Here is a 72,089-nt window from a genome sequence, read left to right as displayed (position 1 = left end):
GTAGTCCTCATGAAGGAATACTCCAGAGTACTGCAGAACCAAAGGCAGCCCTGCTCCTGGAAGTCAAATCCAATTTGTAATTAAGAATAAAGGTATGAGCATTAGAACAGGTAGCTGCTGCACAAATGTCATCAACAGAAGTTCTAGATCAAAAACTGGAATAGGTAGCCATGGACCTGGTAGAATGTGCCTTAGGAGGCCTGGGTAGGGATAGATCTTGCTGACTGAAAACAAAGGACATGCAATCAGTAATCCATTTGGACAGAGTAATTTTTGAAACTGGAGAGCCCAATTTGGGGAGGAGACAAACAATTATAGGTTCATAGGTTCATACTAAGCTATCGGCCCTGGGGCATTTATAAGCCTAGCCCGATTGTGTTTGGCTTACTCCACCCCTTGATTTGAGTATACTGTGCCCTTTTTAAAGTTTAGTTTACTGTGCCTCTGTCTAATAGTGACACAGAAGTAATCCCCGGGACAAACCTATGATCCCCCATCCACTCATCAAGATTCTTCTTGAAGAGAGTCAGTGAGGTGCTCTGCCTAACATGAATTGGAATTCTATTCCAGAGCGAAGGGAGCCTCTGGGTTATGAATCTGTCCCTCCAGCATGTTCTATTTATTTCTGTGCTGAGGTTCAAGTCCCTCGAGTGCGTGGCTCTAAGGGATTTAGATTTACTGAGGTGGAGCATGTCCATTAATTCTGGGTTGGACATAGCTTTATATGTCAGGCATAGATCACCTCGAAGTAGGCGGTATGCAACTGAGTAAAGCTGGAGTTTTTTTTAACTGAGCAGCATATGGCATCTGTTTGAGTCCCTTGATCCTCCTGGTGAGGTACTTTTGGGGTCTTTCTAATTGCTGCAGGTGTCGGGTAAGGTACATCCCAAAGGGGGCATTGTATTCTATGATGGGTCTGATGAGGGATGAATAAAGGGGCATGATTGCCTCTCTTGATCTAGATGTGAATACTTTCATGATGAGGTGGCCTATGTAGAAGGTCTTTCTAACCACTTTGGCAATGTGGTTGTCAAAGGAGAGACTGCTATCAACTTGGGTCCCCAGATCCCTAATTACTTTCTCTGTACTTAATGGGTTACCACCTATGTGGTAATTTGTGGGCACATTGTTTTTGCCAAAGGGTATGACTATACACTTTTTGGCATTTAGCTTTAGACCATGGCTCTGGCACCAGTTATCTGTCTCTGCGAGACCTTTTTGAAGGATGTTTGTGTCAGCTGGAGAGTCGATTATGGCACCCAGTTTGCAGTCATCTGCGAACTTGGTGAGCCATAGTCCTCCCACATTGGCCTGTACCTCAGAAAAGTAAATATAAATAAAAAGACCACGAGTATACAAACATCCACCAATAAGGCAATCAAACTTAGTGCTTTCTTCCACTTTATTTCCGTGAACTTCTTCAGAAAAAAAGACAATGAGCCCCCTCTTACTCATGTCTTTTAAATGAAACAAATAGGAAATGATGTCACAAATTGACTTTTTTGGTATATAATTGATAGTAACAATTTTAAAGATATATAAAGGCTAATAATATCTTAATTATTAACTTCGTCTTGTTTATACAATGTTTTTTAAAAAAACATACATACCTATAAAAAATGAATCTAAATAACCTCATACACTAAAAGGTACTTTATAAAAAAGTACTACTTTTAAGTCATTTTTGTACACAAAACAACTCTACTTTATATAAAAGTTTTCTCTCATCCAGTTAAAAAATAGTGTGATAATAGTACTTGTTTTAGAATTCAATACTAGTACAGTTGTAAAATACCTATTCTTATAAAAGAATCCATGTTTATTTACTTGTTGATGTAAATAACAATCTAATTCAAAATTGAGTTTGGTCTAACCTAAACTGATGTTCTTTGTCACCGTTTCTTACCAAAAAGAGCTACATAAAGATGTAGACAGTGCCTATGATACTTCATACTTCAATTTGGTGGTCTAGACTACAAAAATCAAGGAAATCTCCTAATGTACAATGGCTAACTCTACATCCCCAGTGAGATTTGGCCCTTGACTAACTTGCACAACTACACAGGCCAATGTTGAAAACTTATTTATATAACAGAAAACATTTCAGATTGATAGATTCATTCAAACCCGGTGGACAATCTGCTCCTAATATAAGTTGCCACAAGGTTTCCCTTTGCTCCAGGGTGTTGTTAACATCTCCCTTAAAAGCTCCCTTCTCCACCTGGTCTAATACAAAGAACTCAAATTTCTTGAAGTTCTCACACACTAGAGCATGCCTGGCTAATGAGTTATTCTTGTCCTTGTTTTTGATAGCCAATGTGTGTTCGTAGATTCTACGTTTCAAAACCCTGATGGTCTTGCCAACGTAGAAACTGTCACAGGAACAACACATGGCCAAATATACCACATGGTCACTATGGCAGTTGAAATAGCCATGTGCCCAAAAAGTTCTTTTTATGTGTTTCAGAGTTACAAATGATGTGTTGCTGAGAAATCTGCATTGTCTGCAGTCTTTACATGAGAAACTCCCTCTCTTGAAACTAATCGCTCTAGTTGGTTTTTCTGTCTTTCTATTTGTGGCCTCCAAAATTTGTTTAACATTTGTGACCATCTTATATGTGAATTTAGGTCTAATCCCTAATGTTTCCATAAGGTCCTTATTTCCTAAAATGATGTTCCAGTTGTTTTCTATGATACTCTTGATGCACCAAATTTCATTGGAGATGGGTAATGGAAACGCTGTACAGAACTCATTTGAGTGTCCTTTGGTCTCTTTGCTAGTTCTAATAGTGGCAGGAGGACCCACTATCTGATCTGATGAAAGTAATATTGGTTTGGCTACATTGTCCCTTAACTTTATAACCTGTTGTTCGAACTTTTTCAGTTTGCTACGTTTATAACCCCTGGCCAAAAATAACTGCCTCAACTTCCCTAGTTCTACCTTGAAGACATGGTCCTCAGATGTAAGTCTGCTCAGTCTTATCATCTGGCCCTTGATGACATTGTTTTTCATGTGATTGGGATGGAGGCTGTCCTTGTGCAAATATTGGTTAGCAAAACACGCCTTCCTGAAAATCCTGCTCTCAATATTGCCATGGGTGGAATTTATCTTTAAATTGAGATCCAGATAGTTTATGTCCTTACCATAACCACTATGTTTGAAATATAAAAAGTCAGTGGTATTGTTCAGGTCCTTTGTCATGTCTCACTGGGGATGTAGAGTTAGCCATTGTACATTAGGAGATTTCCTTGATTTTTGTAGTCTAGACCACCAAATTGAAGTATGAAGTATCATAGGCACTGTCTACATCTTTATGTAGCTCTTTTTGGTAAGAAACGGTGACAAAGAACATCAGTTTAGGTTAGACCAAACTCAATTTTGAATTAGATTGTTATTTACATCAACAAGTAAATAAACATGGATTATTTTATAAGAACAGGTATTTTACAACTGTACTAGTATTGAATTCTAAAACAAGTACTATTATCACACTATTTTTTAACTGGATGAGAGAAAACTTTTATATAAAGTAGAGTTGTTTTGTGTACAAAAATGACTTAAAAGTAGTACTTTTTTATAAAGTACCTTTTAGTGTATGAGGTTATTTAGATTCATTTTTTATAGGTATGTATGTTTTTTTAAAAAACATTGTATAAACAAGACGAAGTTAATAATTAAGATATTATTAGCCTTTATATATCTTTAAAATTGTTACTATCAATTATATACCAAAAAAGTCAATTTGTGACATCATTTCCTATTTGTTTCATTTAAAAGACATGAGTAAGAGGGGGCTCATTGTCTTTTTTTCTGAAGAAGTTCACGGAAATAAAGTGGAAGAAAGCGCTAAGTTTGATTGCCTTATTGGTGGATATTTGTATACTCGTGGTCTTTTTATTTATAAGTTTGCCTTTTCGGTTTGTCCGAAGTTCACTAGTAGTTCTCAGAAAAGTAAATACCGAACAAGAGAGGTCCCAGGACAGAACCTTGTGGGATGCCACTTGTGACCGGTTTCGAGTCTGACATGGCTCCAGCAACTCTGACTCTGTGGGTTCTGTCTTTGAGCCAGTTTGCGACCCATCTTGTGACATAGGGGTTTATATTTAGGCTGGATAGCTTATCTATGATGCCCGAGTGGGGTATTGTGTCAAATGCCTTTGTGAGGTCCAGATAGGCTGTGTGGACTACCTTCCCTTCATCTATGGCCTTGGTGACTGTTTCGAAGAAGTCAACCAGGTTCAAAGGGCAGGATCTGCCCTTGACGAAGCCAAATTGGGTAGGATCTAGTGTCTGTAGGTCCCCAATGTCTTTGTTTATGAGTTCCATGATGATCCTCTCCATAGCCTTGCAGACTAGGCTAGTCTGGCTTATGGGGCGATAGTTTCCAGGGTCCGCAGAAGCGCCACCTTTGTGGAGTGGGATCACTGTTGCTGTACGCCATTCTTTGGGCACATATCCTGTAGTGAGGCTGAGACTGTACAGCAGTTTTACTTGAGGGATTAGTTCTTCTTGGAGTTCATGTAGGACACAACCCGGGATGCCATCTGGTCCCATGGAAGCAGTGTTTTTTGCTTTGGAGAGGGTGGCCTTCACCTGAGCATCAGAGATGTTTGGGAGGCTGCACTCTGCTGGGATAGATACTTGCTCTTTTGGGGTGGAGAAGTTTGCACTGAACCTGTCTGCCAGGATATTGGCGATGTCTGTGGGTTCAGTGTATTTTTTGTCGCTTAGAATTAACTCAGAACAAGTCTGGGAGTTGCATCCCAGGTTTCTAACATAACTGAAAAAAGCCTTATGATTGTCTTTAGTGTCCTGTGCAATTTTTCTCTCGAAGCTGGCCTTGGAGGATTTTATGAGGGATCATAATTTTTTGCTAGTACTGATCAGAGATGCCTTCCCTTTTAGGGATTTTGCTCTATCATGTAGTAGCTTCCTCCTTCTGTTGTACAGTTTATTTATGGCTGGGATCCACCAGACTGGACGCCTGCCTTTGGATGATTGGGTCTTGATTTTGTTTGGGATAGCATGATCCATGACTTCCTGGAGATGCCCGTAGAATGTTTATATAGGATTCTGCAGTTTGGGTCGTAGTTTCCACTGGCCCTGGGGCCTTGAAGCATTCCACTTCGGTTTTGAGAAGTGTGAAGTTCACTTTTGAGAAGTTTTTCACTGTGGTTTTCTGGGCTGGGGGTGGGGTTGGGATGTGGATATCCAGTGAAATTAATTTATGGTCTGATCTTACCAATGAGGAATATACTTCTGGTATGGAGCATAGAGTCCCCATTTTGGTAACGATCAGGTCTAGTATGTTTCCCCTCTTGTGGGAGTGGTGACTAGTTGTTCCATAGCATTTGAATTTATAAATTCCCAGGAACCTTTGGGCTAAGGTGCTGGGGCTTGAGTAATGCTCCCAGTCTATGTTTGGGTAGTTGAAGTCGCCCAATATAATGGTGTTCGGAGAGATCATCATGTTCTCCAATGTTTTCAGGAAAGCCGAGTGGGATTCCTGACTTTGAGAGCGTGGTCTGTAGGATGCTATAAACTGAAAAGCAGTCTTGCCCACTGTCAGTTGCACATGGATGGTCTCCAATACTTCGTGCAATGCCACTAACCTGGAGGTGCGGATATCCTTGATAAATATGGAAACTCCCCTCCCCCTTTTGTGGTTCGGTCCGGGTTTTGGGGCCGAAAAGCATGATATGAGGTATAAGCTGGTAGTGCTGGGGTGCTCTCTGGAGCCTTGAACCAGGTTTCTGTCACTGCACAGATATCGATGTTCTCCATACTGAGGAGCTTCGAGTGCATGCATCTTGAGGTTAAGACTTCTGGCATTTAGCAGCATTACCCTTAGTTTCTTGTTCCTTGCGATGTCTATGGAGGTGGGTTTGACTTTTGAGCCTTGCCTAAAAAAGGCACTATGGGGGTGGCAAGAGCCTTTGCCAATATCCGAAAGCCCAGGGGTGACAGGTGCAAGCCGTCCCTAGCGAAGCAACGTGGCTTGTCGAGCATGTCATCCCAGGCTGACAGACACTGGATCCCCTTTGAATGACACCAAAATTTTAGCCAATTGTTAAAATCGATCATTTTGTCTTTATACTGTGGCATCATTCTAGGTGAGGGTACAACGCTGCTCAAGGTCAGGGTTATACCGGCCTGGGCTACATGATCAGAGAGCTCCTCTATGTCTCTTTTCATGTAGTCGAGGGAGGTACATCTCAGGTCATTCACACCAGCATGTACAATGACTGAGTCATATTTGTATTGCTTTGGAGTGACCTGAGTGCTTGCGTTATGTGGCGGATCCTAGCGCCCAACAGGCAGCTCACTGTGACCTCCTCTTTATTCAGCCTGGTGAGCGGGACGTCAGTGTGTCTGACAATAGAGTCACCTATTACAAGAGTATCAGGTGTGTTATTCAGCCTTAAGGGCTGTGACTGCTTGGCACACTGACTTTGTGTGCTATGTGTTGTACGTGTTTTCTTTTGGGGTAGCATTTGCTTGGATGTCTGCTTTGGAGGTCTCTGTTGCTTAGGTAGATTTTTGTTTAGAGCCTCCGAGTATGTTTTTGTGTTTTTATGTGTTTGGCTCGCTGTTGTGGTGGGACTATGTGATACTGGAATTGTGTTGTGTGAGGTTACCTTCTCCTCCTGACTGGTTACACCAGTTTTGAGATGAGAGAGCTCTGACTTCCTGAAATATTACTTTGTTCTACGGAGATAAAAATGTAGTTAACTATGTACATCCAAAACATGGAGCATGAGTTTTTCCTTGTTAGCAAAGTTGGGAAAGAAAACAGGCAAATTAATGACTTGAGTAATATTCATGTCAAGGGCTACTTTAGGCAATAAAGATGGACTGGTCTGCGGAGTAACCTTGTCTTTGTGAAAAGTAAGATAAGGAGATTTGGAAGAGACAGCCTGGAGTTCAGAAGCTCATATTGCAGAAATAATGGCTACCAGAAAAGCTGTTTTCCATAATAAAAATGTTAGAAAAGACTTAGCTGATGGTTTAAAGGGTTTCTGAGTTATCCCTTGTAGCATGACAGTCAAATCCCAGGGGGGGGGGGCAATGGTCCCTTCACTGGGGGCCTATGCAAGAAGTACCTTTTATAAAAGCCTTGAACAACTTTGAAGAAGCTAATGAGGAAGCATTTTCTCCTGAGTGAAAATTAGGTATGGCCACCCACTGCTACTTGATAGTAGAAAAACAAACTCCTCCTTGAAAAATAGATGCTAAGAATTCTAGTACCACAGAGACAGGAGCAGTGCAGGGGTCAAATTCTTTCTGCAGAACTCAAATAGAGAATTTATTCCATTTACTTTTGTAAATCTTCCTTGTAGAGGCCTTGTGGGAAGGCAGAAGTATTTGCTGGACTGGGTGGAAAGCCTGGACTGTCTAGCTATCACTGGAATTAGAGAAACCATGTGGTCAACTTGAGGCCTGGAATGTCTGAATAATTCATCCCAGAGGAGAGAGAAAGCAGGTCTGTCCAGTATCCATGGCAGATAATGAAGGTGAGACCAAAGGAAGAGGAACCACACTTATCGAGGCAAAAGGGGGCAATGAGGATAACTGTTCTCTTCAACCAAAGTGCCTTCTGAAAGAATTTGGGATTTAGAGGTACTGGAGGATAAGCATAAAGGAGAATGGAGGGAGCATACATGGATTAGAGCATCTCTTAGTGAATCACCCTGGCGGTATTAGGGCAAAATTCTGCTGCACTTGCTGTGGGGATATACAATGAGGTTGCAGCAAGGTTAGCCCCAACAATAGAAAATCCTCTCCATCACTGACTGAGACCACTTATGAGGCATCAGAATGGACCTGCTGAGTTTTTCTGCAGAATGTTGGACTTCCTCTGTATGTGTGTTGCCATAAGAAAGCTGTTAGAGGAGATTGCCTACTGCCACACTCTCACTGCCTCTCTACAAAGGGGGTAAGATCAGGTTCCCTCCTGTTTATTTATGTACCAAACTATGGCCATGTTTTCAGTTTGCACAGCAAGAGGAAGAAGGTCTTGGAAGGCCTATCTAGGACTGCTCTTATCTGTAGGACACTGATAAGGTTTGTTTTGAGGACCTTGTGCCTTGGATTGTCTGTCCCAAGAAATACCCCTCCCACCCTAGTTGGGAGGCATCTAAGGTTATCGTGGCTACCATGGGTGCTAGGGGTGGAAATACAAGGGGGAGGGCCTTGGAAAATTTTGTCTGACTGTATCCACCTAGATGGTCTTTGCATACTCAAGTGAGATTGATCAGAAAAGACAAAGGGATGGTGAAGAACTGATCACTGAACAGCTATATGTGCATACAAAACTGGACTATAGGAACCATGGTTATGGCAGCTGCCATTGACCTTAGAGCCTGAAGAACAAGTATGGATCGGGGACAAGGGTGTGGTTCACCTGGCACCTAATTATCCTTACATGATGTTGAAGAGATGCTATCTGAATTACTGTGTTCAACTGGGCACCTATGAACTCTAGGCTCTGAACGGGTTTGAAGATGAGATTTGCAGATACTGACTGAGATGCCAAGTGATTTATATAACTGGAGGAATTAGTCCCTTGATTCCTCTAGGAGATGTTTGGTTGGGGCAGTGAGAAGCCATTTGGTCAGATGTGGAATCACTCAGAATCCCAGCAGTCTCAAGTGAGCTGCTACCACTGCCATGCATTTGGTAAACACCCTGGGGTCTGTGGTGAGACTAAAGGGCAAGGCTCTGAACTGACAGTGACTGGGCCCTAGCTCAAAGTACAGAAATCATTGGTATCCTCTGTTTATCTTGATGTGACAGTACACATCTTGAAGATTGATGGAGCACATCTAATCATCGTTGTGTAGAAATGAAGAATGAATTGAACCGTGACCATTCGGAAAGTACAGTTTTGTACCTACCATAAATGTAGATGTCCGATAGATATGCAACTGCAGTCCTGACATATGGGTTGTCCTGCCTCAGGTTCGGTCGGCCAGATTCCAAAGTCTGGGTCCGGCATCGGCCGATGTCACCTCCTCCCTGACGTCAGAGTGGCTGGAGTATAAAGGCATCAGCCGACGCCATCTTCTTGAGTGTTTCTTGCCCCAGATGCCAGGTGCCCTCCAAGGAAGGCTAAATTATGTGAATGGATAAACAGATAAAACCAGACATGCACAACAGTAATAAACAGATACACCATAATATATATCCCCAGCTGATAGGTAAGGGGAGAAAGGACCCAAAAGGGGAAAAACAGAGGGGTAGGAGGGAGGGAAAACCTGACTATAGTTGCATATCTATCGGACATCTACATTTATGGTAGGTACAAAACTGTACTATGTCCTTCAAGAATGCAACTGCAGTCCTGATATATGGGTTGAATACCATAGCCAAGCTGGGGGTGGTAGGACTAAGCAAGAGATGGTGTAGCTAGAAGGCCCTGCAGGACTGCCGAAGCAAAGCCTGCTCGGGATCTGGAGTATAATGGCAGGTTGTAGTGTTTGGTAAATGTATGCACGGAGCTCCATGTAGCAGCCTCTAGAATATCTTTTGTAGCCACTCCTCTTAGAAAAGCAGTGGATGTGGCCATAGCTCTGGTGGAGTGTGGTCTAATATTAGCTGGCACACTTTTTCCATGGAAAGAATAACAGAATCTGATGCAGTGTCCAATCCATTTTGAGACAGTTTGTTTGGTGACTGCTTTTCCTTGCACTCCAGCAGCACAGGCTACAAACAGTTGGTCAGACTTCCTGGTGGACTTTGTTCTGTCCAAGTAGTAGCGTAGTTGTCTGTGAATGTCTAAAGTATGCAGCAGCTTTTCCCCTTTATTTTGAGGGTTAGGAAAGAAGGTAGGCAGGTGAATTGCTTGGTTTAGAGACACTGGATATCACCTTAGGCATGAATGAAGGATTGGTCCTAAGGGAAACTCTGTCCTGATGAAAGATGAGAAAAGGAAGAACTGCCATGAGGGCCTGTATCTCCGAGACTCTTCTTGCTGAGGAGACTGCCAACAGGAAAACCGTTTTCCAAGAGAGAAATTGCATTTCTGAAGATGCTGCTGGTTCAAAAGGAGGAAGAGTTAATTTTTCCAAGACGTAATTGAGGTCCCATGCAGGAATTGGTAGCTTCCTTGGAGGTTTGATATTCTTTATGCCTCTTAGAAGCTGTCTTAGCAAGGGATGCGAAAACACAGGTGGATCACAGTTGTAATGTGCTGAGATAGCTGAAGCATGGATTTTGATGGAGGAGTATGAGAGGCCACTGTGAAACATTACTGCCAAGTATTCTAATATCTGAGGTATGTTCATCAGTGATGCATCCTGGCCCTTGTTGACATTCCAGATGGTGAATCTCTTCCATTTGGCCGAATAGGTTTTTCTGGTGGAAGGTCTGCGTGCCTCCAGCAAAATTTCCTGAACTTTTTCGGAGAGGGAGTCATGGGTCTGAGTCATGAAACTCTCCAAGCTGTCAACTTTAAGGTTTGCAGGTTCTGATGAACAGTCTTGTAACTGTTGAGTCAGGAGCAGAGGCCATTGAGGCAAGGGCCACGGTTTGGTGTGAGTTATACTCAGTAGTAGTGGATACCAGTGTTGCCTTGGCCAGTCTGGAGCTATCAAGATTCCTCTTGGTTGTTCTGCCTTGATCTTCAGTAACACCTTGGTGAGCAAAGGTAGAGGAGGGAATGCATAAATTGTTAGAGCATTCCAGCTGAAGGAAAGAGCATCCGTTCTCCAAGCTAGAGAATGGTGTATCCTTGTGCAGAACCTTTCCAGGTGATGATTGAGATGAGATGCAAAGAGGTCTATGTCTGGTCTTCCCCATGCAGATGCTATTTGTGAGAAAATGCGTGGGTGTAGCATCCATTTGTGTGGATCCAAGAAATTTCTGCTCAACCTGTCTGCCAGAACATTGTCCTTGCCCGGAACAAACTCGGATTGCAAGTAGATGTTCAGTTTCAGGGACTTTTCCCAAAGAATTATTGTTAGTCTGCAGAGGGGGTAGGAATGAGTGCCCCCTTGTTTGTTTATGTACCACATGACAGTGGTGTTGTCTGTCCTTATTAGCAGATGACCTTGCTGAAGAGATTTTCCAAAGGCTTCTATTGCATGTATCACTGCCAACATCTCTTTTTGATTTATGTGCTGATGCATCTCCATGGGAGTCCATTGCCCTTGAATGCATCTGCCGTCCATGTGCACCCCCCATCCATGGTCTGAGGCATCTGTTGTAATAGTTTGACTTGTTGGAGGTTTGTTGAAAAGCATGCCTTCGTTTAAATGACTTGCTTGAGCCCACCACAAAAATTCCCTTTGCAGGCATGGTATGAGTGGTATTATGTCTTCTAGGTTGTGGCTGTGTTGCGACCACAAGCTTTTTAGGTACCATTGCAGCTTTCTCATGTGTAGTCTTGCCAGAAGGATTAGAAGAATGCAAGATGCCATGAACCCCAGGGCCTGCAGGATCTTCCTTGCAGTCAGGTGGGTTAATTTTGCTAGGCCTTTGAAATAAGCTGTTAAATGCTCTTGTTTCTCCTCTGTGAGGAAAGCCATTTGTAGCTGTGTGTCCAGTTTTGCTCCTAGAAAAATAATCTCTTAGGATGGCAGTAGTCTTGATTTTTGAATGTTGACTGTGTATCCCAAAGCCTGCAGCAATTGAATGACGTAATCCAAGTGTTTTATCAAGGTCTGTTTGCTGTCTGCTTGTATTAGGCAGTCGTCCAGGTAAGGATATATTTGAATCCCCTGGACTCTCCAATGTGCCACTACTGATGCCAGGCATTTCGTGAATACTCTGGGCACAGTAGATAAGCCAAACGGCAATGCTGAGAATTGATAGTGCTCTGTTCCTGCAAGAAATCTGAGGTATCTTCTGCAACTGTGTCTGATAGGGACATGCAGGTATGCCTCCTTGAGGTCCAGAGTAACCAGCCAAGACCCCTTGCCCAGCATGGGAAGAAGTTGCTGTAACGTCAGCATCTTGAATTTTGGCACCATGAGAAAAGTATTTAGAACAGACAAGTCCAATATAGGCCTCCATTGTTTTTCTTTTCTTGGAACAAGGAACAGTCTTGAATAAAATCCCTGGCCTTGTTCCTGAGGAGGAACCTTCTCTATTGCTTTTATTTGTAACAGCTGTGAGACTTGTATGAGTGCCTCTGCCCTTTGATTTTGTGGCAGGTTTGGCATGCCTTGTCCTGTTGGTAAGGTATGGAAATGGAACCTGTAACCTCTGTCTATTATGTCCAGAATCCAACTGTCCTTTGTTATAATGTGCCAGTTTTTTGAGAATAGAGATAATTTTCCGCCTAGAGGTGCTTCTCTTTGAGCCTTGGTAGGCGGAGTGAAAGGTAAGTCATTGTGATTGTCCCTGTGGTGCAGGTGAACTACCTGTGCCACTTCTCTGATTTTGTGGTTGCCATTGGCGTCCCCTGTAGGAGCCTCGGTATTGCCCTCTACCTCGTGCACGCCTGTTCTTTCCCCTTTGAAACTTGTCAGAGTCTGGAAAGGACCAATTCTTTGAAGGCCAATTCCTGCTGAACCTTGGTGGCTGAACCTGGAGGAAATCCTTTACTGTCTGTACTGATTTTGCCTTCTCCTCAATAGATTTCAACACATCCTGAGCATTAGCACCAAAAGCTTCTGTTTATCCAGAGGTGCATCCAGGAGCTTTACTTTAACATGATCTGGCAGTGGCTGTTCTTTCAACCAAGCATGTCTACGGATAACAGCCCTGTCATAGCTGCCCTACATGAAGCCTCCAATGCATCATAACCACACTGTAGAAAATGATTACTAACCTGCTGGGTATTATGAACCAAATCCTGCAATGCCTTTCTATCTATAGGCTCAGGAGAGGCTATCTTTTTCTGCAAATCATCCAGTAAATAATCCTGGTACTGAAACATATGAAAAAGGCAGTTAAGTGACCTCATGGCAAGGGTGGAAGAGGTATAAACTTTTTTACCCCATCTCTCCAGGGACCTTGCTTCCCTGTCAGCTGGCAGTGGATTCTTGGCTGAGGAGGTAGCCACTCCTTTGGGGCCCTGTGAAATAGTTTCTAGATCCACAGAGTGGGCCTTAAAGAGATGCTTGTGAGTGTCAGGGACCCTGTAATATCTGTCTGGCTTGACAGGAGCAGGAGGGAGAGAATCAGGGGAAGCACTAGAGCCGGAGAAAACATCATCCAGGGCATCCAAAACTGGAGGGATAGCTAAAGGTCTGTGCTCGGGTAACTTAAGAAAGGTATGTAGCCTTTTCCTAGAATCAGAAAATTCCTGACCTTGCCACTTAAAATGTTCCCTCATGGAGTGGAGGACCTCACCGAAAGAAAAATCCTCTGGAGGAGAGGCAGAGGGAATGGATTCCTCAGCATCAGAATCCTCATAGGCCTGGAAGGATTCTTCTTGGGTATCTGAATGCTCTGAATCCCCAGAGGCTTCATCTGAAGAGAGGTTGTCTGCCTGCTCAGTTCTAGGCCTTTTTTCTGCAGGCGGCTGAGAACCTCTGTCTGGGTGAGGCTGAGACCCCCTGATAAGAGAGATTAGATCTGCAGCCAGAGACATGATTTGCTTGTCAGAAGAAGGGGCCTGAGAAGTAGGTTTAGGATGGGCCTTGGCCTGGCTGGCGGTCTTAGCACGTGCAAAGGCCTTGATTGACATGGATACAGGAGGCCTAGCTGCCCCACGTGCAGGGGTAACCTTGTCCACGGGAATGGTGTCGGGTAGATCCAGAATTTCGGTTTCCGGAGGAAAATCAACAACCAGCACCGGTGTAGTCTCCGAGACCGAGGGATGAGTTAACACGGTGTCGTTGGCCTGGAGCAGTTGAATTACCACTTCCTTAGGGACTGAAGCACTCGCGGAGGGCTTAGGCATTGTATCGGTGGAAGACGCGGGCCGAGGATGTCGGTCCCGGTCCTTTCGTTTTTTGGAAGTTTGTGCTGTCGGTTGTTCCGACGGCATGTTGTAAGCGTAGAATTCGCCAAAAAAGTCTTCGGCAAACTCTGCCCGGTGCCTGAGAGTGCACTTATTAAAGCAAGCACAGGTCGAGACATTGTGGTCTGGGCCCAGGCAAGGGAGGCAGTAAGAATGGAAGTCCTTATGAGGTATTTGTTTACCACAAGACAAACAATTATTAACTTTCTCAATTTGTTCTGACATCGGCTGAGGCAAGAAAAAATGTTCCCCAACGGGGTACTTAGCTTTTAGATGACTTCGGTAACTGAAAACACAGGAGCTGACCGACCGGCACTTGCGAACTGCTTCTGCTTCGGGCACCACGCGGCAAGAAAGACAGAAGAAGATGGCATCGGCTGATGCCTTTATACTCCAGCCACTCTGATGTCGGGGAGGAGGCGACATCGGCCGATGCCGGACCCAGACTTTGGAATCTGGCTGACCGAAGGGCTGCCTGAGGCAGGACAACCCATATGTCAGGACTGCAGTTGCATTCTTGAAGGACATCTTTGATTTCTTTACAAATTGACAATTTGCTTAGATCCAGAATTGGTCTTAGGTCCTCAGTTTTCTTTGGTTTTAAAAAGAATCTTGAGTAAGTTCCGAATCATTTATGGTCTGGTGGGACCTCCTAGATGACTCTTGTCTTGCAGCTTTTGAATTTCCTGACCTGTTGCCTCTCTCTGACTGGGTGGGATGTTGGAGAGCCTTTATCTTTTTGTTGGGGGAATCTGGAAAAATGGTATACAATAATCTTTGGACATGATTTTTAGCATCCAAGCATCTTTTGTTATTGATGTCCAGGTGTCTGGGTCCAAAGAGAAGTTCCCCCCTTTACTGCCTCCAGAGGTGAGCAGTTGGGCAACCTTTCAGGAGTGCTGGAAGGGTTTATCCAAAAAGGAATCTCAGAAACCCTGGTTTTGCAGGCCTCCTCTGCCAAGAGCATGATGTCTTCCAATTTCAACTTTGCTCCTGAGGGAGTTATCCTTGCTTGAATCCTGGAAAGGACCTGAGACATATGCAACCAAATTTTCTTGCTTCTTCTCTGGAAAAGTAATCTTGTGAAGTGTGCCAAGTAATTCAGAGACCATAAGGCAAAGGTCACGGAGGCAAACACGTGCTTTCCGTATCTGTCCAACACACTGGACTCTCTATGGGGCTGGACAGTGAGCTCTGCTCCACTAGCTCCTTCTTTGTGGCTGCTACCACAACCGTAGCATCAACATGTTCCAGTGTGGGTTGTCTTTAGGTGGTACAAGAAATTTATCAGGGTGATGGGGATGGGTTGTACAGTATCTGGTTCATTCCATGCCCAGCAAGAGACCAGTTCTATAAGCTCGTATGCTAGGTGAGTCAACCAAGACATAGATAGACTGGACCCAAAAGCTCCCAGAAAGACTGACTTCCCTTGGTAGGGGGCAGCAGAGGACCATCCACCCTTTTGCCAGAGAATCTCTAAGATGTCTTTCAAAGGAGACGTCATCCTATGGAGATCTGGGGGACCCTTCCCCTTAATCAAAATCGGTGTCTTTGGTCAGAGACTCCAGGAGGGAGTCTATTGACTCCTCTTATATGTTCTCTTTTGAGGAATGTTCTCAGTGGTATGATCTGTAGAGGTATCTGATGACAGGGGGAAGTCCTTGATGGGGACCGTTTGGACGCTTGATAGGACTGGCCCTCCCTGTAGAATAGGCCTTAGGATTAGAGCTCTGACCAGAGGGGCATATGACTATAGGATGCAAAGAGGATAGAGTAGTCAAATCTATCAGATGACAGAAAACCCTATCCATTACCTCAAAGGCAGAAGAACCAGGAGATGCAGAAGTTGGTCACACCTCATGATGCTACAATGCTATGACCCTGCCCAGACCCATGCACTGAAAGGGGAGTCAGACCCAAGCTGTCCAACATTGAAGTGCCAAGGGGCAGAGATAGCTCTGACAGCATCGGAGTGGGACCTAGCCCAGAGAACCCAGCCCCAACACTTCAGTTCCAATACCCATCTTGGTCCAAAAGAATCAGACCGAACAAGTCAGGGAAGCTGTAGGAGTCAAATAGTTAGTGGTCTTCCGATCCAGTGTCAACACTCTTGTCTCTCTCAGATCCAAGGGCTGCAAAACCAGGTGACGGATCATAGAAGGAGGAGCGATCCCTGTATGAGAAGTAAAAATGAGGCTCAAGGATCTGATGGGAGACAGACACCCCCATCTAAATCTGAGCTCTGAAGACCTTCCTCATCATCCTATCCACTTTGGCATCTGACAGGCTCCTACAGGACCTGATGGAAGAAGTGATGGCTTGGGGCTGAGACTCTCTTCCCAGGGTCCCCTGAAAGAAAATGGAATTTAGCCAAAAGGAAACAGGCTCTACAGTGAACCCTGGGGGCCAGGTTCTTGGAGACAACATATTAATGGTTGTCGGAGCTGAGAGCGTGAGATTTGACTGCTTCCTCTTCAGATCACAGGAGGTCAGATCCGATTTCTTTTGAATCTTTTGAGGAGGCTCTGAAGATGGAGTTGTCTTTGGAGAGTGGGTTGGAGACTGCTTACATGAATCTTTTGCCTCCGAAGAGGCTCTGGATGCTTTAGTGGGGTTTGATCCCTTGGTGCAGAAAAAGAAGGTGGCAGCACTCCCTTTAAAAGAAGAAGTTATGTCTTACCATAACGTTCCATCTGTGTTGCTGATATTCGTTCATTCATTACTGATGGGTTATTGGTTCCGTCCTCAAAACAGAGCCAGCCAATATCAAGTTCACGTCAGCCAAAAACTCTTGAGCCAAGGTCCTACCCAGAATGCTCTGCTTCCTGTTACCTCAGATCAAGTTTGCAAGTTGATAAATAAAAGTAGCGTCTGGTCATAACAGACCTACCAGAAAGGAGTACATAAGATCAACCACGAACCTCTGGATGGGGGGAAGTAATGAATGAATGAAGATCAACAACACAGATGGAATGTTATGGTAAGACATAACTTCTTTATCTGATGTTGTTAATCTTCATTCATTCCTTACTGATGGGACAGAGTCCCCAGCTACCTGTATCACTGGGTGGCCCTCATGGAAGGGCATTCCTAAGCACCATGGAGGCCAAGTTCAATTTGTAATGAAGAATAAAGGTTTGAGGTTTGGCCCAAGTTGCAGCTGAGCAAATATCGAGGGAAGCCTTAGCATGGAAAGCTGCTGAAGTTGCCATAGATCTTGTAGAATGTGCTTTGACTCTATGAGGCAAGGTGAGATTGTTTATGTTGTAGATAAAGGTGATACAATTTCTTAACCATGAAGGCAATGTAACTTTTGATACAGGATGATCCCGTCTAGGTCCAGAAAAAGCCAGAAAGAGTCGGTCTGATTTACAGGTAGATTTTGTTCTGTCCAGATGAAAATGTAATTGCCTATGAAGATCCAAGACAATACTCTCCCTTGTTATGATGGTTAGGAAAGACCACTGGGAGATCAAAAGACTGGTTGATTGCTCTGACACTACGTTTGGTAAAACAAAGTAGAGTTGGTTCTCAGTGATACCCTGTCCTTATGGAAGATAAGATAGGGAGGTTTGATGCATAAGGCCTGAAGTTCTGACAATCGTCTGGCCGATGTGATTGCAATCAGAAACAAAGTTTTCCAAGAGAGATATCTTACATCACAAGAAGACACAGGTTCAAAGGGTGGAGCTGTTAAAGCTTGCAGAACCAAAGCCAACTCCCAAGGTTGTCTAAAGGAAGGTTTTAGGTGGGCAACCCCTTTCAAAAAAAGTCTTACAGAGTCTGTGTGACATAAGTGAAGAATCTTGAAAACCAATATGAAAATCTGAGATGGCAGCCAAATGTACACGGATAGCAGAGGCAGACACCCCAGATTGGAAAAGATGTGATAAGTAATCAAATATCACCGAGACCGGGGCTGACAAGGGGTCTCTATTTGCTTATCTGCTGCCCATATAGAAAACCTCTTCCCTTTGTTAAGATAGATTAGTCCGGTGAATAATTTATGAGATGCAATAAGAATACTGTGCACAGGGGACAAAAGGTTTTCATGCCTGGCAATCATAGGAAGTGGAGAAACTAAGCTGTCAGTTTCAGGGTTGTTAGATTGGAGTGAATCAGACCTTGCAGATGAGAGATCAATGTTGGGGATGGATTGAGGATCTACGGTTGATCTAGCAGGTTAGGCCAGAGGAAGAGAAACCAGACTTGTCAAGGCCAATATGGAGCAATGAGGATCACTCTGCTCTTCAACTGTTGTGCTTTCTTTAGAAATCCGGAGATGAGGGAAAGGGGAGGATAGGCATAAAGAAGACCCAAGGGTCAAGCGTGGATTAGAGCATCCCTTGGTGACTGTCCCCGAGGGGGGATCAGGGCAAAGTAGTTGCTGCACTTGTAGTTGGTTGGGGAGGTAAATAGGTTGCAGCAAGGCTGGCCCCAGCGGTGGAAGATTTTTGCCACTATCAGAGGATTGAGGGACCACTCGTGAGGCTGTAGAATGCACCTGCATAATTTGTCCGCTATCACTTTGGAGCTCCCAGGGATGTGCGTTGCAATCAAGTGGTTGTGAGCCATCGCCCATTACCATATTCTCAAGGCCTCTCATCATAATAGGTAAGATCTAGTGCCCCCTTGTTTGTTGATGTACCAGACCACTGACATGTGTGACTGGATGGCAATATTCCCTGACAGTAGGATGGAGTGAAATGCTTGCAATGCTAAATACACCGCCCTCGGTTCCAGGACATTGATATGCAAAAGGACCTCTGTCGCCAACCAGGTGCCTTGGACTGAGTTTCCCCTGACATAGCCCCCCCACCCCATCAGGGAGGCGTCCGTGGTCACCATGGCTATCGGTTGATGGGGGGTGAAAGGGCGAGACCATTGTTGGGGATTTTGAGACATCCACTAGAGTAAATCTTGCTTGTATCTCTAAGTCACACTTATTTGAAAAGAGAAAGGGTGTTGTAGAGGGTACCACTGAGTGAGAAGTAGCCATTGAAGAAGTCTCATGTGGAATATGGCTAGGGGAACAATGGTAATCGAAGCTGCGATTGACCCCAACAGCTGAAGTACAGATCAAGCTGGGGATTTGAAAGAGCAGGAGTTGAACTTGTTGTCTTATTCTCTGCAGTCTGTGTTCTGGAAGGGATGCTGTGCAATTTCTCGTATCCAACAGTACCCCTAAGAATTCCAAAGACCGAGTTGGGGTTGTGTTGGATTTCTCCCAGTTTATAGTGATTCCCAGGCTTTGAGCTGTTAAGAGAGTATACTGTAGGGCTTCTTCCAGAAGATGCTTGGTGGGGGCAGTAAGGAGCCAGTCGTCTAGATATGGAAATGCCTGGAAACCTTGAAGTTGCAAGTGATTGATAACCACTGTCATGCATTTTGTGAACTCTCTGGGGGCTGTAGAGAGACCAAAGGGCAGGGCTAAAAACTGGTAGTGACTGTCTCCTATACAGAAGTGAAGGTATCTTCTTGAGCACTTGTCCATTTTTATGTGGTAATATGCATCTTGAAGATCTACAGAGCACATCCAATCATCTTCTTCCAAAAGAGGAAGGATAGACTGAACCATGACTATCTGGAATTTCTCTGTTTTTACAAATTTGTTCAGTGTACTGAGATCCAGAAATGGTCTCCATTCCCCTGTCATTTTTGGCACTAAAAAGAACCTTGAGTAAAATATGGATCCTATCTGGTCTGGGGGGACTGTCTGGATGACTTCTTTTTGTAGAAGCTTTTTGATTTCGTGTGCTGCTGTTTCCCTTTGACTGGGTGGGACGTCGGGTAACACTCTTGATGAGACTGGGCAAAGATGGAAGGGGATGTGATAGCCTCTGTATATAATCCATTGTACCCAGGAATCGGTTGTTATGTTTTGCTAGGCAGCAGGGTACAAGGAGAAATTACCCCCAACTGCTTCCAGAGGTGAGCAGTTGGGCAATGCTTCAGGAGCGCTGATTGGATTGGCCAGAGAAAGAATTGATGGAACCCCGGTTTTGCGGACCTCCTCTGCCCCGAAAGGGGTGTCTTCCATTGGAGTTTTCCCCTCTGCCTCTAGGGGAAAACTCGGCACATTCATAGGTAGGTACTAGGCTATCGGCCCAAGGGCGTAAGTAAGCCTAGCCAACAAAGTTCCCTGGCTTGCGCCAACCCAAGAAAGTTAATTTCCTGTGCCCCTGTTGAGCAGAGCAGCAGAAGTGATCCCAGGGGTGAATTTCCTATTTCCCATCCACTCATCAAGGCTTTTCTTGAAGAGTGTTAATGAGGAACTTTGCTTGACATAGATGGGTAGCTTGTTCTGGAGTATGGGAAGTCTCTGGGACAGGAATCTATCCCTCCAGCATGTCCTGTTTATTGTGGTGACAAGGTTTAGGTCCCTAGAGTGTGTAGCTCAGAGGGATTGGGATTACTTTAGGTGTAGCATGTTCAACAGCTTTGGGTTTGACATAGCTTTATATGTTAGGCAGAGATCACCTCGGAGTAGGTGATATGCTTACAGAGTAAAGCTGGAGTTTTTTGAGATGGTCAGTGTAGGGCATCTGTTTGAGGCCAGTAATCTTCTTTGCGAGGTACTTCTGTGACCTTTCCAGCTGCTGCAAATGTCTTGTGAGGTACATTCCAAAAGGGGCATTGTACTCTATAATGGATCTAATGAGTGTCGAGTAGAGGGGAACAATGACCTCTTTTTTCCTGGATGAGAACCCTTTTGTGATGAGGTGTGCCACATATAAGGATTTCCTGACTACTGTGGCAATGTGATTATCAAAGGAGAGACTACTGTCCACCTGGGTCCCAAGGTCTCATCACACATTCGGCATTCAGAAGACTGCCATCTATGTGGTAGTTCATGGGTACAGAGTTTTTACCAAAGGGGATAACAATGCACTTTTTGGCATTGAGCTTGAGGCCATGGCTCTGACACCAGGCATCTGTCTCAGTGAGGCCCTTCTGTAAGATGCCCACATCATTTGGGGACTCGACCATATCTACTAGTTTGCAGTCATCTGCAAACTTTGTTAGCCAGAGGCCTTCTTTGTTAGCCTGTACTTCAGAGAAGTAGATACCAAACAGGAGAGGTCCCAGGACTGAACCCTGTGGTACTCCACTTGTCAATGGTTTGAAGTCAGATTTGGAGTCTGCAACTTTTACAGTGTGTGTTCCGTCAGTGAGCCAGCTGGCAACCCATCTTGTGACATAGGGATTTATACCCAGTTTAAGTGAGTTTAGCTATAATTCCAGAATGGGGGATGGTGTCGAAAGCCTGGCGAGGTCCAAGATAAGCTGTGTGAACCACCTTACCCTCTTCTACGGCTTTGGTGACTGCCTCAAAGAAGTTGAGCAGGTTCAGGAGGCATGACCTGCCTTTCACAAACCCAAACTGGGTGGGGTCCAGAGTTTGGAGGTTACCAATGTCTTTGTTTATGAATTCCATGAGGATATGTTCCATGTTCTTGCAGACCAGGCTCGTCAGGTTAAAGGGTGATAGTTCCCAGCATCCCGGAAAGAACCCTGTGATTTCTTGTGCCAGATCTTTCCACTCCTCTGATTTCTAGATTAGAATTGCTGAGGGGTGGAGTGCCTGACACCAATGGCAGACAAGTTCTTGCCATCTTGTTCCCACTGTACCAGCGTATCCCTGACTTTAGGGCCAAACAAAGAAGTGGCCTCTATAGGGGCATTCATGAAGAAAGCCTTAAAGGAGTCTGCAAAAACAAAAAGGTGTATCCAAGCATGTCATCTGGCGACTATACCTGCGCCTTCCACTCTAGCTACCCCTTCCATTGCATGAGAAATAAGATGCATGGAAGAGTTGGAAATGGACTCTAGGGTGGCTATTTGAGAAGCCACTTATCACAGACTTCATCAGAAACAGCTCCTGCCAAGGTTTCAGAGAGCTGGTTGATAAGATCTCGCTGAAGCCTGGTAAAATGTGCCAAATAATTCAAAGACTTTACAGCGAAAGTCGATGAAGCAAATATACACTTCCCTAATCTGTCAATCACCCGAGACTCCTTGTTGGGAAGATGGACAGTTTGGCTCTCTTCAGCCAAATCCTTCTTAGTAGCAGCTGCCACCACCATAGCATCTACTGGGAGACCACGTGACCAGTAGGGGTGCTCAGCGGAGGGGGGGCAATATTTTATCTGGCCTCTTAGGTATTGCTTCCATGGTATCGGGAGCCTTCCATGTGCACTGCACGATGAGCTCATTGGCAGGCGGGATGACCCAGGAGGTAGGGGGCCAGGCACGAAAAGCCTGCAGGAATACAGATTCCTCAGAGAAAGGATTAGAGGGCTTCCAATCACCCCCCTGTCTAAGGATCTCGAAGATGTCATCAAAGGACACCTCATCAGGGGGTGACCGTGGGGACCCTTCCCCATCATCAAAATCCGTATCTTCAGTCAGTGACTCCTCAGTGGAGTCCAGGTGTTTCCTCTTACATGATGCTTTGTTGGGTGCTTCCTCAGTAGGAGGTTCTGGGGAAGACTGCAAAGAGGGGGTTTCCTGAGGAGGAGAGACCTGAGGCTCTTGTACCCGGTGTCCAGGAGTTAAAGCTTGTGGCAGTTGCGGCACAGAGGGGGGAGATGACTCAGAAAAATGAGCTTTGCCAGTGCAGGAAAGCACCCTCTCCATGGCCTGAAAGGCTGGCCCACCCAAGGAGGGATGGGAAGTCCAGAACAGAGCATGAAAACCTCAGAACCAGGGTCACACCCCACCCTGACAAGCCCACCCCCAGACCAGGAGTCTCAAGAGGACCGTGAACCGTAAGAGAGAGCATCCCTGGAAGGTGCCATGGAAAAAATCAGTGTGGAGCCAGAAATTCCCTTCCCAATGGCACAGCCACTGGCCCGAGAAGAGCCTGATGCCCAGTCCACCAAAGGCAAGGATGACTGGGTTCCAAAGTGAGATCCACTATTGGAGTCAAAGGGAGGGAAGCTGCTGTTGGAGTAACAGACTTTGAGACTTGAGTGGAAGTCGAAGGAGGAGTATACATTGGGGTTTGAGGCAAAATACGCTCACCTGAATGAGGGAACGTGGACTTCAATGGTTGAGGGAGACCACTGGCCACAAGCAATTTGTCAACAAGCTGCAACACATCCTGCTCAGAAAGACTCTTGGTTGATCTCATGGAGAAGGCTGATATTGATTCTGGCCTTTCCAGGAAAGGACTATACTGACTGCTTGCAAAAGGATCCAACGAAGGGGAATACTTGGTCCTTGCTAATTCAATAGGTGCAGAGCTCAGAGCCGAGGAAGTCTGCACCAAAGAAAACGGTGTGGAAAAAGTCTGCGCTGAAGATGTCAGCGCCGTGGTAGTTGAAGGTGTCTGCACCGTAAAGGCAAAGGTCTGCCCCGAAGGGTACGGTGCCATAGAGGAAAGTGTCTGCACTGGCAATAAGGACAGTGCTGAGAAGGACTGCACCAAAGTACATGGTGCTGAAAAGGTCTGCACCGTGGAGTACAGAAGAATCATACTTGAAGCCGAAGGTGACTGCACCAACGGTGCAGAAGGGGACTAAACCTGTATTGACGGTGCCATTAGGGGTTGTGACAAAACTGTCAGAACAATAGTTGTCTGCACCGGGAACTCCGGTGCCAATATCGATAAAGGAGACATGGCTGTAATCAGAATCATTTGGGGCAGTGCCGAGCCTGCCGACAAGGTCACATGTGGTAGCGCCAGAGTAGTAATCAATTTCACCTTCTTGTGAGTCAACTCCCTACAATCTCCAGAGGGAGAAGAAGGGAGTGACTTTGATGAAGAAGGGAGAGACTTTGATGAAGAAGAGGAAGAACACCTCTTGTGGGGTTTAACAGGAAGGGGGTGAGCCCTCCGACCTAGAAATAACCTCAGAGAAAGGAGACTTGAGGAGACCTTTCAAAACTAACTTTTTCTTCCTCTCATTGAGAGTCCTGGTAGAGAAGTTTTTACAGATCCCACACGGAGGATCTACATTCAAGTGACAGACATTAAGACAGTAGACACATAAGTCATGGCCATCAGAAAGTGGTAACTTACGGCCGCAATCCTTGCACTGCTTGAAACCAATGGAACTTTTCTTATCCAATATTACTGTTGTGGAGAAGCACAGTAGCAAAAGGAAGAATAACGGCTACCCAAGAAAAGGGTAAATGAGAAAAGGAAGGATTACCAATGATGGTAATGGCGAATTATTACAAGGTAAGAAAAGAGGGTAAAAAAAGGGAAAAGACTAAAGGGAGAGAATCTAATGTGTGTGATAGGGTAGGAAAATATTAGAATAAACTTTTGAGAAAATTTTAGAGTAATAATATATAAACGGTCAAAAATTAGACACTTAGCTGAGAGAGTGGCTTGACAGGGCTGTTCAGCAATGCGACAAATGAGATCTGAAGTAATGGGGAGCACAGCATTCTGGGTAGGACATTGGCTCAAGAGTTTTTGGCTGACGCAAGCTTGATATTGGCCAGCTTGGTTCCGAGGATGGAACCGATAACCCATCAATAAGGAATGAACGAAGATTAACATCATATCTAACTTATTTCTACGATCGCTAAATGCTCAAGAATTAAAGGCTATACAAATGGAGCTGTCTGTGTTAATATGAGAAGCTCCAAAGCAGCAGACCCACTCCCTGTGAGCATTAGAGTTAGGGATCTTATGCCTGCAGGAAGTGCCTTTTTTGAAACCTGTTGGTTTCTTGGCCATGATAGTACACTTTAGGGTAGTCTAAAAAGGTGAAATAATAAATAGGGAAAGTTTTTTTAAACTAACAACAAAGGTAGATAAATTACTCTCTAGAGGGTAGAAAAGGTAAAAGAAGACAAGGTCAGAAAAATTGCCAACAATGGTACAGAGAGCCAACTGTAGGTAGAAGATACAGAGAGAAAAAAGCAACTGTAAAGAACTGGAAAATAAGATATCAATAACTAGGTAAGGGGGTGTGTGAAACAGAAAGAAAGTAAATCTAGAAATAAAATTATTTGATTTACAGAAGAGAAAACACCCAAAAAAGCTCTATGAGATGGATCCTCATCTGTAGCGGCATGGCAGCAAATGACATCTGAGGTATACCAGGTTGACTGGAGAATTATGGGTAGATGGATGTGCTTGTGAGTTGGATCAGAGTCTTGTAAATGAGGCCACGTTGGATCCAAGACCCAATCTTTAAAGAACAAATGAAAGACAACATCAGATCATAGATTTCCTTAGCAAGCCTTTTTAAAGCATTATTTTATTTCACTGGGCTGAGCCAGGTCTTTTTCATCTATAGTCCAGGTCACGTAGATGTGTGTGTGTGTGTGTGTGATGTGGATATTACATTATATTATAAGCATCTGGGGTACTGAATGATGTACATAATGCAAATTCTAAACAAAAGTTTTGGTTTTAAAACATCATTGATGCCACTATGTGAAATAAATATAATACACATAACGCTGTTTCATTAAGAGCAGTCAGGTTAATGCTATGTATTAATTAGAGGTGGAATTCCTTCATGTTGGATTAATGGGTCATTACAAGACTAACTATGTAATTTATTCTTGCATTAAAGGAGGGCTTGTGTAAATCATGCGGGAAGGACACATTGCTAACTTCAAAGAAGCAATAATATATTTTTTTTTCTCCCACCTGGAAATTTCAAATGGCAGCCATTTAAACTTTAATGGCAGAATAAATAGCCCATTCATGAAAAAGACCATAAACAGTAGGGACAGTAGCAGAAAAAAGATCTATATCTGCTAGATGCAGATATAGAGAATCTCTTTCATTTGTTTCTATATCCTGTCCTGGTAGATTGTTTCTGCAATGTTAGAATATGCACAACTTGTTATGAAAGTCTGGACTGTCTGGCCATCACTGAAACAGGAGAAAAAATGCCGTTAACTTGAGGGCTGCTATGTCTGGAAGAGGCATTTTGGACTGGTGAGAGAGAGTCTGGAATGGGATCCAGCACCCATAGCAGGCCTATCAGATGAGGCCAGGAATATGGAAACCATACCTATTAAGGCCAAAAGGCGACAATGTGGTTCACTTTTGCCTTGCTCTACATTGCCTTCTGCAGGAACTTTAGTATGAGAGGAGTGGGGGGATATGCATACATAAGACCTGATGGCTAACTGTGGAGAAGAGCTTCCCTCAGAAACTTGACCTCTCAGGAGATCAAGGTAAAGTAACTGCTGCATTTGGTGCTGGACGAAGTGGTGAAATGGCTGCAGCAAGGTTGAACCCAGTGACTGAATATTGACTCTGCCACCACCTGATTGGGGGAACCACTTGTGAAAGAGAAGACTTGACCTGCTCAGTTTGTCTGCCAACACAATGGATTTTCCCAGGATGTGCATTTTTATCAGAAAGTGGTGGGAAGACATCATACACTGCTAAACCCTCATGGCTTCCGGACACAGTGGGTAAGAGTGTGCTCCCCCTTGCTTGTTGATGTACCAAACCACTAACATATTGCCTACTTGGATGAAGATCACATCTCTGGGGAGGAAATCTTACAATGCTAAGAAGGAATGCCCACATCTCCACAACACTGACATAAAGACTGGCCTCTATGAGGGATCATGTTCCTTGGACTCTTTCCCATGAAATGCCCCCCCCCCCAAGCTGGAAATCACATTGTGGTCACTGTGGCTTGGGGGGGACGGTAGAACAAACAGGCAGTCTTTGTGATAGTAGTGGGGAGTCTAACCACCACTAAACAAAACTTCTGGAAATGTTGGTAGGGAAAATGGGGAAAGTGCATCGGTTGTGAATGTAAATGTAATATGCACCCTGCAGGGGAAGGGGGAGGAGTTGATGAGAGAGAAAGAATAGTTGTGTAAAATGTTATCATAACCATAGATGTCCTTCTCTTTTATATGCTGCTGTATCCATTACACGAGGGAGTCTGCCTCTGGTTGACTCATACGTCTGGCCATTTTACAAAAGATAAATGCTACTGCGAAGATACATGCAACAGCCTGCATCATTCAGCATACATCGAGTATAAATGGATGTTGGGTATAAAGCGGATGTCAGCACACACCTCCCTCAGAACTGAATGCTGCTGGGCACCAGCGACTATAGAGTGGGTCCTCAGGAGTCAGGCAAGCATCAGAGGAAAGGCATGGTGGGAAACTATATAGCAGCATACAGAAGAGAAGGACATCTATGGTTATGGTAAGATTTTACACAACTATTCTATGTCCTTCTATTCATATGCTGCTATATCCATTACATGAGGGAGAGTGCAAAAGCTCATGCTGTTAAGGATTGGGAGGGGGATGAGAGAGATTTTCCACAAAGCCATGCGGAATGGCCCTGGCAAATCCTGCTCTGGACCTAGAAATGACATCCAATTTGTAATTTTGGTGAAAGTGTGGACAGATGACCAAGTGGCTGCCTCTAAAATGGCAGCTGTATCCAAGCCCTTAAAGAAGGACCCAAAGGATGACACAGCCCTAGTGGAGTGTGCCTTCACTGGGAAGGGGAGTCTTTTACCATAGGCTGTGTAGCAAAAGGAAATAGTTTTTGAGATCCAGGAGGAAATAGTTTGCTTGGAATCAGGGTGTCCTGGCTCTCAGGTGATAGGAAACAAAGAGCCTAGCTGATTTACAAATGGGTTTGGTTTTAGCCAAATAGTATCTGAGTTGTCTATGCACATCCCAGGAGTTAAGGATCCTTTTGCTGGAAGATTGTGGTGAAGGGAAGTAGGTAGGTAGACTGATGGCCTGATTTAGGGAAAGTTAATTCACTACGTTGGGCATGAAGGATGGGTTAGTACATAGGGAAACTCTGTCCTTGTGGAAAATTGTGACAGGGGGAGAAGCCATGAGGGCTTCCAGTTCAGAGACCCTTCTGGCTGAAGTAATAGCCACCAACAGAATAGTTTTTTATGTGCAGTGTTGAAGAGTGCAGTCCTTAGCTGGTTCAAAGGGAAGTAAGGTAAGCTTTTCCAACACGAAATTAAGATCCCAAGGAGGGAAATAGGTTTCCTAGGGGGTCTAATGTGCAGTACTCCTTCCAGAAAAAGCTCGACTTGGAGCCTGGAAGCCAAAGGCAGGGAACAGAGGTAAACATGCTGAGATGGCAGACAGATGTGCCTTGATGGAAGAATATGGCAAGCCAGTGTTCATCAATTCACACAGGTAAGACAGAACCACTGGAGGATCTACAGACAGTGGCTGAAAGTCTTGTTTTAGACACCAAACAGAAAATCTTTTCCACTTACATAGATAGGATTTTCTACTAGCAGATTTTCTGGCCTCCAGCAGAACTTGAAGCACGTCCTCAGTGTAAAGGTGTCTAAAAGGAATCAATGCCCCATCACCACAGTAAGGTTCAGGGTAGATTATTTGGGGGTGTATGAGAGTTCCCTTCTCCTGTGTGAGTAGGTCCATCCTGAGAGGTAACTTTTCATGATTGCCCTTGGCTAGATGATGTAGAAGGGGGAACCGGTGCTGCCTTGGCCAAAAGGGGGTCACCAACAAGATTTGAGGATGTTCTCTCTGAATTTTTAGTAGAAATTTTTGAATAAGAGGGAAGCGGAAATGCATAAGCAAACATCCCCTTCCATGGGAAGGAAACAGCATCCACCTTCCATGCCCCAGGGGGTGAATATCCTGGTGCAGTAAGTTGGAAGTTGTCTGTTGATGGGAGAGGCAAACAAGTCTACCTGAGGTATACCCCATTAATGGACCAGGTCCAGGAACACATCCCTGTTTAACATCCATTCATGGGATTGAGTCATGGACCTGCTTAGAGAATCTGCCATCACATTCTCGGTTGAAGGAATGTAGACTGGTATGAGGGATACATGTCTCTGTTGTGCAATCTTCCATGCCTGCAGAGCCAAACTGCATAGGATGTAGGGCTTTGTCCCCCCTTGCTTGTTGATGTACCACAGCACTGCAGTGTTGTCTGTGTGCCATCTCAGCACTCCTGGAAGGATTTGAGCCTTGAAGATTTGAAGAGCAAAGACCATGGCTCTCATTTCCTTGATGTTGATGTGTTCCCTCTGCTGGGAGTGGGTCCAAGTGTCCCTTACTCTCCAATCTCCTAGAGTTGCCCCCCATCCCGAGTCTGAGACATCTGGTTGGGGGGAGGGGGTGGAAGGGAAAGACCTGGATTCTCTGCAATCTGAGTAATCCACCACTTTAGTTCCCTGGACAGGCAGGGTAAGAAGGGTACCATAAACTCCAAAGGCTGCAGATGTTGTCTCCGGACTGTCCTCAAGAACCATTGCAATTTTCTCATGTGTAGCCTTGCTAAGGGTACCAAAAACAGCCAGAACAACTACTCAACAGTAGCCAAAATCCAGACTCAAGTACTGTAAAGGTTTTTTAATTCCACACACAGGTATTACAAAAAAAATCAATTAAAGAACACAGTCAAGCACTTTCGTCATCCAAGACTTCATCAGAACTAAGGGTACCATGGGAAAGGTGGAAGCCATGAATCCCAGGAGCCTTAGAAACTCTCTGATGGACAGGGTTTGGAGAGGAAGAATTCCCTGAAAATAAGAGGTAATGATCTAAATCTTGTCTGGAGGAAAACAGGCCATCATTTGCCCTGCGAAAATCCTGCATCCCAGGAACACATATCCTTGTGAGGGGGTCAGAAAAGATTTTTGAACATTTATGGTAAACCCCCAGGCCTCTCAGTAGGGAGATGGTGTAGTCCAGGTGCAGTTGAACCAACTGTGGGGATGATGACTGGATGAGGATATCATTCGGATAAGGGAAGAGTTGGATCTCCTGTGATCTCCTGTGTTCTGGCAAAGGCAATGACTGGGGCTAAACACTTTGTGAACACCCTGGGGTCCACAGAAAGACCAAATGGCAAAGCACAGAACTGAAAATGCGCAGAACCCACTGAAAAGCAAAGGAATATCCTGAATAGGGGATGGATTGCGACGTGGAGATAGGCCATCTTTTATGTCTAAGGACACCATGTATGCCTGAGGAAGAATCAGAGGAAGGAGAGTAGGAAGACTCAACATCTGAAAAGAGGGGACCTTGAAAAAGGTATTCAGATGGGACAAATCCAAGATAGGTCTCCAGGGACCATCTTTCCTTAGAACCGGGGACATTCTGGAGCAAAATCCTTTTCCTCTTAAATTTTGTGGTACCGCCTGAATAGTGCCTTGAGAGAGGAGGGCCTGCAGGACTGGAAGAAATGAAGCCATTTGGTCTTGAGGGGGGTGAGGAATGCCTCTGAAGTTTAGTTTGGACTCCAACACCATGAAATAACCTTGTTTTATTATTGAGAGAACCCAATAATCCTGTGTAATCTGTTTCCAAGCAGGAAGAGATACGGAAAGAGATGCAGGGAGAGGGGGTAGTTGGGCTTAAGGCCTGGTAGTCACAGACTACCAACTTTGTGCTGAAAGGACGGCTTTTGAACAGGTATAGAGGGAGAAGACCTGGAAGGGGTCTGTTTCCTGGAATCTTTTTTCCTTAGGAAGACACTAGTTTAGAAGGCCTTCTCACAAAAGTGGTTCTGGCCGGGTAGTTCCTCTGGAAACAGGGAATAGGAAGCACAAAAATGGTCCTGAAGCTCTTTGCCCTTTGCCTGAAGAGCCTTAAAGAACTCTGCTGCAGCCAAACCAAACAATGCCTTGCTACCCTAGGGTGAATCCATTACTTTTGTTTAGATATTATCTGGCAAAGGCTGTAGCCTGAGCCAGGAATATCTCCTGATGACTGACCCTGAAGCAGCTGCCCTTGCTGAAGCCTCCACTGCATCATAACTACACTTTATAGAGTGTCTGGTAAATTGGTTGCAGGAATTCAATAGGCTACTTATTTTGGCCTTATTGGAATCAGTTAACTCACCAAATAGTTTAATAGCATCTGTCAGAAGGGCCAAGGAATATTTGGCCATATGTGTCTGATAGTTTATGGCTCTCACAGCTAAGGTGGCAGAGGTACATACTTTTTGCCCAATTTTCCATGATTCTGCTTTCCTTATCTGAGGGAGGGAAGCAAGGAAGTGGAGGGAAGAAGTTTTGATGTTTTATCTGCAGCAACAGAAATAGTTGATGGATTTGCAGAAGGGGTCTTGAAGAGAAATTTCGCATCTTCAGAGATTCATAAAATCTGTCAGGATGCGTTGGTGCAGGGGGTTGGAAATCTGAGCTCTTGATGCTGCCAGAAGAGCATCCAAAAAAGCAAGATGGACAGGGGGAACAGCAGATGGGTTAGGGGACTCCATTTGCAATTGGTCATAATACCTCTTTTGGGTCTCAGATACTAGATTGCTCCCATTTAAAAAGTCCCTCATTTGGTCAATTGTCTCCCCAAAGGTGATGTCTTCCCTGGGGGAATCAGTACCATTTGACTCTTCCTCTGGAGAAGCATACCCCAGAGGGGAGGCAATTTGAGAAGTGTAGGTAAGGGACGCATCCCCTGAGGATTCCTCCTCCTCCAAGGAGATATCAACCAATGGCCTACTCCTAGGAGTGGAGGCTGAAGGGCCTGGACAGGTGCAGCTGTCTGGCATAAGGCCATGAAGGCATTAAATAGGCCTTGGGTAAAGGCCTGCCAGTCAGGGACTTGATCCGATGGCATAATCTGTTAGGAAGGAACAGTATGTTTAGTCTTTTGTTTCTTCTTTTTAGGACCCTGCAATGCAGAGGTGTGTAAAATGCGATGAAACGTAGGAGGACCAGATGTTGTCCAACACTCTACAATGTCCAACAGAATGTCTTCTCGGATGACAATTTGGGAAATCTCACACGGGTCTTCAGAGATAAGCCATAGTTCCCCCCCCCCCCCCCGGTGCCCGGGTCAGACGCCTGCAACTCTCTCTGGGATGTGCTAGCAGCCTCTTTAATGGATTCCCCCTGGGTAACTGTCAGCAGGTCTGCAGATTCTGACTCTGTCTTTGAGCCTTCATCAGCCTTGAGAGGGATGGTCAAAAGAGAGGGCACAGTCATAGTTTCAGGTCAAGGCTTCTTGGCTTTTTTTTTTTTTTTTTTTTTTTTTTTATCAGCGGCTCCTCTTTTTTATCAGCGGCTCCTCCATGTCTCTAGTTAAACGTTTCAGATGCTCGTTCTCTAAGTATAATTTAAGAGTGGTGAGCCGGTTCCTAAGAGTCTTAGGTATGAAGGTCTTAAAGATCTTGCAAATAGTATGATTGTGGTCTGAGCCTAGACAGAATCTAGATGGGGAATTTACCTTCCAAACCAAAACGTTCCCGTTCTACCTGACATTAAACCCACACTACAGTAGCAAGAAAGTAACGAAAACCCCTATGGCATACTAATCTGAATACGAACAAGCACAAAGTCACTTTTCCAAGTGGGCAACGATCAGAGCTGGCAGTCAAACAGGTGGCAGAAAACTTCTGAGGTGGATGCGTGCTGACATCTGCTTTATACCAGATGTCTGCTTATGGCTGACGTACATTGAGTGATGCATGCCATCACACGTAACTTCACAATAGCATTTATCTTTTGTAAAACAGCCGGACATATGTGTCAACCGGAGCCAGACTCCCTCATGTAATGGATACAGTAGCATATGAATATGATCATAGGAGTTTACTAGGCTAATGGCCCTAGGGCCCTAACAAGCCTAACCAAGAGTTTAACCCCAAAAAGAAACATCAGTCAGCACCTACCACCCATGTCAATGAGGGACACAGGTGGAACCCCTGGGACAAATTTGTAGTTTCCCATCTACTCATCAAGGTTGCTCTTGAAGAGGGTCAGTGAGGTGCTCTGTTTGACGTGTATAGGAAGTCTATTCCAGAGACAGGGCAGCCTCTGGGAGACAAACCTGTCTGTCCATCAGGTTTTGTTGATGTTGCATATTAGATTTAAGGACATCTATTACTGTTTGTGTAAAAGAGTAAGAATCTTTGACTCTGGCAGCCTGGCTATCTGAAATGTGGTATTCAGATGGGCCCCAATGAACTCTACTACTTGGATGGGGTGTAATTTTGACTTCACCATGTTGACTGCCATTTCCAGATGGGAGAAAAGCTGAAGCAAGGAGTCCCTAAGTCTGAAGTAGAAGATTCCTGGTAGGAGCAGTAATGAGCCAGTCATCCAGATATGGGAACACACTGAACCCTTCCAGTCTGAGGTGAGCTGCATCCACAGCCATGCACTTGGTGAACAATGAGGTAGTTGTGGTGAGACCAAAGGGCAAGGTTCTGAACTGAAAATGACTGGCTCCCAGCTAAAAAGCTTCTGGAGTGCCTATCTCTCTTGATGTGATAGTACGCATCTTGAAGGTCTACACAGCACATCCAGTTGTCCTTCCTTAACGATGTTAGGATAGTCTGAATTGCGGCCATCTGGAACTTTGTTTCACATACTGTTTTAGGTGATTTAAGTCTAAGATGGTCTAAGGTCCCCCATTCTTTTTCGGTACTAAAAAGAATCTTAGACTCTGGATCCTTGCTGGTCTGGTGAGACCTTCTGGATAACTCGTCTGCCAGCCAGCTTTTTTAATTCTTGTGCTGTAGTCTTCCTTTGTAGGGGTGGGACATCGAGATGCTTTTTTGAATTGAGGGGATGAAAAAGGAATGGAGTTGCATAGCCTCTGATTATGATTCCCAACGCCCACAAATCTTGGGTGAGGACTGTCATGGCTAATGGGCACAGAGGCAAGCACCTCACAACTGCCTCTAGAGTGCAACAGTTGGACAACCCTTCAAGAGTGCTAAAAGGGGTCTGTCAGAGTGTCAGAGAAGGGGCCCCAAAACCCTTGATTCTGTGGATTATGTCTGCCACGGGGGGGGGGGGGGTCCTGTCACTAGAAGCATCAGAAGTGAAGCTCTTAGATTTGCAGAAACACAGCTTTTTGTTCACTTTTTGGTTTCTGGAGAAAGTCCGTTGAGGTGTAGAAAAGGATATTTCAATGACAGACAAGTTATTTTCATCCTGCTCACTTCAGAAAGTGTCTCTTTTACCTTGAGTCCAAAAAGAGTTGACCTCTCAGAGGAACCTTAATGAAGGACATTTTGAGTTGTTCTGTGAAGTCAGAGAGATGCGTCCAGGCATGCTCACAAACAGCCATGTTGGTGCCCACTGCTCTCAACATGCCATCAGCTGCATTTGAAATAAAGCTTAGGGACACATTTGAGAGGGACTGGAGGGTAGCCAGATGCATATCCACTGATTTTCTTTTGCAGATAAGTACCCAGAGAGGGACTTGTAGAGCTCTTTCTTCAAGTCCCTCTGAAAAGAGTGCTACTTGAGTCAAGTAGTTCTGCGCTATCAGTGCAAAGGTAGCTGAAGCATATAACCCCTTTCCAAAACTGTCCAATACCCTGCACTCCTTGATAGGTAGATGGACATTGGAGCTCTCCTCAGCAAGCTCTCTATTGGTGGTCACTGCTACCACCATGGAAGCCACTGAGGGACCCTTGCTCCAGAATGGCCTGTACTTTGGAGAAAATGAAAGTTATGTATGCACCACAATGTTCCATCTGTGTTGTCCATTTTTCATTCTTCTTGAATGAAAGGGTTTGGATCACATTCTCAGATCAGACTCAGCCACTTTCTTTAGCTTTTAGGATCAGACTCCCAAGCACCTTCCTTACCCACAATGCCCCTGATCACTGTATTACCTCAGATCAAGTTTGCTGCTATTATACAATACAGGAAAAATCATTTAAAAAACTATAACAGAACAATGATAGCTGAAAGATCAGGAGGTCAAACAGGAAAAATAGTTCTTAACAATTCTATTAGGTCACTCCCAAAGACATGGATAGGGTAAAGGTGGGAGGGAAGTTGAGAAAGAATGAAAATGGACAACACAGATGGAAACCTATGAACCTATACATGCTGGAGAGACAGGTTCATAACCCAGAGACTGCCCATGCTATGGAATAGACTTCCCATACATATCAAGCAGAGCACCTCACTGGCTCTCTTCAAAAGAAATCTTGATGAGTGGATGGGAAATAGAAACTTCACCCCAGGGATCACTCAGTGGCTCTACTCAACAGAGGCACTAGGAACTAAGGTCAGGTGGCATGATGGCAGGTTAAGCCTATGGGCTAGGCTTGCAACGGCTCCAGGGCCATTAGCCTTTGAACCTATACATGTTATGGTGAGTACATAACTTTCATATCTGATGTCATTTTCATTCATTCCTTAATGAATGGGAGAGAGGCCCCAGCTACAAATACCTTGGGTGGCCCTCATGGAAGGATATTTCTGAGCACTGCAGAACCAAATGATACTCGGTTACTGAAGATGATGTCCAGTTTGTAATGAAAAACAAAGGTATGAGCAGTAGACCAAGTGGCAGCTGCACATATGTCATCAATGGTAGCTCTAGCCTAAAAAGCAGCTAATGTGCCATCGACCTGATTGAATGTGCCTTTGTGTTTTGGTAAGAATACGCCTTTCAAGGAATAAACATGAGAAATGCAATCTGTTAATCACTTTGCTAGAGTAACCTTCAAAACTGGTTTTCCCATCTTGGTGTTGGAAAAGGAGCGAAATAACTGATCTAAACTCCTTGGTTCTATGTAGGTAAAAACAAAGTTGTCTATGCACATCTAAGAGATGAATGGTATATTCTCTTTTATTTTCAGAAAACTGGTAGGTTAATGACTTGATTGATGTTTAATTCAGACACCACATTAGATAGAACGGAAGGACTAGTGTGCAGGGGAACCCTATCCTTGTGAAAAATTAGATACGGTGGTTTTGCAGAGAGTGCTTGGGAGTTCTGAAGCTCATTGAGCTGAAGTAATCATAACCAAAAAGGCAGCTTCCAAGATAAAAACTTAAGGTCTACTTTAACGGAGAGCTCAAACAAAGGATGTACTAAAGACTGTGATACCAAAGTCAGATCCCAAGTTGGAGTGGGATCTCGAATTGGAGGTCTGTGCAAAAATGTACCTTTGAGGAAGGCCTTGCACAACTTAGTTGAAGCTAAAAAAGTCTTATTGCTGATATGGTAATTGGAGATGGCTGTTAACTGTACTTTAATGGTAGAAAAACTTGCCCCAATTTGAAAAATAGGAAAGGAAATCAAAAATAGCTGGGATTGGAGCAGTAAAAGGATCCAAGTCTCTGATTCATGCACAAAGAAAATCTTTTCCATTTGCTCTTATAAATCCTTATGGTTGAAGATTTGTGGGCTGAAGAAAGGATTCAATGAACTGGAGAGGAAAGCCTGGAATATCTATCCAACAATGGAATTAGAGAAACCAAGTGGTCAGTCTGAGACCTGCTATGTCCGGATAAATTATCCCTGCAGGATGTGACAGGAGATCTGGAGGGGGATCTAATGTCAAAGGTAGATGTACTAAGCGAGATCACAGAAAAGGGAACAGATTACTTTGCTCTTCAACCAACTGGCATTCTGAAGAAACTTTGGTATTAGGGGCAGGGGAGAGTAAGCATAAAGGAGACTGGAAGGCGAAACATGGACTAGAGCATCCTTCAGTGACTGTCCCTGAGGGGGAATTAGGGCAAAGAACCTGCTGCATTTGTTGTTGAGGGGAGAGGTAAACAGACTGCAGCATGCTTGACCCCATTTGTGGAAGATCATCTTCACCACTGATTGATTGAGGTACCATTCATGAGGAATCAGGATGGTCTTGCTGAGCTTGTCCAGTAGTATGTTGGATTTCCCTTGTATGTGCATTGCTACAAGAAAGCAGTTGCAGGAAGATTGCCCATTGACAAATTCTTACTGCTTCTTGCCATAGGGGATAAGACCTGGTCCCCCTCCCCAGCTCTGTTAAAATGCTATGTCTAAAGAAATCTAAATCCCTCTGCACCACACGCTCCAGAGACCTCAACCTCACTACCACAATCAACAGAACATGCTGGATGGACAGGTTCATATCCCAGAGACTGCCATTGCTCTGGAATAGACTTCCCATATATGTCAAGCAGAGGACCTCACTGGCCCTCTTCAAGAGAAATCTTGATGAGTGGTTGGGAAATAGAAAGTTCACCCCGGGGATCATTGCAGTGGCTCTACTTGATAGAGGCACTGGGAACTAACGTCAGGCAGCATGATGCCAGGGTACTTCTATGGGCTAGGCTTGTAAAGGCTTCAGGGTCATTAGCCTAGTACACACCTATGAATCTATGTACCAGACTACTGACATGTTGTCTGTCTGAATAGCAATAGTTTCTAGAAGAAGAGAGCTTTGAAGGGCCTGCAATGCTAAAAGCACTACTCTCATCTCTAGAACATTTAAATGCAAACTTGGTCTCTTCTTGAGACCATGTTGCTTGAGCTGTCCATCCCAAGTAATGACCCCCACCACCATAACTAGGGGCCATCCATGGTCAATGTGACTTTTGAGAGGAAGGAGAGATGGGCGATCTTGATAAATCTCTTCAGAACGTATCCATCTCAGTAGAGATTGTCTGCAAACCTGAGATCATTTTATTGGATGGCATAGAGACTGTCATTGAAAAGACCACTACACTGTTAAGAGTCCATTGAAGAATTCTCATAAGAAGAAGAGCGGTGAGTAGTAAAGTTATTGCAGTAGCCATAAACCCTAGGGCTTTGAATAGTAATCTTGCTGGGGGTGCAGAATGAGACAGAACATGATTGGCATGCAATTTCACAGTAAGAATTCTGTTTTGAGGTAGAAGAGCTAGGTAACCGACTGTGTCTAGATGAGCCCCTATAAACTCCAAAGCTTGAAATGGTTAAGGTTGGGACTTTACCAAATTTATTGTAATCCCAGAGATTGAGATAAAGTACAAGGTAATCTCTAGCCATTTCCAGAAGATGCCTGTTCAGTGCAGTTAGGAGCCAGTCTTCTAAATATGGGAACACTCTGAATCTGTGGAGTCTTAGATGAGCTGCTACCACTGCCATGCATTTGATGAACAGTGAACAACCTTGGGGCTATGGTGAGACCAAAGGGCAGTGCTCTGAACTAATAATGACTAGCTGCCAGCCAGAAGTATAGATATCTTTGGAGGTGTCTGTTCATTTCTATATTATAGTACACGTCCTGAAGATCTGGAGATCACATCCAGTCATCCTTCTGAAGGAGAGGCAGAATGGACTTAACTGTGGCCATCTGGACCTTGGAATTCTTTACAAACTTGTTCAAATAACTAAAATCCAAAATGTGTCTCAAGTCCCCTGTTTTCTTTGGCAATAAAAAGAACCTTGAGTAAATTCTGGATCCTCTCTGGTCTGGGGGACCTCCTGGATGCAGCAGGTTTTTAATTTGTAGAGCTGCTTGTTCCCTCTGATTGGGTGGAAGATTGGGGGAGACTTAGGTTCATAGATTAGTACTAGGCTAACTGCCCTTGTGAGCCATTCTAAGCCTAGCCAATGATCCCTTGAGAGACTCAAACCATGCACCTTGAGCTTGTAAGACAAACACCTTAACCATTAGGCCACCCTCCCAACCCCACTTTTTCTGTTCTGTGGAGGAACTTGGGACAAGGGAATGAAGTATCCCCTGGATATGAACCTTTGCACCCAAGAATCTTCTGTGATGGTTGTGCAGGCTTTTGGGTGCAAGTATAAGCACCCCCCAACTACCTCCAGAGAGGGACAGTGGGGTAACCTTTCAGGAGTGCTGAAAAGGCCTGTCCAAGAAAGAATCTCAAGAACCTTAATTCTGTGGACCCCACTGCCACAAGGGTGGCATCTACCATTATAGCTATTTTTCCCTGTGCCTCACGTTATTCTTGGAAAGGCCCTTGGGATTTCCTCAACCATGCTTTCTTACCACCATGTTGATTCCTGGAAAGGGTTCTTTGTTGGGCAGAAAAGTGGATTCCCATGGCAGACAGGGTCTTTCTATCCTTCTCACTGCAGAAGAGTCTCTAACTGTTGGTCCAAATATGAAAGCTCCATCAAAGGGAGCATTGATGAATGATGCCTTAAAGGGCTCCAGAAAAATCACACAACTGCATCTAGGCATGCCTCCTAATGGCCATGTCTGAACCTGCAGCCTGTGAGGAACCTTCAGCTGCAAGTGAGATTAACCTCATGGACACGTTAGTAATAGATTGTAGGGTGGCCAGTCATGAAGAAAAGAACTTCTGTTCTTCTACAGACATGGACCCTGGGGGAATAGTTAGAGATTTCCTTCATTAAGTCCCTCTGTAACCATGTGAAATGTGCCAAATAATTCAGTGACTGTAAAGTGAAGGTCCCTGATGCATACACTCGCTTCCCAAACCTGTCCAACACCCTAGACTCCCTAATAGGGGGACGGACAGAGGAGCTCTGCTCAGCCAACTCCACCTTAGTTGCTGCTGCAATGACCATGTCATCTACAGAACACCCTTCGTCCAATGTAACCTATCTGATGGGGCACCAAGAATCTTATCCAGGTGTTTACAGTTTGGTTCTGCTGAGTCTGGTTCCTTCCATGGCCTATAGGAGACCAGGTTTATCACTTCATCCATAGGTGGGGTAACCCAGGAAGTAGATGGTCGAGACCCAAAGCCTTCCAAGAACACCAATTCCTCCTGGGAAGGGTTTTGGGCAGACCAACCACCTTCTGGTGCAAGATCTCTAAGATGTCTCCGAATGAGACATCCTTAAGTGGAGATCTAGGAGTCCCTTCCCCTTCAACAAAATCAGTCTCCTCTGTAAGGGATTCCTATGGGGAATCCAGGTGACTGCTTTTGCATGACCTCTTCCAAGGGACATCATCAGTGGGGTGTTCTGGGGAAAGTGTAGGAAAAGATGGAAAGTTCTCTGGTGGAAACAGCTTGGAAGCTCATCTGAGCTGGCTGTCCCTGAGGTGTAGGATGAGAGAAACCAGACACAGGATCCAAAGGAGGTTAAGCAGCATGGATTTAAGGAAGAAAGAGTTGAAGCCAGTTTAGGATGTGACAATTCCTTCTCCACAACTTTGAAAGCCAAGAGTCCAGGAGACACTGAGGGCCATCCCATAGGAGCTGAAACTCTTGGATCAGACAATCCCCAAGGCTCCCAAATCCTCTGATCTGAAAGGGGGAGTTGGAGCTGAGCTATCCAATGCCAAGGCTTTGAGAGGAAGCGATGGCTCTGAAAACTTTGGAGTGGAAGTCAAACCTTCAGATCCAAGTCAAACCTTCAGATCCAATGTGAACGCTTTGGCTCAAAGAGCCATCATGCTCCAACAGAGTCAGAGCTGATCAGGTCAGGGATGTCACCAGATTTGATGATGTTAAAACCTTTGGATCCGATGGTTCAACTCTCAGGGCTCTCAGATTCAAGGATTCTGAAGCAGCAGGTCAGATCTGGGAAGAAGCATGAATGGGCTGGAAAGAAGTCTTAAGGTTCACGGATCCAATGGGAGATGGTGCCAAAAGGACCACCCATCTGGATCTGTGTTCTGAGATATCTCATCATCCTATCCACCTCTGACTCATAGACACTACTGGAAGACCTAACTGAAGATGTGGAGGGTGGCCTGGAAGACTGTTTAGGGGTCTCTTGAAGAAAAGGAGACCTTAACCTTGGGAAAACCGGTTCCAGGGATAATCTAGGTCTATGGAGCTGAGATTTGGCGACAGCTGACATAGGATTCGAAGCCTTCAGATCAGTTCTTTTGGGAACCTTTGCAGGAGGTTCAAAGGAAGGTGTAGACTGAGGAGACTTCAAGGAAGAGCATTTCCAATACTACATAGTCTCTATTTTTCTGAGAGGGGGTTTGAGCCCCGATGGTGAAAGCACAAGCAGAAGGTGGAAGAAAGCCTTTCAGTATTCATTTATTCCTGCAGTCAATAATGGACCTGGCATTAAAAACCACACAAATGGAGCAGGAGGTGGCCAGATGCACAGTCCCCAAACAGTACATGCACTCCGTTGTAGGCAGAGTTTGGGATCTTATGCCCACAGGACGTGCACTTTTTAAATTCAGTAGGCTTATCAGCCATAATGAAACTCACAATTCAAACATCAAAAAGTTGTCGAGAAGTAAAAAGTTAGTAAAACTAACTATAACAATTATGACGAGACTACAGGAAAAAACTTTCTTTTTTATATAAGCAGAAAAGGAAGTCCTACCAACTAAAGTATAGAAAGAATACCTCAGGCTGAGGTAAAGAAAAAGAAATTACCAGCAATGGTAAGCCTAGAGTACCTTACGCTAGGCAAAATTCGGAAAATATAAGAAAATAGATACAAGATGCAAACATCAAATGGAAAAAGTATTGAAAGTACAAGATTAATTCACTTACAATACCCACTAAAGTTTGAGAAGTCATAATCCCAACTGATCTTGAACAGCAGCAAACGAGATCTGGGGTAGTACAGTAATTAGGGGCATTATGTGTAAGGGAGGAGCTCCAAAGCCAGATCCTAAAAGCTAAAGAAAGTGGCAGGGTCAGATCCGAGGAGTGGATCTGAACCCATTCGTTGAAAACTAATGAAAATGGCAACATCAGATTAAGATTTTATTGGAATTACTGGGTATTGGTTCAACCACATTCTGTTCCTTTCAAGCCAGCCTGGAAACCAAGTCTACCTGCACATCTGTGGGAGGGACCATACAAGAAGCATAAAATTCTTGAGGAATACTGATTCCTCCCATGAAGGGGTGTCCAAGGAACCCAACAAGGACAAGCTCCATGAACCAATTTGGCTCGGCTCAGAAACCAGTGTAGGAGCCAAACTTTTGAAGGCTAAAGCACCAAGAGGAAGGGATGGATCAGAAAGTTTTAGAGTGGAGTCCAACCCCACAAGCACAGGAACCAAACCCCCTGGTTCAAAGCCTAGCAAAGATCCAAAACAGACAGAGAAATAGTCGAACTTGAAGAAACCCTGTCCTTCAAACCTGATGCAAGCAATCCTCAGTGCATACTCAAATCCATATTCACCAATCTGAAGGTTGAATTGGAGGAGGAGTCACAAACAAGGGAGAAGGGGGGACATCTCCCAAATTCTTGACAGCAGTCTGTGCCAGGAGGACACTCAGCTGGATATGGGTTCTCAGGAACTTTCCCATCACCTTGTCAGCATCTGCTTAGGACAGGCAACTAGTTGACCACACCAATCACAAAGAGGAGGCCACAGAATGAGGCCTAGAAACCCTTTGAAAGGAAAGGATCTCTCCTGTAAGAAGGGAGATTGCAGCCTGGGATCAACATGTTCCAGACAGAGCCTGAGTTCAGGAAAAGAAGGTGTTGGAGACTATGCAAATTGTCTCTGAGGTTGATGATGAATCTAACGGCTTACACACTTTTGGAGCCAGGCCTAGAAGACATGTTGTATCAGTACAGCATGTGTCTCTTTCTACCTACACTTGTCTTTCTTGCTCTCTCTCGCCTTTTTTTTTTTTTTTAGCCTTCTCCCTTTGCCCTTTTCTTTAGGCTTCTTAGTGGTGGAGGAGAAGGAATCCAGTTGATGGGGGTTAACCTTCTCCCCTTCAAAGTGAGTTTTGATTGTCTATCAGATAAAACTCTGGTCTCAAAAGTGGAGTAGGCAGACTGGTTCTCCCCTCAAGGTGTGTGGCTCCCAATGAATATACAAACTGAGTGTGCATCTTGAGGAAAGATCTTATGCCTGCACAAGATGCACTTCCAGTTGCCTTATCTGTCATTTGGTAAAATACAACAAAATCACAAAGACACAAGGAAAACCTCAATGTAAAATCCTTAACATCTACTGCACTAAAAAGTTCACAAAGCATGTGCAAAAACTTCAGCTGTAACAATAATGATACTACAAATAGAAATAACAATAGCAGTAAAGCAAAGTACAGTTGTGTACCTACCATAAATGTAGATGTTCGAGTGTACTCACTGTTGCAGTCATTACTCTTAGGTTATCCTGCTGGCAGGCTACCCGCAGTTGGCCTGAATTCCAAAGTCCTGGTCTAGCGTCGGTTGCTGTCACCTCTTCCCTGACGTCAGTGTGCCAGCGGTATAAAAGATGCAGCCAATGCCATTTTCTTCAGTTTTTCTTGCCCCAGATGTCAGGTGCCCCCAAAAGGGTAGGTTAAATATATTATGCCAACAAACATACATGCAGTAAAGAAACATTTCCTTCATCTACAAGCAAATGCACCACATAGGTTGTATAGAATAGAGAAGTACAGATAAACCCCAGCAAAAGAAAGGGGGACGGTGAGAGGGTAACCTATACTGCAACAGTGAATACACGCGAACATCTACATTTATGGTAGGTACACAACTGTACTATGTTCATCATGTTTCACTGTTGCAGTCATTACTCTTGGGTTGAATCCCAAAGCTGGGGATGGGTGGCTGGACTAAATAGAATTAGGAGAGGCTATGAGGCCCTGCAGAACTGCAGTGGCAAAGCCTGCTCTGGATTTAGAGTAAAGAGGTAAGTGGTAGTGCTGTGTAAAAGTGTGCACTGAACTCCAAGTTGCAGCCTCTAAGATGTCTTTGGTTGGTACTCCTCTGAGGAAGGCTGCTGAAGTGGCTGCTGCTCTGGTAGAATGAGGCCTAATGCCCTTAGGCACTGATTTGCCGTGCTAAGAATAGTAGAAACGGATGCAATGGCCTATCCATTTAGAAATAGTCTGTTTTGAGATGGCCTTTCCTTGTGATTCTGCAGCATATGACACTAAATGTTGCTCAGTCTTTCTGAAAGCTTTAGTTCTGTCCAAGTAGAAGCGTAGCTGCCTGTGTATGTCCAAAGAATGCAGAATTTTCTCACCCTTGTTCTGTCTGTGGGTTTGGATAAAAGGTAGGCAAGTGAATGGTTTGGTTGAGGGCTACACTGGACACCACCTTAGCCATAAATGTTAGGTTTGTCCTCAGAGAAACCCTGTCTGGATGAAAAATGATAAAAGGTTCCACAGCCATGAGTGCTTGTAACTCCGAGACTCATCTTGCAGAGGTTATTGCTAGGAGCAAAGCTGATTTCCAGGATAAGAATTTTATATCAGCTGTTGAGGCTGGCTCAAAAGGGGGCAGGGTGAGTTTTTCCAAGACATAATTGAGGTCCCATGCCGGAATTGGCGCTCTCCTTGGAGGCCTGATGTTTTTGGCCCCTCTGAGGTACTGCTTTATTAAAGGATGAGAAAAGATAGTTGGTTCCGTATTGTAATGGGCTGAAATGGCAGAGGCATGAATCTTAATTGATGAAAAGGAAAGGTCTTTGTCCAACATCTCAGTTAGGTATTGTAAAATCTGAGGGATATTTGGTACATACATGTCAATGCCTTGTTACTGGTTCCGAGCACAGAATCTCTTCCATTTTTCTGCATAAGATTTTCTGGTACTGGGCCTCCTGGCCTCCAAGATAACATCCATAACAGCTTTTGAAAGAGGAGTGTTCTGAATGGCTACATTATCCGCCATGCTGCCAGAATTAAGGTCCTAAGTTGGCTGTGCAGGATCTGATTGTTTTGTTGGGCCAGCAAGTGAGACGTTTGAGGCAATATCCATGCTGGACCTTGAGACAAGCTCGTTAGGATTGGGTACCAGTGTGTGGCCAGTCTGGTGCAATCAGTATCATTTTTGGCTTTTCTTGTCTGACCTTTAGGAGTACCCTGGGAAGGAGAGGCAGTGGAGGAAAGGCATATACTGTTAGATTTTTCCAGCTGAAGGATAGAGCGTCCCACTTTCCATGCTTGTTTGTGATAAATCCTTGTGCAAAATCTCTGTAATTGGCAGTTGTGAGGGGAGGCAAATAGATCTATGTCTGGGCATCCCCATTTCCTTGTTATCATGCTGAAGACTTGTGGATCCAGTTTCCACTCGTGGGGATCCATGAGGTTTCTGCTTACTTCATCTGCCAGAGTATTTGTTTTTCCTGGCAGGAATTGTGCTTGCAGGTGAACTTGATAAGTCAATGCTGTGTCCCATAAGGTCATTGCTTGTCTGCAGAGGGGGTAGGAATGTGTGCCTCCCTGCTTGTTTATGTACCACATGACCGTAGTATTGTCCGTCTTTATCAATAGCTGTCCTGAAGTAGATCCTTGAAAGCTGTCGGGGCATTCTGAACAGCTAGCATCTCTTTTTGACTGATGTGAAGATGCATCTGGCTTGCAGGCCATGTGCCCTGAATACATTTTTCTGCCATATGGGCCCCCCAGGCATAATCTGATGCATCCATTGTCAGTGTCTGTCTGGCTATGGGTAAAGTGAATGGCAGGCCTTTGTTGTGGTGGCAGGCCTGTGCCCACCATCGAAACTCCTGTTGCAGGCAGAGAATACTGAGTCCAAACACTTTTTAGATACCATTGTAGTTTCCTCATATGCAGTCTGGCATATGGAATTAGTAGAATGCAGGATGCCATGAAGCCCAAGGCCTGCAGGATTTTCCTTGCAGATAACTGGGTCTTTGTTGCCAACTTTTTGAAGTAAGAAGTCAGTTGCCTTTGTTTGTCTGGCGTGAGATAAGCCATCTGGGCAGTTGTATTTAAGCTTGCACCCAGGAATATTATCTCTTGAGAGGGTACTAGTTTTAATTTCTTTTCGTTTACTGTGTACCCTAGGCAAATTAGTAATCTTTTTACAAACACCAGATGCTTTAGAAGAATGTCTTTGTTCTCTGCTTGAATAAGGCAGTCGTCCAAGTAGGGATATATTTGAATTCCTCTTTGTCTGCAAAATGCAATTACTGGTGCCAGGCATTTTGTGAAGACCCTGGGTGCAGTAGATAAGTCAAAGGGCAGTGCAGAGAATTGGTAGTTCATTGAGCCAGCTATGAATCTGAGGCATCTTCTGCAAGATTGTCTGATTGGGACATGCAAGTATGCCTCTTTTAGGTCCAAAGTTACGAGCCAAGCCTTCTTGCCCAGCATAGGCAGAAGCTGCTGTAGAGTCAACATCTTGAATTTTGGAATCTCCAGAAACGTGTTTAGTATAGACAGGTCCAGTATTGGTCTCCAGGTTTTGTCTTTTCTGGGCACTAAGAAAAGTCTTGAGTAAAATCCTTGCCCCTGCTCTTGTTGTGGTGCTTGTTGAATGGCCCTCATGTCCATGACGGCTGTAATTTGCTTTTGTGCCTCTGCCCATTGATTGTGTGGCAGGTCTGGCATGCTTTTTACCCTTGGTAGGGTGTGAAAATGGAACCTGTAGCCTTGGGACACTATGTTCAAGACCCTTTTGTCTTGGGTAATCATTTGCCAATTTGGTGAAAAAAGTGCTAGTTTTCCCCTAAGGGGGCTGCCAAAAGAAATGTGCTTGGATCTGGCAGAGGAAAGTCAATAGGACTGTTTCCTGAAAGGTTGTGATTTGTCTTCTCTGCTTTTGGAGGTAGGTGCACCCCATTGTTTAGGCCTGTATGAGCCTTGGGGCTGAGATATGCATCTGGGATGTCTGTATCTGCTCTTTGTGGCCTGTCTGACACTGGAAAGGACCAATTTTTTGAAGGCCAGTTCCTGCTAAATCTGGGTGGCTGTACATGTAAGAAATCTTTAACTGTCTGCATGGATTTCGCTTTATCCTCTGTTTTCTTCAACACCTCTTCTGCTTTAGCACCAAACAAAGTATCATGCTGTAATGGAGCATCTAATAATTTTGCTTTAACATGATCAGGCAGATTCTGTTCCTTTAACCAAGCATGCCTTCTAATAACAGAACCTGTAACAGCGGCCCTGCAAGAGGCCTCCATTGAATCATAACCACATTGCAAAGTATGTTTTCTCACTTGTTCAGCTGCATGCAATAAATCCTGCATGTCTTTGTTTTCTGAACATTCAGAATTTGACAACATTTTCTGTTTAAGCAGTGACATTAAGTATTGCTGATATTTAAGCATATGAAACTGACAATTTAAAGCCCTTACAGCCAAGGTAGCAGAAGTGTAAACTTTTTTCCCCCATCTGTCCAGTGCCCTAGAATCCCTATCAGAGGGGACTGGGTTTTTTGCAGTGGAAGCTTTGACCCCTTTGGGACCCTGAGATATAGTTTCTGGGTCAGTAGCGGGGTTTTTATATAGGAATTTATGAGAAACTGGGACCCTGTAGTATCTGTCTGGCTTAGCAGGTGCAGGGGGTAAAGAGTCAGGGGACAGGCTGGACTCTGAAAATACATCATCTACAATGTCTAGAACAGGTGGAATAGCAAGGGATCTATGCTGGGGAAGTAGCAGAACGTCTCTGAGCCTTTTCTTAGATTCTGAGTAATCTTGGCTCTCCCAGTGGAAATGCTCCCTCGTGGTATGCAGGGTTTCCCGAAAGAAATAATCCTCAGGAGAGGCTGAAGGAATGGATTCCTCAGCATCAGAATCCTCATAGGGAGGAATAGAATAATCCTGTTCAGAAGAGGAATCAGAGGAAATAGAAACCTGATCAGAAGAATCATATTCTGTCTCTTAGGCCTCTTATCAGGAGGGGGATGGGAACCCCTGATCAAAGTAATTAGGTCTTTGGCCATTTTAAGCATCTGTTTTTTTAGGCCCGGAAGTCTGAGTAGGAGAATGCTGTACTTGTTTCTTTGTCTTTAGAGCTGCTTTAGTCTTTGTCTTTGAAGCTGAAGATGGTTTAACATATAACTGTGTAGGTCTGAAGACACCCTCAGAAGCCGATGCCTGCTCAGCGGCTCCAGACCCATCTGAGGGAATGATTTCTGAGTGTCCAACACCTTGAGTATCCAGAGGCCCAGTCGGCTCCACGTGGGAGTTGGAAGCGGCCTGTGGCTCTGAGGTAGCGGGCACCAGGGGCTGTGAAAGCGCCTCACTGAGAACCGGCGACTGGCCTAACCGAGGCCTCGTCATCGGTTTTGGACCTCGGATGCCTATCCTTTTCCTTGTCCTTGTGTTTTTTGTAAACTCCAGTCATCGGCTGTTCTGACGGCATTATATAATTAAACCTTCGGCCAAAGTAATGGAATGCAAAATCGAACCAACGCTTAACAGTGCGTTGGTTAAATCTAGCACAAAACCGACAGCTAGCAATGTCGTGGTCAGGGCCTAGGCAAGGAATACAGTAAGCGTGAAAATCCTTATGAGGTATTTGCTTCCCACAAGAAATACAATTGTTAACTTTTTCTGACATCGGTCTGGAGCAAGAAAAAAGTTTCCCCAATGGGGTACTTAGCTTTAATGAAGACTTCGGTTCTGAAATTCGGATTTGAAAATCTCAGTTGTCAGCCGACCGGCACTTGCGAACTGCTTTTGCTTCTGGCACCACACGGCAAGAAATACTGAAGAAAATAGCATCGACTGTATCTTTTATACCCCTGGCGCACTGACATCAGGGAAGAGGCGACAGCAACCGAGGCCAGACCAGGACTTTGGAATTCAGGCCGACTGCGGGTAGCCTGCCAGCAGGGTAACCCAAGAGTAATGACTGCAACAGTGAAACACGATGAAAATCAACAACAGTAATCACTCTAAAGCCCTCACAGAAAAGCAATATGAAAGGGGAGAAAAGGAGAGAAACAGAAACTTTTCTTTTTTTTTTTTTTTAAACTGGAGAGGCTATATAAAGACAGAGTTCAAAGATGGTAGCAGCAAAGAAGACAGCCAACACTGAAAAGGCTACAAACAAAAACATTAGATACTTATCTGAAAACCCCTTTGAAAATTCTGAGCCTTGGAAAAGTAAATGAGATCTGAGGTAATTCAGTGGAGATTATGGGTAAGAGCAGGAGCCTGAGTCTTGGATCCAAAAGCGGCCGATGGATCTGATCAGATCTAAACTCCCATCAGTTGGGAATGGACAGAACAACCAACATCAGATCTAGCTTCATCTGTAATTCAGTACTGTAAGAGAATGCTTTACTATATTTTGCCAATGACCTACAATGAACAGACGTGTGTGAAAAATCTACATCAAATTGATTTGACTGTTTTCACTTACATTTAAAATGTATTTAATTTTAATTGTACTGCAGTGAATGCAGAGACTAGAAAAGAACAGTAAACCAGAAATGACAAAATAGTTTACTGTTTAGTGATTTAAAACAGCATTGCCTGATAATGTAATAAATTAGTACATCAAACTGATCCTCAAAATTCAAGAATACTTATTACTGTGGCTTAAAGTGTTCTATCAAATGATACTTTGTTTAAAACTGAAATATGTACACCTAAAACTAAACCAGTATACAAGTCAGCATTGTCTATGAATCACAATGTGCATGTTACTGAGCTTAAGTTTGGGGGAAAAGTCAAGTAGTCAAAGTCTGTACCAATAAACAGGTTTACTTCTAGAAATGGACAACTGTCTGAAATGCATGATCATAAAGGAACACCCATGAATGTTACAAAAATGAATATTTACTATAAAATTTGAATTCTGTTACAGCAGGCAAAGAACTACAAGGTATATTAGGTTCATGCAGCATGCTTACTTTAAAGTCAGTGTGTGTGTGTGTGTGTGTGTGTGTGTGTGTGCGAGCATAAAAAGAAGTTATGTACTCACCATAATTTTCCATCTGAGTAGGTAAGTTAATTTGTCAGCAATCTGTGGGTATCGGATCCGACCTGGATCTGAGCCGGCAGCTTTCCAAGCTAGAGATCCGTGCTCCACGCTCCTCCCCCTTACCCATAATTCCCTGCCACCTCCTTCCAATCCCCAGATTGCATTTGCCATCTATATAATCTCACCATGACAAAGCAACAACCTGGAGAATCCTAACCTAAGGATTAACAAATGACCTGGATAAACCATCCTAGTGATCAGGAAACCAAAGAACCAGGTTAGGGGAAGGAGGGAGGGTCGGTTGCTGACAAATGAAGTTACCTACTCAGATGGAACATTATGGTGAGTACACAACTTCTTTGTCTGAAGTAGGAAACTTCATTTGATCATCAACCTCTGGGACAGAGTCCCCAGCTACCAAAACACTTGGGAGGTCCTCAAGGAAGGATATTGCAGAGCACTGCAGAGCCAAAAGCCGCCCTTCCTCTAGACACTAAATCCATTTTATAGTGAGAGATAAAGGTATGAGAGGATGCCCAAGTAGCCGTAGAACAAATGTCATCCAAGGGAATTCTCGACCAGAATGCAGCTGATGTAGCCATAGAACAGGTAGAGTGAGCGTGAACCCCAGTAGGTTCTGGCAGGCCAGATAGTTTATATATGAACAAAATGAAATTCGAAATCCATCTGGCCCGAGTCACCTTCGACACAGGCTTACCCAAGAAGGGTTTAGCAAAAGAGACAAATAGCTGATCAGACTTGCAGAATGCTGCTGTTCTGTGTAAATAAAACCATAACTTCTATGAACATCTAACAAATGAAGTTTGTACTCCCCTTTGTTTTGATAGCTAGGGAAGAAAACTGGGAGATTAATGGACTGATTGATGTTCGTCTCGGAGGCTACTTTAGGTAGGAAAGATGGGTTAGTCCTGAGAGAGACCCTGTCCTTATGGAAAACCAGATACGGGGCTCTAATACAGAGAGCTTGAAGCTCCGACACTCTTTTAGCTGAGGTAATGGCTACCAAAAAGGCAGTTTTCCTGAACATGAATTTCAAATCAACAGAGGCTGCAGGTTCAAAAGGAGGTCCAGTTAGAGCTTGGAGGACCAAGGTTAGATCCCAAGGAGGGACGGGGTTCCTAACAGGGGGTCTCAAGAGAAACGTACCTTTCAGAAAGGCCTTGCAAATCTTGGTGGAAGCAAGGGGACTGAGATTATCTCCAATGTGAAAATGTGAGATGGCAGCCATTTGAACCTTTATAGTAGAAGAACTGACCCCTTGTTGAAAAATATGCAATAGAAAATTGAGCACTGCTGGGATGGGAGCAGTGAAAAGGTCCAATTTCCTATGAGACGCCCAAATAGAAAACCGCTTCCATTTACTATTGTAAACGTTCCTGGTAGACGGCTTATGCGCCACTACCAGGATAGATCTAACAGCAGATGAGATACCGGGAGTCTTAGCAACTAATGGAACTGGGTTAACCACGCTGAGAGCTTGAGATTGACCAGGTTCGGAGGTTTCAATCCCGAAGGATGAGATATTAGATCCGGGATGGGATCCAAGATCCAGAGAGGAGCTATAAGATGAGACCGCAAACAAAGGAGCCAGGTTTGACGAGGCTAGAATGGGGCTATGATGATAATCTTGCTCCCCAACAGATGAGCTTTCTGTAAGAATTTTGTTATCAATGGAAAAGGAGGATAAGCATACAGAAGAACGGGTGGCCAAGCATGAACTAGAGCATCTCTGGGGCTTTCCCCCGGAGGGGGAATTAGAGTGAAAAACTCACTGCATTTTGCATTGGAAGGCGACACGAAGAGATCGCAGCAAGGCTGACCCCACTTGCGGAAGATCTGTTTCGCTACTAAGGGATTCAGAGACCACTCATAAGGCGAGAGGATAGTTCGACTCAGTTTGTCTGCTAGGATGTTGGACCGACCCGGAATGTGCATTGCTAACAGAAAACGGTTGGTGGATATCGCCCAATCCCACACTCTCATGGCCTCTCGACAAAGAGGGTAAGACCTGGTCCTCCCATTTGTTGATGTACCAGACCACCGACATGTTGTCTGACTGAATTGCAATAGTCCCTGGAGGGAGAAAGGCATGAAGGGCTTGCAACACTAGAAGCACCGCTCTCATCTCCAGAACATTGATATGCAGAATGGTCTCTGTCTGAGTCCATGGACCTTGAAGAGTTCTGCCCGCGTAATGCCCCCCCCCCACCCAAGGCGAGAAGCATCCGTGGTCACCATGGCTTGGGGTTGCTGCATAACAAACGGTCACCCTTCCCAAAACTCTCGGGAGTGGAGCCACCACAAGAGAGAATTTCTGCACACTCTGCTGAGAGGAATCGGCAAGTCCAACAGAAGGTGAAGGATGGACCACTGAACCTGTAATGTCCACTGGAGAATCCTCATGTGCAAGCAGGCTAAGGGCGCGAGGTTGATTGCTGCTGCCATGGACCCCAAAGCTCTCAGGACTAACTCCGCAGATGGGGCAGGTAACTGGAGAAGGGCTAAAACATGTAAGGTCAAACTGTGAAGTCTGTCTGATGTCAAGAAGGCCTTGGTCTGAAGCGTGTCTATCCTGGCCCCTATGAACTCCAAGACTTGAAATGGTTGGAGGGATGACTTCTTCAAGTTTATGGTGATCCCCAAATGGGACATTAGAAGTAGGAAATAATCCCTGGCTAAGCAGAGTAGATGCCTGGTGGGGGCGGTCAGGAGCCAGTTGTCTAGGTAAGGAAAAACCTGTATTCCCCTGAAGCCTCCGGTGGGCTGCTACAATTGCCATGACCTTGGTGAACACCCTAGGGGCTGTTGTGAGACCGAAGGGTAGGACCCTGAACTGGTAATGACTGGTCCCTAGCCGGAAGCGGGAAAACCTCCTGGAACGCCTGTCCATGAGAATGTGATACGCATCCTTGAGGTCTATGGAGCACATCCAGTCCTTGTCCTGCAGCAGGGGCAGAATGGATTGAAGCGTGACAATCCAGAATTTTTCCTTGGCAATGAAGAGGTTCGTTGTTGAAAGGTCGAGGATCGGCCTTAAGTCCCCCATCTTCTTTGGCACCAAAAAGAACCTGGAGTAATTGCCTAATCCGGATTGTCCTGGGGGGACATGCTGGATGGCTCTTTTTTCTAGCAGCTTTTTTACCTCTAAAGATGCAGCCTCCCTCTGACTGGGTGGTACATCAGGGAGGCACCTTGACTGTGGAGACAGATTTATGAAAGGGATAGAGTAACCTCTGGATATTATTCGAAGCACCAAGCAATCATGTTATGGACTCCCACTGGGCCAAGTGCTTTGAAAAATGCTCCCCGACTGCCTCCAGAGAGAAGCAGTCAGGCAACCCCTCAGGGCTGCTGCGTGGGTCAATCAGAAAAGGGTTCCCGTGACCCAAAAGTTTTCGGCCCCCCTCTTCCTCTGGGCCTGCATCCACCTTGTCCCCCTCTGCCTCTGAAGGACGAAGGGTCCAGAGCGTAATGGGACTGCTGAGACTTCTGAAACTACATCTTCTTTTTTCCTCCCTGCTTCCTAGAAAAGGACCTTTGAGGAGCAGAGAAGCAGACTCTGATGGCAGAAAGCATCTTCCCATCTTTCTCGCTCTGAACCAGTGTCACAGATGGTCTTCCCAAACAGAGTAGAACCGAAGGGTGCGTTCGCAAAGGACACCTTGAAAGGTTCCACAAAGTCACAAAGCTAGAGCCAGGCATGAAGCCTTAAGGCAATACCGGACCTGCTGGCTCTAGAGGCTCCTTCCGTGGCATGGGAAAGTAGCCGCATAGACGTGTTCAAAACAGATTTGCGAGTGGCCATGCGAGCCGAGAAAGTCCATTTGTCCTCGGCCGACATGGACTCAGGGGGAGACTCAGCATATTCTTTCACCAGATCCCGCTGAAGTCTAATTACATGGGCCAAGTAATTTAGCGCCCTTATAGAAAAGGTAGCTAAAGCAAACATCTGCTTCCCGATACGATCCATAGTCTGAGACTCCTTATCAAGGGGATGGATTGAGGAACTATCCTGAGCAAGTTCCCTCTTGGTGGCTGCCGCCACCACCATGGCATCTACCAGGGAACCCTTACTCCAAGCCGTCCTATCCACGGGGGGCTGAGAATCCTGTCTGGCCTCCTGGGGATCGGCTCTACAGTATCCGGTTCCTTCCACACCCTGGTAGTGATGAGGTCAACCAGGGGGTCAGCCTGAGGGGACATCCAAGAGGTAGACGGGCCTGTGTCGAACCCCTCCAGAAACACAGACTCATCTGAGGAAGGCTTTTGGGCTGACCACCTCCCTTTCAGGCGAAGCATTTCCATAAAGTCTCCAAACAAGACGTCATCAGGGGGTGACCTGGGCGAACCTTCCCCTTCTTCCAAATCGGTGTCCTCCGTGAGGGACTCAGGGGAGTCCAAGTGCCTCCTCTTACACTTACTTTTGTGAGGGACCTCCTTGGTGGGACTGTCCGAGGAAGGCTCACTAACAGGTTCGTGTTCCGCCAGTGAAACAGGCTGGGGCATCAACGCAGGCTGTCCCTGGGACTGGATGATGGAAGACAAGCCCAGCTGCAAAGGAGTGGGGGCTGGATCCGAAGAAAGAGTAGGGGGTCTCAAACCTCTCGAGAGAACCCTCTCCACCATGTCGAAAGCAGAGGGAGAACCAATCTCTCTGGGCTCCGTGGTTAACACCCTCGGACCCGGCGTGGGGATTGGTGGAGTCGAAGTGCTCAGACCCAAGAGGGAAGTGTGCTCCGACCAAAATGGAGCGGAAGACACACTGGTCCCCCCGGACCCGGATCATGGCTCCGTGAGCTCGGATCCAAAAGGGGATCCGACAAACTGGAGGGCATGGCCGGCGTCGGGGTAACTATAACCGTCGGTGCCGACTCTTCAGATCCGATGGCTCTGAAACCCAATAATGGATCTGAGAAGGAGCTATCAGGGCAAATAGTGGGGCTGAACTCCCCCCCCCCCGGAGAGGGGGAGGCAGCAGCACTCCCATCTGCATCTGGGTTTGGAGGAAACAACGCATCATCCGGTCCATATCAGCGTTGGACAGACTGTAGGTTGACCTAGAAGAGGCACCCGAAGCTGGCCAGGAGGGCCACCGCGATGACCTCGAAGATGGTCAGGCCTCCTCCTCCTCCAGCTCCGGTGAGAAATATGGAGAACAGAGCCGAGGGAAGGAAGGCCCGGAAATCTTCTGAGGTGAGGAGAGCAGCTTGGCAGGCAGAGCCGAGGGGGCAGAGTCGGCCTGACACTTGTGGCTCCTATGCCTCTCTTTATCTCTCTCCTCTCCTCCTTCCTAGAGTCCCTCTCTCCCTGAGAAAAAATGGGAGGTTGAGTCCCAGCTAGGGGAGAGGGAACAACAGGCTGAACAGCCGCAGCAGCGGCTGTGGCCACTGAGGGAGAGGAGGAGGAAGCAGACTACAAGGGTAGAAGATCCGCCAGAATCAGCTTATTCCTCCTATCCCTCAGGGCCCGGGGGTTAAAAGCTGCACAAATTTGGCAGCCCTAAGACAAGTGCGATACCCCCAGGCAGAGGATGCACTGAGTGTGGCCATCCACTGGGGAAAGCTTATGACCACACTCAGTGCACTTAGAAAAAATGGCCTTAGAGGCCTCGGCCATAATCCCAAAAGAAAACACACATGCGCCTCACACAAACACCTAAGGGGAAAAAGGGGGGAGTACTAGGCTTTAAACTAAAGGAACGGTAAAGAGGTTTAAACTAAGGAGTTAACTGTTCACACACACAAAAACTAATAAGATTTTAAGAAACTTTTCTTACTCACAGATTGCGTAAAGCTAGGAGCTCGAGAAACCCGTGCTTGACAAAGCCACGGCAAATGAGATCTGGGGATTGGAAGGAGGTGGCAGGGCATTATGGGTAAAGGGGAGGAGCTTGGAGCTCAGATCTCTAGCTTGGAAAGCTGCCGGCTCGGATCCAATACCCACAGGTTGATGATCAAATGAAGTTTCCTACTTCAGATCATTAATTATAAGCAGAGGGTAGAGGTAATTTGTATTTACAGAGTCAAAAATATCCGTAATCTTCTATTACATCTGTAGAGTTTCAGACCATCTTAGGAAAATAATCCATCCTGTACCAGTAAAACGTGAGCTAAACCATTGTGTTACTACTATGAAAGATTCCTCCAATTTAAAGCCTGCAGAAGTTATGAGAAAAAAGGCAAAAAGTTAAATTATTTGAAGCAGAAAGATGGCTTTAACAAAACAGAAAAAGTAGCCAAAAATTAATATTACTTCAGTAAACAAATTCGGGGGGGGGGGGGGCTGGATCTTAACCATGCTTCTGAAAGACACATTGAAATATCAGATTAGAACAAAGGAAAAGGGTTTGGACTACAAGCTACTAGAGGAACTACCACATGTGTATGGATGAATGATAAAGATAACCATAACTTATAAGAATCCTGAAAGAAGAATATAGCATACACTCCTAGTATTAAGCTAGTCATATCAGCATTAGTACTGAAAAGATCATGATGGAACATACTGTGCAAAGCAAAAAACAGTTATCAGCATAAAAATGAAGGAACAATGCAAGTGCAGATTTAACAGAAAGATAGTTGACTGAAATTCCAGACAGTGAAGTCAAACTACATAAAGAAAATATACATTATGTTGCATCAAAGCAGACTGCAGGAACAGGACCAGTAGAAGGAAATTAGTTACACAATAAACAATACAGTGTTATAATGCAGAATTCAAGTAACATAGATGACTAGAAGAAATGAACACAATAAATCTCTTAATGAAGGTGTACACTTCAAAGAAATTAAGTTATGTTAGGAAAATTCACAGCTTAAGCAGAATTCTAAACTTTGTCAAATTGAAACAGCACAAAAACTAGAGTAATTCTAAGCAGAATTAGTCCAAAATGACAAAAAAATACACAGAACCCACAGACATTGCCAACATCCTAGCTGACCGGTTCAGCGCAAACTTCTCTCCCCCCTCCCCACCAAAAGGGCAAATATCTATCCCAGCAGAGTGCTGCCCCCAATATCTCAGATGCTCAGGTAAGAGCTGCCCTCTCCAAAGCAAAAAACGCAGCATCAATGGGACCAGACGGTGTCCCGGGCTGTGTCCTACATGAACTCCAAAAAGCGCTAAACCCAAACATAAAACTACTGTTCAATCTCAGCCTTACTACAGGATATGTACCCAAAGAGTGGCGTACAGTAACGGTGATCCCTCTCCACAAAGGTGGTGCCTCAACAGATCCTGGAAACTATCGACCCATAAGCCTGACTAGCTTGGTCTGCAAAGCTATGGAAAGGATCATCATGGACTTTATAAAGATATTGGAGACCTACAGACACTGGATCCTACCCAGTTCGGCTTTGTTAAGGGCAGATCCAGCCTCTTAAACCTGGTTGATTTCTTTGAAACAGTCACCAAGGCCATTGACGAGGGGAAGGTGGTCCACACAGCCTACCTGGACCTCACAAAAGCCTTCAATACAATACCCCACTCAGGCATTATAGATAAGCTCACCAGCTTAAATATAAACACAAGCATCCTCCAAAAGGGCCTCACAGAAACAGACAACTGGTGCCAGAGCCATGGCCTCAAGCTAAATGCCAAAAAGTGTATAGTCATCCCCTTTGGCAAAAACAAAGTGCCCACAAATTACCACATAAGTGGTAATCCATTAAGTACGGAAGAAGTAATTAGGGACCTGGGGACCCAAGTTGATAGCAATCTCTCATTTGACAACCACGTGGCCAAAGTGGTTAGAAAAACATTTTATATAGCCCACCTAATCATGAAGGGATTCACATCTAGATCAGGGGAGGTCATCGTGCCTCTTTACTCATCCCTCATCAGGCCCATAATTGAGTAGAATGCCTCTTTTGGGATGTACCTTACCAGACACCTGCAGCAACTGGAAAGACCCCAAAAGTACCTCACCAAGAGGATCAAAGGGCTCAAACAGATGCCATATGATGCCCAGTTAAAGAAACTCTAGCTCTACTCAGTGACATACCGCCTGCTCAGAGGCGATCTGTGCCTGACGTATAAAGCCATGTCCAACTCGGAATTAATGGACATGCTGCACCTCAGAAAATCCAAATCCCATCGAGCTATGCGCTCGAGAGACTTGAACCTCAGCACTGAAATAAATAGGACATGCTGGAGGGACATATTCATAACCCAGAGGTTCCCTTCACTCTGGAATAAAATCCCAATCCAGGTTAGGCAGAGTCCCTCATTGACTCTCTTCAAGAGGAATCTTGATGAGTGGATGGGGGATCGTAGGTTTACCCCAGGTATCACTTCTGTGTCACTGTTAGACAGTGGCACAGTATACTAACCTTGAAAATGGGCATAGCAAAATTAATTTAAAATGGGTGGCGAAAGCCAAACACACTCTGGCTAGGCTTATAAATGCCCTAGGGCAGATAGGTTCATAGGTTCATACTAGGCTATCTACTATTATGGAAAAAGAGGAAGCAACACAATTTGTTCAGAATCTTAAACCAATTGCTGTTGGCTTATAACAAAATATTCAAGTGAAGGGTCTATGCAGGAGATATATGTGCAAAAGGTGGAGGGGTAGCTATCCTCCACTCAGAAAAACTCTCTCTCCAGCCTCTGCCATACTCTTCCACCCAGCTGAAATACTCATAGCTAACTATAACATAAATAATCACAAATAATTGCCATAGCTTCTATCTACATACCTCCCGGTAACAATATCCCTATACTAGAAATCTTTCTAGTCTGGATCTCCCAAACCATCATCTATGAAACCATCATTATTGGCGATGTCAACATTGACTGGAATTGTCTCACTACCCAGTCTCCCAATACCAGCATTAACCTATATAGCTTCACCCAGCTGATCACCACACCAACTCGTATTAATCAACAATCTAATACCAGCTCCACTCTAGACTGGATACTTACTACCCACCCTGACCATTATCACAACCCCTCTATTCTCCCCGACACACTAAGTAATCATCACCCCCCATCTGCATAAATCATCACCTATCCCAACCATCAAAAACACACTTATACAGGGACTGCCATAACCTATCCAACTTTAACCCTGATCTATTTAATCAAACACTCTTCTATAAATTGGACCTCAACAGCATCTTCCTTAACACCCTTAACTCCCTAGCCTCCACTGGAACAGTTCATATTAAATCTAACTTTGCACCTCGGATAAGTAAATTCACTCTCTCTCATGCAGAAAAGAGACTCTGCATGGAAAACCTGGAACAAATTTAGAACCCCCTCCAGCCTCCAACTCTATAGAGAACTTCATAACACCACAAAAAAAGAATTACCCTTGACAAGAAAAACTCTTACTTGAATCCTCAAAAAAATCCCCACTCCAACCCCAAAAGATTCTGGAGTACCATTAATAAGCTTTTACAACCCCTCCCAAAACTGCTTGCATCTAGATACTGCTAGATCACTCAACTCCTTTTTCATAGACTCCATACAGAAACTAATCAAATCTAACACAAACAATCATGACACCCTCCCCCTTCTACAACCACACCACCTTCGCCATCAAACCTATCCCCACAACTGTTATCAGATCCCTACTCTCTAAACTTAAACTCTGCTCCCCATCAGCAGACAACCTGCCTCCCCTTTACATCAAAATAGCAGCCCCCTCCATAGCCTATCCAGTCTCCATACTTATTAACTAATCTATTCAGGAAAACCTAGTCCCACAATTATGGAAAAATAAATCATACATCATTCCCTTGCATAAAGGCTGCAACTCCACCCACCCCTCAAATTTCAGACCTATCGCCATCTTATCCCCATCTCAAAAATCTTAGAAAAGTGCATTAACAACTCATGGCACATATAACTCAAGAAAATCTCCTGACCCAGACCCAACATGGCTTTCACCCATACCATAGTATGACTACCACTCTATTGTCCTTCACTAACTCCATCTCCACTTCTCTCAACAACAAACTAGTATCCTCCCTCTTCCTGGACCTCTCTATGGCTTTTAACACTTTCACACAACCTCTTGCTCTCCAAGCTTTCTTCCTTCAACCCGTCTGCCTCCACCCTTAACTGGTTCTCTTCTTACCTATCTAATAAAACTCAATCTGTCAAATGGATGTCAGGTACCTCTCCTTTCCTTCCTGTTCTTACTGGAATCCCCTAAGGCTCCATCCTGGGCCCGCAACTATTTAACAGTTTTACTAATCCTGCCCCCACTTTAAACTTATTCAATATGCAGATTTATCTCCACCTCTGACAATCTAACCCACCTACATTCACTCACGCAAGACACATTACACTCTGTTGAAAAATGTCTCACTACTAACCAACTCCTACTTAACCCCAGCAAAACTAAACTTCTTCTTTTCCTTCCCAAACCTCTCCATCATCTCAAATCTTCCTTCTCTATCTCATCCCTAAACTACACAACTATTTTGGCAGCTTCCCACACCAAACTACTTGGTATAAACATAGATTAACTAAAATTTGACACCCACATTAACCACTACATCAAAAAGACCCACCAGAAACTTGGATTGCTATACAGAAATAAAAGATTCCTTACACACAAATCCAAAGTATCCCTTGCCCAAGAGTACCTCCTTCCCACTTTGCTATATGCTACCCCTATTTTCACCAACCTCCAAAAAAATTTCTTAAAAAAACTTGAACTAACCTATAATAAAATTGCCAGGTTTGCCACAAATATCTGCTATCGCTCACACCACTGCCTCTCACTAAAAAAACTAAACTGGCTAAAGTTCCATAACCAACTCCTTCTGCCTCAGCTTCACATGACACACTCCATCCTACTACAACCCCTAGCTTGTCCCTCATTAACAACTCTCGTATCCCCCTACATCCCTAACTGTGAAGTTCACAGCTCTGACCAAATCCTACTCCAAGTTTCCCAAACCTAATAAAACCATAAGTAAAAGTCTTTATAGTCATGCAGAATCCACATCTTGGAATAAGCTCCCTCTCCCCATCAGATCTTTCCAAAATTTCCCCATGTTCAAACTTGCCCTAAAGGACTACCAGCACAACTCCTGGTCCTGCCCCTGTAAAGGTCCCATTTGAATCTAGTTTTCCTCCTCAGCGCTATCCTCCATCCATAGCCACTACCTCTTTTTTCCTCTATCCTTGACTCCCCTGCTAGTATGCTTTCTACCTCCATTCTTAGTAATCTATACAACCAGTTTTTAAATACATTTTTGTGCTTAGTTGGACCTACCTAACCTCTAGCCCCTCCCTTTCTCTCTCCTTTTTTTCCCTACCATCTAACCTGACTCATCTATGTTTTCCATTATTTTCCTAACTTCCAACTTGACTCATCTACATGTTATCATAGGACTATTAACTGCACCTATAAGAATGTTTAACACTGTGTATATGCTTATTTTATTATCTTGTTCATATCTGTAGTTTTTCATTTTTTGCATGCATTCTGTAATTCACTTTTTATCTAATTGTAATCACTATATCTGGAGCTTTTCTCCTTGGGTCTCTGCTGAAAAAGGGTACCTGCCAGCCATACTAACCCGGTTAACAAATAGTAAATAAATGTTGTTGTTTTCTTTCAGGTTTTCCCAGTTAGAGGTCGCCACAGCGGAACTCCGGTCTGCTAATGATTGGTAGTTGATTTTTACGTGCCGACTTACCAGCCCTGATGCACAACCTTCAAAGAAGGTACGCCCATTCACGCATGTCTCCATGCAGAAGACGCTCTAGCTGAGAATCGAACTGGACAGCGTCTTACTGTGAGGCAACAATGCTACCGCAGTACCACCACCGTGGGTTCAAAGAATGTTGTTGCGTCTTTCGGCTTTTCCCAGTTAGAGGTCGCCACAGCGGAACTCTGGTCTGCTAATGATTGGTAGTTGATTTTTACGTGCCGAGTTACCAGCCCTGATGCACAACCTTCAAAGAAGGTACGCCCATTCACGCATGTCTCCATGCAGAAGATGCTCTAGCTGAGAATTGAACCGAACAGCGTCTTACTGTGAGGCGACAATGCTACCGCAGTACCAAATAATGAGGAACGAGTAAAACTGAAGACAATTTCTGCATAGAGCCATTACATGCAGAGAAAGACTTAAATATGGAAGAAGCTATACCAGTGTACATGAAGCTGAAACTTCTTTGAAGCAAACAAATGAAGAGAATGATTCAAATTTAGCAAACCTGCAAATATTCCTATTAACGTCAAGAAAGCTCAAGGGGAAGAGGACACCTTAGGTTAACTATAGGAGTGAGAGACTGGGAGATGATTAAGATCAAGACAAACGTACTTCTTACCCTTACTTTGAACTAAACAATCATCTCTCATATATATAATAACAATAAAGAAATTGTGTACCAGTTACTAGTCCCAGAGCGTAACAGGATGTTAGTTTTGAAACTTACATGTGGTCATGTATTCTCAGGTCACTTGAAATTGACAAATAGAATCATGTAATGTACAAGGAAACTGAGCCATGTCACCATTTATGCTTTGCCAACCTTAGACCTTACCTCCTTTTTCAAGGAGTGACAGGAGGGGAGTGAATTTATGAATATCTATACAATTGTCTAAAAGGAAGACAGTGTGTCGCACAGCTTGATCTGGAGAGAAAAATATTTTCCAGAGAAGGGGTAGTCATTGCATGACAAAACCAGTGGAGAGCCAGATTTATTTCACAGGTTCATAGGTAGGTGCTAGGTTATCGGCCCAAGGGCCTACGTAAGCCTAGCCAACAAGGTTCCCTGGCTTACCCCACCCAAGAAAGTTATTTTCCCATGCCACTGTCGAGCAGAGACACAGAAGTGATCCCTGGGGTGTATTTCTCATTTCCCATCCACTCATCAAGATTCTTCTTGAAGAGTGCTAATGAAGAGAGTACAGTTGTATACCTACCAAAAATGTAGATGTTCGAGTGTATTCACTGTTGCAGTCATTACACTTGGGGTATCTCACTGCCTACTTTTGAGCCAGCCAATACAGCTGAGATAAAATTCTTATAATGGAAAACAGCTCTGCTCCTAGCAATAACTTCAGCAAGAAGAGTTACAGGCATTAATGGCTTTGGAACCTTTTATTATCTTCCATCCAGACAGGGTTTCTTTAAGGACAAACCCAACATTTATGCCTAAGGTAGTGTCCAGTGTGGCTCTTAACCAAACCATTCATTTGCCTACCTTTTACCCAAAGACTTCTGCATTCTTTGGACATACACAGACAGCTACGCTTCTACTTGGACAAAACTAAAGCTTTCAGATAAATTGAGCAACTTTTAGTGGCATATCCTGCAGGATCACAAGGAAAGGCTATCTCAAAGCAGATTATTTCAAAATGGATAGGACACTGCATTCGTTTCTGCTACTCACAACATGGCAAATCAGTGCCTAAGGGCATTAGACCACATTCTACCAGGGCAGCAGCCACCTCAGCAGCCTTCCTCAGAAGAGTACCAACCAAGGATATTTTGGAGGCTGCAACTTGGACTTCAGTGCACACTTTCACTAAGCACTACCACTTATCTCTTTACTCTAAATCCAGAGCAGGCTTTGCCTCTGCAGTTCTGCAGGGCCTTATAGGCACTCCTAATTCTATTTAGACCCAGCCGCCCAACCTCAGCTTAGGGATTCAACCCAAGTGCAATGACTGGAACAGTGAAACATGAACATAGTACAGTTGTGTACCTACCATAAATGTAGATGTTCGAGTGTATTCACTGTTGCAGTCCAGGTTACCCACCCACCATCCCCTTTCTTAAGCAATGTTGTTTAGCCTACCCTTTTGGGGGCACCTGACATCTGGGGCAAGAAAAACTGAAGAAAATGGTGTTGACTGCATCTTTTATACCTCTGGTGCACTGACGTCAGGGAAGAGGTGACAGCAACCGACGCCAGACCAGGACTTTGGAATTCAGGCTGACTGCAGGTAGCCTGCCAGCAGGATAACCCAAGATTAATGACTGCAACAGTGAAACACGATGAACATCTTTGCTTGACATAGATGGGTAGTCTGTTCCAGAGTATGGAAAGTCTCTGGGACAGGAATCTATCCCTCCAGCATGTCCTGTTTATTGTGGTGGCAAGCTTTAGTTCCCTAGAGCGTGTAGCTCGGAGGGATTGGGATTTCTTTAAGTGTAGCATGTCTAGCAGCTCTGGGTTTGACATAGCTTTATATGTTAGGCAGAGATCAGCTCAGAGTAGGCGATATGCTACGGAGTAAAGCTGGAGTTTTTTGAGGTGGTCAGTATAAGGCATTTGTTTGAGGCCAGTAATCCTCTTTGTGAGGTACTTCTGTGACCTTTCCAGCTGCTGCAGATGTCTTGTGAGGTACATTCTAAAAGGAGCATTGTACTCTATAATGGGTCTAATGAGTGTTGAGTAGAGAGGAACAATGATTTTTTCCTGGATGAGAACCCTTTTATGATGAGGTGTGCCATGTAGAAGGACTTCCTGACTACTATGGCAATGTGACTATCAAAGGAGAGACTACTGTCTACCTGGGTCCCAAAGTCTCTTATCACACATTCGGTGTTAAGTAGATTGCTGCCTATGTGGTAGTTCATGGGTACAGAGTTTTTACCAAAGAGGATGACACTGCACTTTTTTGCATTGAGCTTGAGGCCATGGCTCTGACACCAGGCATCTGTCTCAGCGAGGCCCTTCTGTAGGATGTCCACATAATTTGGGGAATTGACTATGGCTCCTTGTTTGCAGTCATCTGCAAACTTCGTTAGCCAGAGGACTTCTGTGTTATCCTGTACTTCAGAGAAGTAGATACCAAACAGGAGAGGTCCCAGGATGGAACCCTGTGGTACTCCACTTATCACTGCTTTGAGGTCATATCTGGAGTCTGCAACTTTTACACTGTGGGTTCTGTCAGTGAGCCAGTTGGCAATCCATCTTGTGACTTAGGGATTTATACCTAGTTTAGTGAGTTTAGGTATAATTCCAGAATGGGGGATGGTGTTGAAAGCCTTGGCAAGGTCAAGATAGACTGTGTGAACCACCTTACCCTCATCTACAGCTTTGGTGACTACCTCAAAGAAGTCGATCAGGTTCAGGAGGCATGATCTGTCTTTCACAAACCCGAACTGGGTGGGATCCAGAGATTGGAGGTTACCAAAGTCTTTGTTTATGAGTTCCATGATGATACGTTGCATGGCCTTGCAGACCAGGCTCATCAGGCTAATAGGTCAATAGTTCCCAGGATCAGTGGTGGCTCCCCCTTTGCAGAGCGGGATAACTGTTGCTCTGTGCCATTCAGTGGCACAAAACCTGATGCAAGGCTATTATTGAACATGGTGCTTAAGTGGGGAGCCAATTCATTCTGAAGTTCGTGTAAAACGCAGACTGGGATGTTGTCCAGTACCATGGATGCTGTGTTTTTGGCTTTAGAGAGTGCAGCTTTTACCTGTGTAGTTGTGATTACAGGGACTCTGCATTCTTCCTGTATAGATATGGGCCCTTTAGGGGGTGAGGCATGGGGTAAAGTTAGCAATAAACCTATCTGCCAGGATGGTGGCAATATCAGTTGGTTCTGTAATTTTCATGCCTTTGTGCTGTAACTCAGAGCAGATCTGGGTGTTGCCATAGAGATTCTTGACATAGCTATAGAATGCTTTGTGGTTGTCCTTAGAATTAGTGATGATTTTGTTTTCGTAGCTAGCTTTGGAGGATCTTTTAAGGGATCTCAGCTTCTTACTGAGGCTGACCAGGGAGCTCCTCCACTCATGGGATTTTACTCTCTTTTGCAACAGTTTCTTCCTTCTGTTGTACAGTTTGTTTATTGCAGGGGACTACCAGACTGGCTTCCTTTTTTGGAAGATAGCGTCTTGGTTCTGTTTGGGATAGCACAATCCATGCACTCATGTAAGTGCTTATAGAGTGCATTCGTGTAGGATTCAGCAGTTCTAACTGTATTGTCCATCTGCATGGGTGTCATGAAGTTCGCCACTTTTGTCTTAAGAAGCATGAAGTTGGCTTTGGAGAAATTTTTTACCATGGTTTCCTTAATGGGGGGTGGAGACGGGATGTGGATATCAAGGGTGATTAACTTATCGGATCGGACCAATGAGGAGTTGACTTCAGGTGTGGAACACAGGTCACTCATGCTGGTAATGACTAGGTCAAGGATATTGTTGCCCCTGGTGGGGGTGTGGATAAGTTGATCCACGGCATTGGAGTTTATGAATTCCAGAAAGCGTTGAGCTAAGGAGTTGTACACAAGTAGTTTTCCCAGTTAATGGTGGGGTAGTTGAAGTTGCCCATTATTAGGGTGTTTGGTTGAACCCTAATATTTTCCAGTACATCAAGAAATGAGGAGTGGGAATCCTGGGGCATGGTGGGAGATCTGTAGCAAGCTACAATTTGGATTGCAGTTTTGCTCAGAGTTAGTTACACTTGGATAACCTCGGATGCATTATGCTGAGCAACTAGCCTGGAGGTGTGGATATCCTTAATGAATATGGACACACCTCCACCTTTGGTGTTTCGGTCCAGGTTACATGGCCGAAAAGTGTGGTATGAGTTATAGCCTGGTAGTGCAGAGGTGCTCTCTGGAGCCTTGAACCAGGTCTCAGTCGCTGCACAGATAACATTCTCCATTTTAAGGAGTGCCTCGAGTGAGTGCATTTTGAGATTTAGACTTCTAGCATTGAGTAGCATTACACTCAGTTTTTGCTTGCCTGTTCCTGTTATGGTGGCGAATTTGTTATTTGAACCTTGTCTAAAAAAGGCACTATAAGGGCAGCAAGAGCCTTAGCCAGTATCCGAAATCCCAGGGGCGACAGGTGCAGGCCATCTGTGGAAAAGCATCTTGGTCTGTCGACCATGTCATCCCAAGCTGACAGATACTGGATCCCTTAGAATGACACCAGAAGCTTAGCCAATTGTTGAAGTCAATAATTTTGTCCTTGTACTGCGGTATCATTCGGGGCAATGGCAGAATGCTACTCAGGGCTAGGGTCATCCCTGCCTGGTCTACAAGATTAGAGAGCTCTTCCATGTCACTTTTCATGTAGTCCAGGAAGGTATGTCTCAGGTCATTCACACCAACATGCACAGTGCCAGTCATATTTGTACTTGATGTGGAGTGACCTGAGTGTGTGGGTTATGTGGCGGATCCTGGCACCCGACAGGCAGCTGACAGTAGCCTTCTCCTTGTTTAGCCTGGTGAGTGGGACATCAGTGTGCCTGACTATAGAGTCATCTATGACTAGTGTGTTAGGCATGTTGTTTTGCCTTATTGGCTGTGGTTGAGTGGCACACTGACTCTGTGGGCTATGTGTCATTTGGGTTGTGTTGGTGGATGGAGGTTGCTTGCGTTTCTGCTTTGGAGGTCTCTGTTGCTTAGATTATTATTGAGAGCCTCTGCAAATGTTTTTGTGTTACTATGTGTGGATTTTGCTGGTGTAGATTTAGTGAGACTATGTGATGAGTGTGATGTGGTGCAAATGTTTACCTTCTCCTCATGACTGCCAAGTTCAGTCTTGGTTGGAGAGAGCTTTACCTCCAGTTTGGCTAGATAAGTGCATCTCACACAGGTTGTAATGTTGGGTGGTAGGAGGAGAGGGTTGTCTTGCTGAAGTATGTTCAGATCTCTGTTTCTGCTGTTTGCAGGAATGTTTGATTTTTGGAGAAATAAGAGATCTTTGACTGCTGGATTTTTAATGGCTTAGAAGGCAAGGCAAAGACTGTCCATATGGATTCTATGCAACACAGAATACTGGTACAAGACCTACAACCATCCTTGATAGCTCAGGTGTTTTAGTCTGATGATCTTTTTGCCAAGAACCTTTGTGATCTTTTTCTCTAATTTCTTGACAAAGTAAAAAGTCATGGACATTTAGAAGCCATGTAGCTGAAACACTCATGTTCTTAAGTGGACATTTGCATATATCCTATGAGCCTCCACTACAGGAGGTTTAAGGTATTACACAGTGATGATTCTAGCATAGCTGGGTCTTTCTTGTAGTTTTCCCCTTGGGAAAGAAGGGAGATTATCTTAATTCTACATAAAGTACGATTCTTATTTTACATAAAATATAATCAATGCACTTTACATCCCCCACTTCAAGCACCCCAAGATCACAACATTACATTAACTTGGAATTTGCCTCATTCTAGCCTTTCTTATTCTATACAGAGTCATTGGTAAGACTCCCCTACTTCACATTTAAAATATTCTAGACTGAACTCTATACAAAACTGCTTTACAATATGAGGGAATTTTCATACATATATTTATACAAACATTAAGAAAAAAAATATTTTCTACTTAAAAGTTTCTTCAGTTCCTTTTCATAACCACTTCTTATTGCAAATCCATATTCCAGATGTAATTTTTTACATAATGGAATTGGGATTGATTCTTTGTAATATCCCAATTATTTGTTAATTTTACAATGTTGCTGGTGTTTTTCTCTATCTCCACCTCCCAACACCAATCCCTGGTTAAAATCCAAACTACTCTTGATTCTTCTAGTGAGCTGAGCTCCTGTAGTTCTTTTCTGTTGCTCAAGCATTTTTCTTTGGAACAATGGAGAAGGTTTCACTAGCAGTGTTTCTATGTGGGGTTTATTTTAAGAGGAATAAGAAACTGAGTCTCCTTCCACTTGCTGACTCACTCTTGTTAGGCTGAACGTTTTATTTTCTCTTTAGCTTGTTCTACGTTAAAAACATCTTTGATGATCCTGGAAAAGTATTCTGATGACAGCTGGATACAAAAGACTGAATCACACAGCTGCCTCGCAACATTCCCTGGCTGATGGGTGGTTTAATGGCTAAGGTGCTTGCCTTACAAACACAAGGTGCAGGATTTGAGTCTCACAAGGAATAATTGGCTAAGCTTAAAATGGCTTGCAAGGGCAGTTAGCTTAGTACTAAACTATGAACTATGAGATCAATTTTATTTAAACCAAGAAGAAACTTTGCAATGTGGAGGGAGTGATGTTCACTTCCTTCTTCTTGGTTTGTTTTGGACCCAGTAGAGGTTGCATACTGGGTTTTTCTAAGACTTCCAAGGATACCACAGATTTTTCTTTTTGGCCAATTTTATTTACTGTACACCAGGCAGAAGAAAAGCATCATTTCAAATAAACACTGTCGTCCCAGTTTTTAATGCTTTTCCTTTCTGCCCTGTTTGTAAGAGCAACTCTTTCTTTCTGTTATGACTGCATCTTTACTAACATAGGTCTTGTCTCATGGATAAGTCTGGATTACATACACAACATGCTCTTTCAGTTACCAAAATCATGCTGTGGAAAGCCAGTCCAGTTGCTTATTTGTACTTTCTTTTTTTTTATCTGTGCACAGTCTTCTAACTCTACTAGTTTTTGAAATTAGCTCTTTTTGAGGAAACACCATACTCAGCCAAATTTTTGTTAATTTCAGCCTCTGATTTTTGCAGTTTTATCAGATCTTCTGAATACCTAGTTAAAGCTTCTTATACTTTTCTAGCCATTACATCCCCCCGGCAACAATCCTGACACCCTGGATAACATTCTTAACTGGATATTTACCACCTACCCTCAAGAAACTATTGTTATGGGGATTTTAATATTGACTGGAACTCAGATTCCCCCCTCCACCCATATTAACCTCTATGGATTTTCACAGACCACACCATCCTCCTCCAGAATAGGTAAACCTAACCAAAAAGAGTATCCTTGACTGGATACTTATCAATAGTCATCCCCACATGTACATGTCAGGGACCCTCCCAAACGACCTTAGTGATCACCTCATTACATATATAATTAAATACAAAACAGTCAGCATCCATCTGCCCACCTTTAAGTCTGTCAGAAGCAAGAAGAAAATACAGTTGTGTACACTTACCATAAATGTAGATGCTCGAGTGTATTCACTGTTGCAGTCATTACATTTGGGTTATCTGCTTGCAGTAGCCCTCAGTTGGCCTGATTAACAAAGTCCTGGGTCCTGCATCGGTTGATGTCTCCTCTTCCATGACGTCAGGTCGTCAGGGTTATAAAACATGTAGCCGACGCCATTACATCAGTTTTTCCTGCCCCAGATGTCAGGAGCCCCCCCTAATGGGAAGCAATTAAATCTATAAATACAAGGATATACCTCCAACAAAAAAGCAAATACACCAAAAAGCTTTTGAGCACAGTAAGGGAAAGTAGAGGTATAGCCAAAAGAAAAAAGGGGGCTGGATGGAGGTTAACCAGGACTGCAACAGTGAATACATTTGAACATCTACATTTATGGTAAGTGTACACAAAGTACAGTTGTGTACCTACCATAAATGTAGATGTCCGAGTGTATTCACTGTTGCAGTCATTACTCTTGGGTTATCCTACTGGCAAGCTACCCGCACTCGGCCTGAATTCCAAAGTCCTGGTCCGGCGTCAGGTGCTGTCGCCTCTTCCCTGATGTCAGTGTGCCAGGGGTATAAAAGATGCAGTCGACGCCATTTTCTTCAGTTTTTCTTGCCACAGATGTCAGGTGCCCCCAAAAGGGTAGGCTAAATATATTATGCAAATAAACATTCATGAAGTAAAGAAACATTTCCTCCATCTACAAGCAAACACACCACATAGGTTGTATAGAATAGAGAAGTACAGATAAACCCCAGCAAAAGAAAGGGGGACAGAGGGAGGGTAACCTGGACTGCAACAGTGAATACACTCGAACATCTACATTTATGGTAGGTACACAACTGTACTATGTTCACCGTGTTTCACTCTTGGGTTGAATCCCAAAGCTGAGAATGGGTGGCTGGGCTAAATAGGATTAGGAGAGGCTACGAGGCCCTGCAGTACTACAGTGGCAAAGCCTGCTCTGGATTTAGAGTAAAGAGGTAAGTGGTAGTGCTTTGTAAAAGTGTGCACTGAAATCCAAGTTGCAGCCTCTAAGATGTCTTTGGTTGGTACTCCTCTGAGGAAGGCTGCTGAAGTGGTTGCTGCTCTGGTAGAATGAGGCCTAATGCCCTTAGGCACTGATTTGCCATGCTGAGAATAGCAGAAATGGATGCAATGACCTATCCATTTAGAACTAGTCTGTTTTGAGATGGCCTTTCCTTGTGATCCTGCAGCATATGACACTAAGTTGTTCAGTCTTTCCGAAAGCTTTAATTCTGTCCAAGTAGAAGCGTAGCTGCCTGTGTATGTCCAAAGAATGCAGAATTTTCTCATCCTTGTTCTGTGGGTTTGGATAAAAGGTAGGCAAGTGAATGGTTTTGTTGAGGGCCACACTGGACACCACCTTAGGCATACATGTTGGGTTTGTCCTCAGAGAAACCCTGTCTGGATGAAAAATTATAAAAGGTTCCACAGCCATGAGTGCTTGTAACTCTGAGACTCGTCTTACCGAGGTTATTGCTAGGAGCAGAGCTGTTTTCCAGGATAAGAATTTTATATCAGCTGTTGAGGCTGGCTCAAAGGGAGGCAGTGTGAGTTTTTCCAAGACATAATTGAGGTCCCATGCCGGAATTGTTGCTCTCCTTGGAGGCCTGATGTTTTTGGCCCCTCTGAGGTACTGCCTTATTAGAGGATGAGAAAAGATAGGTGGTTCTGTATTGTAATGGGCTGAAATGGCAGAGGCATGAATCTTAATTGATGAAAAGGAAAGGCCTTTGTCCAGCATCTCAGTTAGATATTGTAAAATCTGATGAATAGTTGGTACATACGTGTCAATGCCTTGTTCCTGGTTCCAAGCACAGAATCTCTTCCATTTTTCTGCATAAGATTTTCTGGTACTGGGCCTCCTGGCCTCCAAGATAACATCCATAACAGCTTTTGAAAGAGGAGTGTCCTGAATGGCTACATTATCTGCCATGCTGCCAGATTTAAGGTCCTGAGTTGACTGTGCAGGATCTGATTGTTTTGTTGGGTCAGCAAGTGGGATGTTTGAGGCATTATCCATGCTGGACCTTGAGACAAGCTCTTTAGGATTGGGTACCAGTGCTGGCATGGCCAGTCTGGTGCAATCAGTATCATTTTTGGCTTCTCGTCTGACCTTTAGGAGTACATTTGGAAGGAGAGGCAGTGGAGGAAAGGCATATACTGTTAGGTTTTTCCAGCTGAAAGATAGGGCAACCACTCTCCATGCTTATTTGTGATAAATCCTTGTGCAAAATCTCTGTAATTGGCAGTTGTGAGGGGAGGCAAATAGATCTATGTCTGGGCATCCCCATTTCCTTGTTATCATGCTGAAGAATTGTGGATCCAGTTTCCACTCATGGGGATCCATGAGGTTTCTGCTTAGTTCGTCTGCCAGAGTATTTATTTTTCCTGGCAGGAATTGTGCTTGCAGGTGAACTTGATAAGTCAATGCTGTGTCCCACAAGGTCATTGCTCGTCTGCAGAGGGGGTAGGAATGTGTGACTCCCTGCTTATGTACCACATGACCATAGTATTGTCTCGTCTTTATCAGTAGCTGTCCTGGATGAAGTAGATCCTGGAAAGCTGTCAGGGCATTCTGAACAGCTAGCATCTGGCTTGCAGGCCATGTGCCCTGAATACATTTTCCTGCCATACGGGCCCCCCAGGCATAATCTGATGCATCAGTTGTCAGTGTCTGTATGGCTGTGGGTAAAGTGAATGGTAGACCCTTATTGTGGTGACAGGCCTGTGCCCACCATCGAAACTCCTGTTGCAGGCAGGGAATAAGGGTAATTACTGTCTCCAGGCTGTGGCAATGCTGAGTCCAAACACTTTATAGATACCACTGTAGTTTCCTCATATGCAGTCTGGCATATGGAATTAGTAGAATGCAGGATGCCATGAAGCCCAAGGCCTGCAGGATTTTCCTTGTAGATAACTGGGTCTTTGTTGCCAACTTTTTGAAGTAAGAAGTCAGTTGCCTTTGTCTGGCGTGAGATAATCCATCTGGGCAGTTGTATTTAAGCTTGCACCCAGGAATATTATCTCTTGAGAGGGTACTAGTTTTGATTTCTTTTCATTTACTGT

The sequence above is a fragment of the Protopterus annectens genome, chromosome 2.part1, assembly GCF_019279795.1.
Source record: "Protopterus annectens isolate FY-2018-M chromosome 2.part1, PAN1.0, whole genome shotgun sequence".
NCBI lineage: Eukaryota > Metazoa > Chordata > Ceratodontiformes > Protopteridae > Protopterus > Protopterus annectens.
Note: the sequence above shows the minus strand (reverse complement) of the source record.